The sequence below is a fragment of the Clarias gariepinus genome, chromosome 5 (genome assembly GCF_024256425.1).
Source record: "Clarias gariepinus isolate MV-2021 ecotype Netherlands chromosome 5, CGAR_prim_01v2, whole genome shotgun sequence".
Classification (NCBI taxonomy): domain Eukaryota; kingdom Metazoa; phylum Chordata; class Actinopteri; order Siluriformes; family Clariidae; genus Clarias; species Clarias gariepinus.
Window position 1 is genome coordinate 34708373 of NC_071104.1, and position 67972 is coordinate 34776344.

At 38.7% G+C, this 67972-nt stretch overlaps 1 protein-coding gene across 1 annotated transcript; it reads left to right on the top strand.

The window, feature by feature from the left end:
- The first annotated feature begins 5233 nt into the window (after window positions 1-5233).
- On the top strand, window positions 5234-60669 carry sestd1 (SEC14 and spectrin domains 1). The gene is made up of 19 exons (XM_053497300.1): window positions 5234-5351; window positions 8459-8521; window positions 9571-9656; window positions 12850-12958; window positions 16347-16437; window positions 20900-21013; window positions 29502-29615; window positions 30300-30394; window positions 32576-32631; window positions 33517-33755; window positions 41757-41879; window positions 50019-50213; window positions 52555-52669; window positions 52865-53024; window positions 54789-54870; window positions 55503-55625; window positions 56343-56534; window positions 59305-59423; window positions 59513-60669. The coding sequence occupies exons 3-19, from the start codon at window positions 9602-9604 to the stop codon at window positions 59670-59672; spliced, it is 2142 nt and encodes a 713-aa protein (XP_053353275.1). The 5' UTR covers window positions 5234-5351; window positions 8459-8521; window positions 9571-9601; the 3' UTR covers window positions 59673-60669.
- The last annotated feature ends 7303 nt before the right edge of the window (window positions 60670-67972 follow it).

A 67972-nucleotide genomic window follows, 5' to 3' on the forward strand; every position in this document is an offset into this window, starting at 1 on the left:
GGTGGTCACGACATCGAACACACCCCGACCCCCGTGAACCAGAACATTCTCCCTGCGCAGTCTTCCGAAGCCCCCGTCGGTAATCGGCCGTCCGAGCCGGCGTGCAGCCGAGTCACTGCGGCACCTAAACCATCGCCGGTGGTCGTTTCGCCTGTGCCACAGATGGACTGCGATCAGCTAATGGGCGAGCAGGAGAGGGACCCGGCGCTGCAGCGGGTATTAGGTTGGGTTAACGCGGGCCAGAGACCGGATTATGCCGCCATTGCTCACCTGGGACCAGAAGAAAAAGCTCTCCACTCGCAGTTTCACCGACTAGCGTTGCGGGGGGGTTTACTCTACCGCCAGTGGGAACGGCCGTGTGGCGCTGGCGAATCTTTTCAGCTGCTGGTGCCGCGGAATTTGCGGGCATGTGTGCTGGGGATGGTTCATGGGCACGCAGGTTCGGGACACTTTGGGGTAACTAAGACACTGCGGCGGTTGCGTGCTCGGTTCTACTGGCCGGGTTGTCATACTGATAGCGAACTTTTTGTTCACAGATGCGATGTCTGCACGGCAAAGAAGGGCCCTACCCAGCGCTCACGAGCACCCTTGCAAGACTTTCGGGTGGGGGCGCCCATGGAACGTATGGGCGTGGACATTCTGGGGCCGTTTCCCATCTCTGATCGCGGGAATCGTTATGTGCTGGTGGCCATGGATTATTTCACGAAGTGGCCGGAGGCGTTCGCTGTTCCAGATCAGAGCGCTTCCACCACGGCTCGAGTGCTGGTGGATGAGGTGTTCAGCCGATTCGGCGCCCCGGAGCAGTTGCACAGCGATCAGGGGCGTAACTTCGAGGCGGAGGTGTTTGCGGCGGTGTGCGAGCGCCTCGGAGTGAAAAAGACCCGCACCACGCCCCTGCATCCACAAAGTGACGGCCTCGTGGAACGGTTCAACCGAACACTCACCACCCAACTCGCCGTGCTTACCAGCGACCGGCAAAAAGATTGGGACGAGCATTTGCCTCTCGTGCTTTGGGCGTATCGTACAGCGGTGCAGGAGTCCTCGCAACTGACGCCAGCTGCGTTGATGTTCGGTCGCGAGTTGCGCACGCCTGTGGATCTAGTGTTCGGGTCCCCTCCACAAGTGGATTTACCCACGAAACCAGGTGTGGAGTATTTTTGTTCATTAAAAGACAAACTGTTCCGTGTCCACGAATTGGCGCGTAGACACTTGGCGGACGCCGGGGTTAAGCAGCGCCGTGTGTACGATACGCACAGCCGGGGGCGAGACTTTGCTGCTGGGGAGCAAGTTTGGGTGTATTCCCCCGGAAGGAAAAGGGGGCTCTCACCTAAGCTTATGTCGCACTGGGTGGGCCCCTGCACGGTCGTCGCACAGCTCTCTGACGTGGTCTACCGGGTGCGGTTGGCGGGGCGGTCGCGACTGGTCGTGCTCCACCGGGATCGTCTGGCTCCTTATCAGCCCCACGCCAGGGCATCGTCGGATGCTGTGGAGGCCAGTCCGCCTCAGGAGGAGGGCGACGACGGGCCCCCTTCCTCCGCAACCAGACTCCGGCGTTCCCAACGCCGGCGCCGACCACCGTCACGTCTGTTGGACTGAGTGCGCCATGGTGACCGGGGACGGTCACAGCTCGGGTGGGGGCAGTGTGATGGGGGCGGGGTTTCGCTTGGGAACCATCATGCTTTGCGGGAGGGGCTGTTATGTGTTCACCCTGTTGGGAGAAGGTATTTGGTTTAGTGGCTTCAGCCAGGATATGTGTGATGTGTGTGTGTTGTTATGCTGCTGGTTCACCTGTGTGAGTTCAATAAAATACTCCCAGCCATTTGCATTGGGCAGCAATTGAATTAACTCGTCTCTCCACCATCCTTTCGGGCGTAAAAACGCTACAATACCATTCCACCTTTAAACTTTGATATTTTCATTTTGTGACATCGAATCGTGTGCCTGGTGTGTCATGTAGTAAGATGCTTTTATTTCTAATGACATGATAAGTTTTCAGGTTAAATACTTATATTATCTGAGTTGAATAATCCATTAACTCAATGATCCATTAATTTAAATGGCTATTATTTTATTATAGTATTGGCTCTTATCTGAAACAGGAGTTAAGGGGTCAGCAGGAGTACAAGATGTCTAATTTAAATTAAGAGTATTTTATTATTATTCGTTGTATTTGTACAAATAGAGAAGAAAAGAAAAACCTCTGTGAAACCTTTTCCTTCTCATAGGATAAGTGCAAACCAGAAACATGTGATAGATTTAAATAAGAGATCGTGTACGCATAATTGACTAAAGAGGTCATTTTTTTTCCAGGTAGGAAATATTTTGGAGGCTCAGTGTTAAATCGACAGACGGTGGCACATAGCCACATGGATTTGGACTGGGAAGAGTAAAAAGATCTGCAATAGGACTTAAACTGTCTCAGCATCTGTGTATCTCTTAACTGAAGACCCAACATAGTAACCAGAGTGCGGCACAGCGGCTTAGTGGTTAGCACCTTCGCCTCGCGGCCCGGGTTCCATTCCCATGGAGTCTGCATATCCTTCCCCTGCTAGGTGGGTTTCCTCCAGGTACCCTGGTTTCCTCCTACAGATCAACATCTATAAGGAATGTGTCCAGCACCTTGTTGAATCCATGCCATGAAGAGTCAAGGCAGTTCACAAGGCAAAATAAGGTCTAACACTTACACTAGCAAGGTGTACCTAATGAAGTGTTTCTTTTTGGTGTATTGCTCCATAGTTTAAAGGCTGGATGACCCATCACGAGTTTTGGTAAGACTTTAGTTGTTGATCTCTTGCTACTTACCTATTAGATAGTTAGTTAACAGATGGATGGAGAATGCTGTGTTGATCCAGCTATAAACACTGGCTATTTTGCCACATTTTCTTTTCTCCCTCTTTCTCTTGATGTTTTTTTTTTCTCTTGAAGAAAAAAATACATCTTGTCATGTGACTGAGAAACCACAAAGTGGTCATAAAAATGTTCCATGTCTGAAAATTTGCACTGAAACTGTTAACGCCTTCCATAACTGCTGAGAGCAAACAGTTTAGCAATTTATGTGTAGCGTCCACTAAACATGAATTCACCTTTCAGCCAGTTGGCCGAGTGACCTCACATAATTGTTTCAATAAGTGTTTTCATTGACTGATAAAAATTGCCTACCAAAGGCAGAAGGAAAAGCTGTGGTACTGTACACATTGAGATGTTTGAAATGATTTGCTATAATTTAAAATGACTTTTAATTGTACAGTATTATTTATGTATTTTATGATTGGAAATCTGACATCATTAAAAATGTTTGTATAATCTTCAGCAAAAGTCGAAAATGCCAAACATGCCATAAAACAATATGCAAAACAATGCAGTTTATATTTATTTGCCCCCTAAGAGAGCCAAAGTACAATTCTGTGCAAAAGTCTCTAGATGCCCTCATTTCTTCATGTTAAATTAAAGAAATGGAAACAAATTATTTCCTGTCACAGGCTGTAAAGTGCCGGAAGATACCATTTTAAAATTGTTTGTTTATGTAAAAAGCCTCAGCAGCGACCTCATTTCCCCTTTCGTCTGTATTCACTCAGCATTCAGCATCACCAGTATACTAATCACCAGCCTGATCATCTGTCATCATCTGCATCTGTTTCTCACTGGTTCATGCCTTAGGTTAGATGTTTTTAATGCTTAAATAATTCATAGGTCACCTTGTGGCTTAACAAACACAAAACGTTCCACAGAAACGACTCAGGTACAGGGACTGGACAGAAAATGAGAGGTGAAAAGTCCTTTAGGAAGCCTAAAGAAAGCCTGGTTCTTTAAAAGCAAAATATGAAGGAATGAGGTGTTGCTCAAGTCTGTAAAAAAAACACAGGACTGTATCAAAAATCTGATTATGAAGTGAAGGCTTTGTTTTTAAATGATTTAATGATCTTATTCTCGACTCTCATGTTTTCACTGGCATTTGGATTCATTCTTGAATAGGCCTTAAACCCCTTAACTTGGGCTTAGTACACATGTATAAAATATATATTTTTAATGGAGTGTTTCTCGGATAATAATAATAATAAATAAATAAATAAATAAATAAATAAATAAATAAATCCCTATCCCTACAAAACACATTGTCAAGAGCATGCCAAGCCAAGAGGTGGCGATAAAACTCAAACTATAAAGCCACATTGGCCAATTAGACGCTTAAAAAAGTTAATTTGTATGTCAAACTCTGACATCAAACAAAGCACATAGTGGTGTACACTCTTAAATGACAAAAACTTTGCTTTCACTGTCGACATGTCCACACTGAAAAATGGGGGGCTTCTGTCTATGTGACATTCGGCACACTGGGCGGTGGACACACCCCACCCTTGAGATAAATGGTAGTTACTTACGGGAATGGGTAGCCAGCTTGATGTCCAATTGTAAAACACATGGGTAAAGGACCTTGCTCAAGAGTCCAACAGAGGCAGCCCAGCAACTGGAGGGCTTAAACTGGTGACCTCTTGGTCAGCAGTTCAACACCTTAACCACAGTGCCATCCGTGTCCCCCTGGAACACTGGAAAATGAGTTTCTGAATATCATGTGGACTAAACATTGATCTCAACTAGTTCTGGGCTTGGACATAACAACGGCGGTCTTGAACGGCGGTCAGTTTTTACCTCCGAAACGTATAGAGTGAGTCCATGAACATAGAAATTTGTCTTGCAGGAAGACCTGCTGTCAGAGCTGCTGTATAGAAAAAGAAATCAACACCTTTGGACCAACTGCTATTGAGTCCCAGAGGGCAGGATAACACAATACCAGGATAGCTGATGTCATGGGTGTTGGTGGGTGACTCGCTTGCTGAAGGTGTAAAGCTAGAAATAGTCTAGAGTATTGATTAGACACAGTTGTCACTCAAGTTAGATACCCACCATGTTTGTAGACAACAGACCCATTGCAGATTTGTTTCCTTGTTCCAGTTCCAGTTCTTACCAAAGTTGTTCAATGGGGTTAAGGTCAGACTGTGTGTATGACCCTTAAATTCTTTTAATCCTCTGAGTTTGTTTTTTTTTATATATAGCATTGTGACCCTATACACAATATTGATAGTTTTTATTGTATAAGAATGTATTATATATAAACTCGTCAGATTTATTATATTTAAAGTGTCCATGCACAGGGTTTGGCTACATCTTGGCTCCGCCCATCGTTTTTACCAAATTCTATTGGTTGGCGTGTTTATGGGCCTGGCTTTGGTGGATACGACCCGCCCCTTTTCCACAAAACACAGTGGCTAAGGTATTTAGCAGCTCTATGGTCGTTTTATAATAAACAGCTCCTGGGTGTATATAATATATCAGCGCCTGAAGCCGGAGAAAAGGTAAAGTGTGACTGAGAGATTCGTTTTACACGTGAATTTGCTTGTTATTACGAGCGGAGCGTTATAATGCGTGGCTTTTTTTGTGAGCTAAAGGAGGATGAGCCATTAGTACTGGTGTCATTTAACCTTATTGGTTGCTAAGCTAACACAGCTAAGGGCTGTTTCGCTGAGGGTAACGGATGTTAATTAAAAACACTGCATGCTAACAAATGTAGCATTGGTCTGAGAAAAATCCTGTTGTATCCAACTATACACACGCGCACACTTACGCGCGCACACAGGCGCGAGCAGAGCGGGGGGAGAAATCACAGTTACAATGAAAACGATGCCGTTTCAGGGTTAACATTATACAGATATTTTAAACGGTTAAGTCGCGTGCACACATTTCAAACAGTTTAGCGGTTATTCCAACCGTAGTTCCTAATCTGAACTGTGATAATAGAAGTGGATATGGGGAAGGTACCCGGATGTAGCCGTGGCGTACTTGTTTAATCGCGAGTGCGTAAGAGTCGATGAGGCCGGGGTAGCGCTTTAGAACGCGGCCGCATACTAGTGTACTAAACAGTGTGTGAGAATAGTACGCATCCTGATTCATGCACTTTGAGTGAGGGAACGGGATTTTGTGTATGCTGTGACTGATAGATCCCAAGTAGATGGTTTGATTGTTTATAGTAAGTTCAGTGAAGTTTCTAAAAACAACTTATTAATAATGAGTTTGTATTTTGCTGCTGATATTTGGACTTTTTTGGGGCCAAAAATGTCCCAAAACTAGAAGAGCCAAAAATGTCTGTGTAGTTTTCTTAGAAGTGTTATTTTTAGAATGTTCTTTTTTGAGTTATTGAATATTACTAATATGTGCAATTTTTCAGTTTGTCTATGAACTCAGGCATGTATAAAGAATGGCATGTAATTGTCAATAAAAGCTTTTGACACTTATGAACTACTTATTAATTATGCTTGGGTATACCAGAGTAACATCTGGCAAAACAATGTAAAAGCATTAATGCAGCAGACTAAAAATCAATATTTGTGTCATTCTCGAAACCTTTGCCTACGGTTCTGTTTGTGTGCTTGTGTTTTTGTAGGCATAGGAAATCGCGTTAATCTTGGTGCTTAATTATGGTCAACCATCACACAAGATATTTTGCTTATATTTTTCCAGAATGCGTAATTTTAATGGATAAATGTTTAAGCAATGGTTACAATGTTTATTCGGTCAAAATTCTTTGCATATCATACATGCCAAATCCACCCAAAATAATTTGTAAAAGTGAAAAAAAGTTTATTTATTTATTTATTTTTAAATATATTTTTCATGCACATTTCTGAAAGGATTGCTCGGAGACCAGGCCTCATTATATTACTTGAGGAAGAAAAATGGCTGAGGTAAACCATATCATATTCTACAAAGAGGAGATGTAAAGTGGCACCAAACCCTACATTTAACACATGAGAGCCAGTCACTAGGTGGCCATCATGTGATTTTTACTCGCTTTACATAAGTTTGCATAAATTCGTCTTTGCCCATAATTCCGGGTTTGTCCAACGGCTCAACTCCACAAGGACACAATGTTACTTTTATCTGTGTCTATATCTTATTAATTTTGAGCTGTGAATCAAGTTTAGACCGTAAATTCAATTTCTGGCTGTTGCGATATTCAGTGAAACTTGTGGTGTTAATTGTTTAGATGTCATGTCTCGCGCAAGGAGATCGTCTGTTCCACTCCAGTCCAGTAGGTGGTGATAATCCACTGGTGTTGTGATATTTTCATCAACAAAAAATGTATTAGTATAATAGTTACACATTAACATGTACTACTGATCCATTATTTAAAAATAAATAAATAAAACCCTTACAACAAAGTAGACTGCATCTTGGGAGCTTTGTAAAACTTCTTAAACACAAAGCTCATCGCTACGAGATAAAAAGTCTACAGACGGTGCTAAATACATGGTTAGAACAGCTCTTACCCCGTGGGTTTCCATTGATTATCAGCTGCTATCCGTCTTTGACAACAACAAGGCACTCACACTTAAAGAAGAGTCCAAACCAAACTTCTCTATTTAAGTCTTACTTGGTCTAAAGTAACTCATGTAGCTAGCTAATCCACTTAATTTCAAACAAATTTAATAACATTGTAAAGAACGAGCCTCATAGTGTTTGTGTGCAGTTTTTAGTTGCTATGTAGAACGTGGAAACATAGACTCGTATATGTGGCTCCATAGATCCCCTGATCACCTGATTAATTATATTGATGAGTACCAATAAAGTTATTGATTCAGTTATTGAACTGGGAAATCTAGTGTAATGAAGTCCATATCTAAACCAACACATTGGCCTATTTCAGATATGATGCTCATTTTAGGATGCAGGATGACTCTTGAGTATGTTTCCAATGCTGAGCAGGTATAATTTTGGTAGTGAATCTCCATTCAATTACATTGATGTGTGAGTGTAGTATAGATCAGCAGTTCAAACAGTACAAGCTCAGCAATCCCCCCCCCCCCCCCCTCTATCAAGATTTTTTTTTTCTTGTTCGTTTATTCAGCATTGACACTGAGGCAACTCCCAGTAACACAATTGTACCACAGTCATGAGAAGAAAAAAAGTTTTCTGCTCAGCCGCGATGCTGTGGAGTTTCCTTTTCCATCAGTTCTGTTTATAATGGCTGGTTAACATGCTGTTTAACCAGCTTTCCGTCCTTTACCAACGGATTGCACAAGACGAGTTGCAAGACATCGGCATAGTTTTTTTTGTATCCTGGCTCTGTTCTATAAAATAATGACGTTTAATGATCTGGCGGTTTACAGTGCACCCACTTCTACATACATTTATTATACCTCTATTAACAGAAGTGTTTCAGCAGAATGTATTTTAAAGGGTGTAGGCTAATAATGAAAATGCATTTCTGGCACTTTATCAGATACTTAAGGAACTGTTCACACTCAGCAGTTTAAAACTTAGTTTGTGACTAGGGAAAGAGAACAAAGTGGGAGCAAAGCTTGTTCCTCTCCATGGTTGTCTGTGGTGTTATCCTTCTAAAGTCCAAGATGTCCCAGGTTTGTTATTCTGACATGCATTCTGCTTTCCTGTGTGCCCCTGACAGGACATGGGTAACAGAGATAACGCATGAGAGAATGATCCAGACTGTTCCAGGGCACTCTTTCAGGTGAGACACAGCACACAGAAAGGTGGATGATGGAAGATGTTAAACTGATAAACTGATATTGATCGATTTATATAGAGAGATGTAGCCAGTTTCGGACATGACACCTTTCAGATGTGCAAGCACACAATTTCATCCCATGACTTTACAGAATGAAAAGCGCTTTGCTTGCACAGCTGAAGAAGGACTTTTATCCAAGAAAAACAAATGTTTGTCCTTAAACTTGGCACCACAATGCAGTTTTTATTCCCTCTGCTGTCAGGGCAAATGGGTTTATTTCTTTCTAATAGTGCTAGGTGAGCTGGACCCTATATTTATGTCATCATTGTAATTTCCTCTTATTATTTAAAAAAATATCTAAAATAATCTACTCTGCCTTCAAATATAACGATTTAGTTAAAATCAAGTTCTCCTCGGTCTCAGTGTTTTAGTATTTTACAGCCTTGTTGGTGTTGGAATCTGTTGTTCAGAGTTGCAGAGTGTAGAAGCGTCTTTACGATGATTTAATCAAAGGAACCCAATCTAATTTTCCGACCCATTCATTATTTTATCGAGTTGAGTCCGCTGGTATATGGTACACATTTCCACTAAAGGATATTATTTGGCACCATGAAACATAAGCAATGCTGTTACTATTGGCGTTCCAGGTCGATCCTGAGGGTTAGAGCTGTGTGAGATTTTTTTTTTTTCTTTAATTTTGTTATTTTCTTCTTCTTTTCTTTTTTTTTCTCTTGACTAATACAATGAATGCAGCTCTGAACAACGTGCAACATGTCCAAAGCTGTTTCTTGTCTTCTCTTTTCTTTTTTAATGGAGAGAAATATGAGAAACAAGGCGTAGCCAGCATGGCGATGACAAAACAATAATGCAGGTTTATTTACACTGTTACTTCAAGGCGATCAGAAATGAAGTACAAATCCAAGGCTTTGGCATGTCTTATTTTTAAGTTAATTTAATTAGACAAATTATGTTTAAACTTCTGAACATAAATGTGAAGATTTTCTGACCTCTCTCTCTCTTTTTTTTTTATTATTATTATTTTTTTTATACAGCTGTCTAATTTGAGGGGCGAATCACTAAAGCATGGAGGCTTCCACCATTTTGCCTGTACTGAAGAAGAAATTGGCGTTTTTGTCAGGTACCAAATGAAGCAGTCATACTATCTAATGTCATGCACTTTAGTTTTGTTGCATATTATCTGTCAAAGATGATTTTTCAAGAATAATAATAGTAATAAAATGCTGAATGGCCAAAAAAGTTTTAGAAAAAAACAACTAAGGCGATTTGAAATATCTGGAACTGGGTTACGAACCTTTTAGGAAAATTTTCAAAGCCTGAAAGGATAGTGTTGGACTGACAACTTTGTGGAAGAAATCAACGGGAAAACCCAGAGCTATGTTTAATAGTGAAAGTAAGAGCATTTCCACACACACAGTGTGATGAGAACTCGCATGATTGGGACTAAACAGTTGTGTGTTCATAAGAAAACCATGTGTTCGTGAAACTAATCAGAAAAAAAGGCTTCAGTTTGCTAGGGAGCATAAAGATGGATGATAGGAGCTTTAGAATAAGAAGGGAAGCACATGAAGTGATGCACACATCATACATAGTGGCCACTGTACAAGCCTCTGGAGGCAGTGTTATGATCTGGGTTTGCTTCAGTTACTCACTTCTAGGCTGTTATGTAGCAATAAAATGAAGTCATCTGATTGCTGATTTCTCTACAGGCATCTATTAGCAAGGTTTTTTAACAGGATGGATCTCAACCATGCAGTCATACACAGGACCACACGGGACTAGAGTCACTAGAACTCAGCCAGGTGATGTTGCTATCGCCTGGATCAGTTGTCACACTGGGGTTGTGGTAAATCGTAATAGGTCCTTGTGGATCTGACCAGAGCATTAGATGACAAAGGAATCAAGAGACTCTCAGACAGAATTCAACAGGAGAGGATAGTTTTTATTTTGTGCGCATTATCAGCCTGGGCAGTGTAATCCAAACATAAGTTACAAAACAACCATTTTATACTGAGACGTCAACACACAAACCCAAGACAAAGAAGGAGGAACTATAGAATAAAATCACAATCAAGCTTATAAACGTTATATGAGAGTAATTAAACAAAGGCAACTTACAAATATCACACTGAGACCGTTTAAACATTTAATGATCATGTCAAACCCATGTTAAATATTACAGGAAATAAATCTCTCATTTCCACTCTCATGTTTCTCGTTCCTCAATTCACTCGAAGGAAAGGGATTACTGTGTCATGGTCACTTTATCCAATTCACATCATCTCCCTTATCATGGCTGAATAGTTCAATCTTATAGTCATAGTACTGGAATGTTTAGTTAGAAGAGCAGTATCTTCTCTTGTTGATGATTAACAGTTTTAAACTCTGCTGTTAGAAGAAAATTTAACTAGAACTGCATTCATAAGGTTAATATTGTCTGTAAATTATTTATTATTATAATTTTTTTTTGTCCGTGAACCATGGTTTCATCCTTGCTTTGCTGTTTTCCCCCCTTATCTGAAAATCTGATTTTTTCCACCCATCTTTTCTCTCCCACAGTGCCATCTGGAAACAACTTTTGTCTCATCTTGTTTAGGAGTCTATCGCAGTATAAGCTGATTGATTACGGGCTGCTATAATGTGAAGGACAGTTCAAACCACTAATGACAGGCACTCGTGGGTTTTAACGTGTAATTTCTAGGATCAAGTGGTGTTGAAATATGAAACACACTTTCTTGTAGTTAATAAAAGAGAGACAGTTTATGCAGCGGTCTCCTTGTTTCAGTTCCAGTGAAGCTCTGAGGTCAGTGTGCGGGGAAGGGGAAAAATACAATTTTGTGGTGAAAATTCATTTTTGAATACACAGTTTGAGCAGTTAGTGTTCAAGGGCACATTATTTAATCTAACATCTGACATTGTCTCTGTGTGTGTTGTGTGCAAGAAATTTAAACATTAAGGCGACATGCTGCTTTTGGAAAATATTCACCATGAAGTAGCATTACTATTTTCTCCCTAAAATTTTGTGTATGATAACTTTCAGCCCAGCGTGTTTTATCTGCTCACCACACAGCCATTTACCAACAAAAATACATTTTATTCATTTATAGTTGCTTTTGGTGTTGTGTTACATCAGTGAACCAAGTTAGATGTTATAAACAGTTGTTCCCTCACCAGCATCTCCTTTTTTCCCCCTTTTTCTTTTAAGTTAGGAAGACCAAAAAAATGCAGCTTGCCATGTCACTTTTCTGTGATATAAAAAGACAGTTCTATAGGTTTGACAATGAGGACTCTTTCCATAAATAATGAATTAAATAAAATGAAATAAGCTCTGCTATACCAATATTTTGAAAATTTTTTCTTTTGTTCCTTTTTTTTTTTTTTTATTGCGCTATTAGTCATAGATTATGTGGACTGTGTATCATACAAGTCTTTGTAGCGCCTTAGTATAGTATAAACTTTGTCTGGACTGGTTAGAAAATTAGAAAGCAAATCTGCACCTTCAGTCCAACCAAAATTAGGCAACGCTGTGTTAAAGTAATTATTTCGTTTGGTCAAGTGTGATTGACGTTGTAAAATGTTTGTACAGTACGTCCCCAACTTGCGAACATTCGAGTTATGAATTTTTACAGATATGAAACGGACCACAGTTCTACGAATATTTGTAGATGCGAACAAATCATGGAAGTAGCTCACGTGTCTTATACAAAAAATAGACACAGCAGTGCACCAGATACCAATATTTACAATTATATACATTATTTTCAGTGTGTAAGTGAATGTAAGTCTGGTGTATATAGTATGTATGTTTGTGCGTGTGGGGGTGCTGGAAAAATGAGTCTGCCTCACCGTAATCATTTAATCAGTCCAGGAGCATGATGAGAGAAAATGTCTGTCCTGTAAAGCTGCCCTGATGGTCAATAATTCTAATTTAGGAAAATCCTCAACGAGAGTTCATAGTCCCATACAATGAAAAACAGCTCTAAGACAAAATGGCGTCCGAGATTCCCCTTCACGATTTAAAGGTGCAGAGACGACACTGTTACATTTGACGTGTGAGATTCATTTCCTTAGACGCAGTTACAGTTTTTGGCCTCATGCTTTCAGTGTGGGGAGAGGGAACAGCAACGTGGATTGGTTTGCTTTATCTTGTATATTTAAGTCAAAGACATAGAAGACTCACTGTTGGATTTTAGAACTAATCCTACTTATGAACATACTTTCAGAAGGGAACTCGTTCATAAGTTGGGGACTGCCTTATACTGCTGACCTCCTGTTCCTAATTTGGTCATCATTCTATCTTTCTTACTCTTCAGGAGGTAAAGATCGGCGCAGTGGCCTGATCCTAACCATCCCGCTATGCACGGAGCAGACAAGCATGGAGGAGCTCAGCTCCACACTGGACTACCTGCTCGGCATCCCCAGGTCAGCAAACTCCCACCTCTTTTCCACAGCATCATAAGTACCTGCTGATCTGTTGAATATTTAAGTAGTTTTTTTGTTTTTTGTTGTCCACGTTTTGTTGTGTATTAGCACTAAAAGACAGAGTGATGTTAGCTAAATTAACATGGTCCCTTTGGCATCATGAACATGGCATAAATACATTTCCTTTACTTTATTAGTAGTTGGCAGTAGTGTGCTTCTTGTTCCTATTATTATTATTATTATTATTATTATTACTGTTGCTTCATTGTTTGTAGCAGCAGCAGCAGCAGCTGCTGCTTTATTCCCTATTGGGATTCGTATCATCAGTCATCCTTTATTGCTTCAATATTAAACATTTTCGGTATTGATTTTTTTTAAGACCCTCTGAGCATTGCGTTCGCTCTGTGCTTCTAAAAGGTTTTTGATGCATTGCTCTCCTCTCTTCCGATCTCGCCAGTTGTTTTGTAATGCGTTTGCCAGGGGAAGATGGATCCCCTCTTAACCTGCTTCACCCTGGCAGCGACACCATGTAGCAAAATGGCTAAAGTGTTTCTGGTTTGCAGCATGCGGAGGTGCAGAACCTGTTTCATATTAGTACATCTGTAGCTTATACAGACAGGAGCACTCTCTCAGATTGACACACCACTAAGAGGTTCATGAAGAAATCATCTTACTGTGATTTACACAAACAAATGGTTCAGTGCTCGCATCTGATTGGTCTAGAGGTTTGAGCAGGAAGTTACTCATTGCTTGAATGGTGTATTACATTAGATCTTTTTATAAGCAAAACATCATTTATTCATTCTATACTGATTATTGTTCAGAGTCACAGGAAGCCTGGACACAACCTGGACACTTCTAACACTCACACACTACAGGAAATTTAGGAACACCAATTAGCCTAATCTGTATGTCTTTGGATTGTGGGAGGAAACCAGAGTACCAGGAGGAAACCCACTAAGCACGGGGAGAACATGCAAACTCCATACACACACACGCAGACCCTGAGGTGGAAATCAAACCCTCGACCTTGGAGGTGTGAGGCCACAGTGCTAACCACTAATCCACTGTGCAGCCTATAAACAAAACAAAACACTTTCAGATGTGTGTGCTTAAAGGGAATAAGTAACTCTGTGTGTCATACGCTAGTTTCGAATTGCAGTGTTTTTTGGCCTGTTGCTCTTTAGGTATTTCTTCCTTAAGTTAAGTGAGGCATGAAACTCGTGTGCATGCTGTTATAGAAAAATAATCAACATCTTGCCAGTGTAAGTCACCTTCAGGCAATGTGAGGTTGCCCCTCCCCCAACGTGTATTAGGTTATTTTACTATACATATGTTCATAAGTGTTTTGTTCCTCTTATACCACATCAGCGTGCAAAACGATACTTGTAGCATAACAAAGGTTATATGTATGGAGTGTCCACTACCTGCTCCCGCTGTTACTATAGAAACCTACAGTGATGTGAAGTGATAAAACCACCGGATTTATTTCCAGAGTCTATTATATATGAGCACGCAGGAAGGACTTTGGGCCTCAGCAGCTTTACCGTATTAAAATTCATGTAATTACTTCTGCTCTCCATCTTGATAATTTTTTTCCCCTAAATTTGACTCTCTTGTGTCTGCCATTAATTATTAAAAGTGTCGCATGTTCCCGTGTTGCCACACGCGCTTCTCTTAGATTGCTCTACACCGATATTGTATAAGCGATTTAATGAGCCTGGCGTCTGATCACAGACCCTTCAGACCGATCCAGAGTGCCATTTAAATGCCAGCCGAGCCGTGCTGCAGTCCGACACGCCCCTTCATTTCAGAGCTGGCCTGTATTCTTGGAATATTTGAGTCGGTGCTAAAATATCACCTTACTTGGCAAACGGACGAGTGTGGATTTTTCAGTGCATGTAGGACAGAAACATGGCGTGAAAGGTTAGGGCTTGTTCTCATTCTCTGGTAAATGCACATCATTGTGTTGCTGAGTAGAAATGTTAGGGCCTGCCTCTCTCTCTGTTCATTCATTTTCTCTTCGGTTAGTTGTTTAATAATATCAACCTTTAAATCAGTGCTTCTGTCTCTTTAGTTATCTCTGTTCAAATTTCTATTCCATTATGACAAAATCCCCCAAAATTTTCTTTACGGCATCTTGTATAATTTAGAGTCCACATTTATAGGTTAGTTTGGGAACGGGAGGCTGGTTTGTGTTCATGCACCTTTCAGATTGTGACTTAATTGCACAATGGTTGGCTCTAGATTTATCAATTAGCTTTTTTTTTTTTTTTTTTTTTTTTCTCATCATGGTACTGACACTTGAGTAAAAAAATGCTTCTTTAATGCATTGCATGTCATCTTTGAGTGGAAAAAAACTTTAAAACATATATATATTCCTTATACACCAAAGGTAAAAATCCAGCACTCCAGCATTTCCCTAAAAGTCTGGTTTTATAGACCAATAAAGCACAAGTCAAAGCGAACCCAAGGCCGCTCTCTTTTAAAAAGGGGAAAAAAAACGATCAGATTTCGGGACCACACCCGAAATGCAGAAAAACGGCATTCACACTTCAGCTCAAATGACATGAGTTTGGCTGACAGCAACTCCGTGTTGGCAAACCTTTACATCCTGATACTTCATTGATTGGCCGTTTTTATCAAATTTTTTTATTTGTTGTTTCATCTTATTAATACCTTTTTATACAGTAAGTCCCCAACTTGAGAACATCCAAGTTATGAATTTTCACAGATACGAACTTGCCGCGGTTCTACGAATGCTCGTAGATACGGACAAATTGCGGAAGTAGCTCACGTGTATTAGTGTACCAATATTTACAATTTATATAAAATATTTTCAGTATGTATGTGAACGTATAAAACATCATATTGTAAGTTTAGGGGTGCGGGCGGAATAAGTCGGCCTCGTCAGTTTCAATAAATCAGTCTAGAAGCACGATGATAAAAAGTGGCTGTCCTTTAAACCTGTCTTGATGGTGAATAATCCTAATTTCCAAAATCATCACAGTCTACAAAACAGCTCTGAGACAAAATGGTATCTGTTGAAGCGCCATGCAGCTTACAGATTTTTGGCCACATGTTGGCAGTGTGGGGAATAGGGGACATGTGCACCGCCTAGATTTAGCCAAGTGGATTGATTGGTATGCTTTACATTGTTTAATTATGTCAAGATTCTGTGTCGCACATAAGAACAAATCCGACTTATAAACATGCTCCTGGGAATGGAACACATTTGTCAGGGACTTACTGTACATCTTTCTCTTGACCTTAGTCCCGCTATCAAACTCTCTTTTTAATTATGCAGCCATGTCTCATTTTCTCTTTCTTTCTCTATCCATTTTTATTTAAGTCTCTCTAAATTTGTCAGTTTTGTGTGTTTTTACAGTGAGAAGTGTAAAGCACGTGGTTTCACAGTCATCGTGGATGGCCGGAGATCTCAGTGGAATGTAGTGAAGACGGTCGTTTTGATGCTCCAGGTAGGAAGAGTTGTCTGTCTGTGTGTGTGTGTCTGTGTGTGTCTGTGTGTGTCTGTGTGTGTCTGTGTGTGTCTGTGTGTGTCTGTGTGTGTCTGTGTGTGCTTACACTTCCACTTGAATGTTAGAGGAAGTTGGTTTCCGACATCATCAGCTATAGTTTGTGTAGGAAGAAGCCCGTTGTGTTGTAGACTAAATTGTTTCCCGTGTGTGTGTTAATGCTTCCTTTACTTCACTCCTCTAAATAATGAGCTTTCAGTGCAGAAAAGGACAGAGTCTAGTTGTTCTGTAAAGCCAGAACGTTTCTACACCAGCTACAGGTTAAGAAGAAGCACAGATTTAAACCGGTTCAGGGATTATTTGTAACACAAACTACATTTGCTCCCTCTGCCTGTTTTTTTATTTATTTTTTATTTTTTAGATTCTGTGACCTACAACCGTAGAGATGTATTTTAATAAAACCCTGTGTGATCTGACCTACTTCACGCCATGACTCTTTATGAGAATATATTGCTCAGAAGTTTTCTCTGTGAGAAGCTAAAGCCAATATGCACCTTTTATTAACATGTGGTGTATGTGGGTGGAGACTCGATATGGATTGATTGACTCTTGCCTTACGCTTTACTGTGTTTTATCATGAAGTGAACACCTTGATCCCACATGAAATGCACAGAAATCTTGGAGGAAGAACACGGGCAGCTCTGAGCAGTTTTTATTTTCGGTATTTATAGACTGTACTTGCTTTTACGTTTAGAACATAAATGATGCCAAGCCAAGTTTTAGTAAGTCTTTGGTTCATTTTATTAGTATTATTATTTTTTTCTTTTTTTCTTTCTGTTTCATGTACGAAACAGGATACTAACAGCTTAATTATCGAGGCAGATAAGTGATGGCACCCTATAAACGGTGGAGAAGTTAACGTTTGTCTGGGAATGAGCTCCATGACTGGAAGATTTTTGCACAATGCATTTCCTGATTAATTTTAATAAATTCTGTGGCTCCCATTGCACAGTTGTGTAGTATTTATTAGAGAGCTAACATTAGCAGTTTAGAGTAAGGATTAAAAAATATTTTTAAAAATCTTAAACTTTTATTAAAGTCTGTTTTCTCTCCTTGATTTTCTAGGGTAGTTAATACTTTGAGTTTATGTTAAGGGTCTTAAGTTTTAATCACGATGTCAGATTTACAAAGAAACTGAGCTGTCAGTAACTGTTTAAACTGACTAAACATTAAATCATAAAAAGATTACAGTTTAAAAAAAAAAAAAAAAAAAAACAGACGCCGAGGGGGTATTTTGGCTCTAATGTGCCTCCTTAAAATCACCACCAGAAAAGCCATTGTGCTCCCTGAGAACAAAAACTGCAGACCATCGAAACAGCAGCAGTATGTGGCAATCACTACATAGTAGGTTTTGCATAGTCCTTTTTCACACATTTATTCAGTGATAAGCTTATGCTAGTAGCAGTGTGTACTCTCGTTATTTACACATTTTTATTTTAAATGTATTTAAACACTCTCTACTGAAAGTGCCTGTTAACGAAAGGTTTAAATGCACTATATAATTATAAACTGAAAAAAGTTCAGAGCATGATTAGGGAGAAAAACATTTTGCGGGGAAAAGGGAAGGATTGGGCCTCATCCCATAGAGACGCGTTACACTTCTCCTATTTTCTGTTGCAGCAGGCAGAGCTCGTAGCCTTTGACCTTAATTTTTTAGAAACACTTGATTCTATTCAGCAATGGCAGATTTCTCCCTTATTTCCACATGCAGCACTGAATAGCAGTGTCGAAGAGCATTTCTGCCCAAAATTGGTCATCTCTTTCGTGCCTGAGGGGAACTGACTGAAAAACAGACTTCTCCGCGTCTGCTTCTCATTTGGTGTCACAGTTCACTTCCATGTTTTTATCTCGAGAGGAAAAAATGGCAAACATTTTCAGCTGATATACAGCACAGCTCAATAGATTACACAATTGTAGATTGTAGATTCATTACATGTCACGTCAGATATTCTAAGCCTTTTTTGTTGGGTTTAAATTTTGACGATTAGTGCTCACAGGTCACAAATAAAAAGGAAAATCCAATATCTCAAAATATTTAAATATTTCACTTCAAGTTTGAGTAAATTACTATAAATGCTGTTTAGCTTAGTACATTTAACCACAATCATGGGGAAGACGTCTGACTTGATGGTTGTCCAGAAAAATAGCAACACCATCCACATGAAGGTTAAGACAGAGATCATCAACTAAAGGGCAGACTGTTCAGAGTGCTGTATCGAAGCATATTTATGGAATGTTGACTGGAAAGCAGAAGTGTGGAAGAAAGAGGTGGGCAAGCAACAAAGATAAATGCAGACTTAAGAAGATTGTCAATTAAAGCTTATTGAAGAACTTGGGTGAGTTTCACAAGGAGTGGAGTGATGCTGGAGTCGAAAATCAAGAGCCACCACACGCAGATGTCTTCAGGAAAGTGGTTACAGCTGTTGCATTCCGAGTATCAAGCCACTTCTGAACCAGAGACAACGTCAGAAGCATCTTACCTGGGCTAAGGTGGGGGGATAAAACCTGGACTATTGATTAGTAATTCAACATCCTCTTTTACAGATGTCATTTTTTCATTTCGTTGGGAAATCAATGTCCCAGAGTACTTATCTCCTGTCCATAGTGACAAAACTACCATTAACTGGTTTGCTGACTGAAATTACTGTGCTTGATTCGTCAGCCAATTAGCCTGATCTGAACCCGATAGAGAATCCGTGGGCTCTACTAAAGAGGAAGATGCTATCAAGCAACCTGGTCTTCAGTAACGCCTCAGCAGTGCCACAAGCTAATTGCCTTCATGCTATGCAGCATTGAAGTACTGTAGTAATTTATGCTGAACAGGGAAGGGGTAGCTCAGTGGTTAAGGTGTTGCTATACTGAAACATTCCAGGTTTAAACCCCACTACAAAGCTGCCACTTTTTGGGCCCATGAGCGAAGGCCCTCAACTGCCCATGTGTGTAATGATATAAAAATGTAATTTGCCCTGCAAAAGGCCATCTGGCAAATGGCATAACTGTAAATGAACAAGTCATGACCAGTGTTGGGTGTAACGGGTTACAAAGTACTTGGATACTTTTTTGATGTAACATGTAATCTAACGCGTTCGGTCCGCCATTTAAGTTCTCATTGATTTAGTTACTTTTTCAGAAATGTAATCCGTTATTCAGACAATTTATGTAATCCGTGAGCCAGACAGCAGTCATTCCCAATCCGTTTGTGTGTGTCAAAGTCGTCCCACAAGCCCCGCCCCCCTCTGTTATTCCTGCTGTTATACCCCTATCTCACCTGTGCGGTTTGACTATGAGAGGACCGACGTGCGGAAAGATGGAAACCTGATTACGTCGCCAAAACCCGCAGTGAATCATGATCAGCTGTACTTATGGCAAGCGCCATGTGAATTAGGAATGTATCCTTAAATTGTTTTTTAGTTAAATCTTAAAACGCAAAAATTCTGTAGTGTCTGTAACCATGTCAGATTCATGTTCCAATATTTTAAGATTTAGCATTTTAGGATAAAATACTTTTTCAGGTTTTTGTCTATTTATGTGAAATCCAAATCGGCCAAGTTTCATCTGAATGACAATTAGGATTAAAAGATTTGAATTCAAAAAGTACACCACATATAAAAGGGGCATTGTATTTAACCAATGTGTCTTTTTATCTGATAGGAATATAAATGTATGTGCATATTTACAAAAAACAGAGCAAGTATTATGTAAAATGGTGTTATAATTCCTATAAAAATTCACTTTTTTGTCTAGGTGAGACTTTTTAGCACAAAGTGCATAAATTAACCAACTTTTCAAACTAAAATATGTTTTTGATCTCATTGAAAATGAGATACTGGGTCATTCATTTTCATGAGCTGTAAAACAAAAAAGGCTTGAAATATGACTTTACATTTGAAATTCGAAATGAGTTTCACTTTTTAAATTACATTATTTTTTTTGGTGGGGCGGGTTCTAAAATCTTACTGAGATGGGTTTTGTTTTATATGGAAATGATGATGAACTTCTAGAAAAGGATCTCGGGGACAGATCGACTTGCAATATTTTATAGTTTTATCAACCCCATCCGCGTACAAAGGGCTGATCGATAAGCTGATGAGCCAGGGCGTTCATGGTTTATAGAGGTGCCGATATTTATGCTTTCCTCCAGCCATTTGCACTTTCAGACAAAGGAGTTTTCAGACCAGACGTGTATACATTTGGCTGTTAAGAAAGACAGTTTAATGATCAGACATAAAATAATTCCCTCTCCTGTCCATACAAGAGAGTTAAACCAGGTGAAGCCTAACTCGCGCTTCCTCCAAGACAGCAGCCACAGCCGGTCACACTGACGCTCCATCACAACTCACCATAACACACACTAACACACACAAAAGTGATTATCTTTTACATTGCTCTGTGTGTGTGTGTTTAGAATGTGATCCCAGCTGAGGTGTCTTTAGTGTGTGTGGTGAAGCCTGATGAATTCTGGGACAAGAAGGTGACCCATTTTTGCTTCTGGAAGGAGAAGGACAGGCTCGGCTTTGAGGTGAGTGCCGCTCTCTCTCTCTCTCTCTCTCTCTCTCTCTGTCTCTACTTTTAGCTCCCTGTCTCCCTTGCCATATATTTTTTTCCACTCTCCCAGTCCTTCCTTTGCTCTTTGCATTTTTATTCTCTCTATCCTTTCTGTTTTTCCTCCTTTCCTTTCTGTCCCACTTCCTCAGGCCTTTCTTTTTTTTCCCCATTCTCTCTGTCACACCTTTGCTCTTGCTTACTTGTTCTTTCCACCCTTTTTTTCCTATGCTCCGTCTTTTCTCCTTTGACATTCTGTCCCTCTCCTTCTTTTATTCTTAAGCTCTCCTTTTGATCCTCCCCCCTCTCTCTCTCTTTATCAGTCCTTTGTTTTGTTCTTCCTCTCTCTACATAGACAAAAAAAAGAATAGAGTATAGAATGAGTAATAAATAAATGTATATAAAATAAGAGTATAAACATTTGGTTAATGATGACTCATGTAAACATTTAAAAATAATAATAAAATAAAAAACACACATTCATTCTTTCTTGATTCTCTTTTCTTCTGTATGTTTTTTTTTTTTTTTGTTCTGTTCATTGTATGATTAGCAGTCCCGTTTTGCTGCTGTACAGAGACGGCTTGTCCTCTGTGCATTTCTAGGGATTTTTCAGCCTAAGGAAGATTTTAAAATCCTACTTCAAAATCCACTATGCCCCCCCCCCCCACCCCCCCAAAAAAAGAAAAAGTTGGATTTCTTTTTAGTTAATCTGATACCGACCAGGAACGGGTGTCTGTTTCCACATAAGAACAATTTCGAGCGTGTGTGTTCTTGGAAAATGTCAGATGGCGCCGCAGGTAGTCAGAGGCACCATTTTCTACACCGACTGAGTGTAATGGACCGTAATGACGAAATGAAATCAGGCAAGAAGCAATTATTTCCCACTGCTGTACACAAACAAGTTGTATAATTTCCTCCAGTCTAATAGCTGCTTTTAAAGGATTTCTTCACACCATCTAGATTGATGTCCATGTATGGGGCCTTGTATTGCAGTGATCTGTGTACCTGAGTCAAGCTCAAGACTCATTATGAGATGCGATTGCGGTTAAGACGCAGGTTGTTATGCAGGAGGTTATTAACTTTTTTTTTTTTCTCCTCCTTGACCATGTCATTCATGAATAACCTGCTTTAATGCTAGACTCTCTTTAAAGTTGTTTAACTTGTTAAACAGATAGGCATCAGTGTTTATAGTTACAACCACAGACCCTAATGCGTCTATATGCAAATCAGCTAGTGCTGTAGAGGCTTATTTAGTGTAGGCTTGAATATCAGTTATCTAATATTTCAAATATGTTATTATATATTATAAGGTATGTTTTTATTCTACACCACCATGTGCAGTAAAAGACCCTCCTGTGAATTGCTCGTTATCCATACTGAAAAGTTTGCGATTGTAATCAGGGCCACGCTAAATAGAAAAATTATCTAATATGGAACTAGGTTGAAATTTTTAAAGGTGAAAAAAAACGTCCTTATTAAACTGTCAATTCTAAGACTTAAAAAAATGCTTTGAACTTTTCGAAAAACTTTTTTTTTGTATTAAAACGTCAAATATCATTCTGACTATTGCGCTATAATAGCTTTGGTATAGCAAAAAAATAAAAATCCTATATAAATAAAAGCTGTCACCTTAAAATTTTAATTGGTTATCTGTTTAAATAGGAAATCTCTGCTTTTTTCTGTCTCGTTCTGCTGAATAAGTGAACAGAATTTTTAAAAGGCTGCTAAAAATCTTGATCTATTCGACACACTCTCGAGCGCATGCGCACACACACACACACACACAAACGCACAAAACTATGTTCCCAGGAGGCACAGATAAACTGCAGCTGATGAGTAGAAACACTGGTTATACGATATCACAAATGTAGTTTATTTAGTAAAAGAAATTTTTTTTTTCCCACCCAGGCCTTTTTTTTTTTTTTACAGCTTGGGTATTTTCATTGAATTATTTATATATATATAAATATGAGGGCTAAATAAATCTGCTTTAAAATACCCTTCATTTTTCCCCTTTTTTTGTGATGGTTCATTGAGCCAGAAAAAAAAGAGAAAACTTTTTATACTCAAATTAGCCTGGGTTTCAGGCAGAAAATTCAAACAGTCCTCAACAAAAGTCCAAGAGGTTGAGCTGGACCTGACCTGACCTGACCTTCTCCTACTATAGACTCATCCAAACCTAATTTTCAGGACACCGTACCACATAAAAACACACTTATCCATCCTGAAACACTGAGTTGTCACCACCTCCTGCACTTCAGTTTAAACTCTGCCCAGATAGGCAGAGCTGGGTCGGGTCTGACTCCGCCCTATAGATGTTTGATTGTACTATAAAGAAGTGACAAGTTGAGTCTCACCGAATGGCTTTTGGAATATTGATGGTAAAACTGATGGCTGCATATTAAGTAAGGGCTTGGTTGAATTTTTTTGGTCCCTCTTAACAATCACTTTTGCCTCTTAGGCAATTGGGAAAAACTTTTTCTCGCTTTAGGTATTAAACCTGAGCTGTTTAGGAGTTTTAAATCACTGTGCAGAGAACAGAGCAAAAACCCAACATGTACATTTTAATGAATCCACCAATGCTGACCTACTGAGCAAGGTAATGTGTGTATAAAAGTGATGGACTGCAGAGCGAGCTTTCTTGTCAATCATGCACCATGAGGAAAGACTGTCAGCCCTGCATTCTGTCTCAACATGAACAAATAATGTCTCTGTGTCCTTCCAGAAGAGTCACGTTTTTATATCTGCTTAGAAATGTGTGTGTGTGTGTTGGAGGTGCCATTTAATTTGCACACCACCTGTTTCAGGATCGTAATGTAGGCCAGCGCTCCCCCCGGGCCGTTTTTTTTTTTTTTTTTTTTTTTCCTTCCGGCCGTTCTGCTATAGCAGATGGTGCCGTCTGGACTAGAACTTAGGTCGCCGTACTGATTGCAGGCAGAGAGGTGACCTCAATGGGGACAGTCAAGGGAAGACCTAACGCCGTTCTCACGAGTGACCTACACGTTGAAGAGGGAGAGGTTTACCGCAGCCGGTACCAGTCATACAGCACAAGCAGCTTCCACTACTCAACTGTTTCCTTAAAAACCTGACACATCCTCCTTTTGGCGTCCATGTTGAAACATACGGCGAATGAGAGGCACTCCCTCTGTCCCTCCTTCACTCTTCTCTCTGCCACTTCATTCCCAGAAGACTGGTTATTCTATCACATTTCTCTGCTAATTGCATGTTCTTTTCTACCCCACCAGTTTAAGAAGTGACTTCTACAGCAGCTGGCTCTTACCCAGAACCCCGTGCTGCTGCGCAGTGTAGTTTTATGGCAGGAGGTGGAGTGCTTTAAGTAGCTTGTTTTACTGCCAAAAGTTAAGAGCCTATGATTTCCTCAGCTTTCAGGGAGATTAACTTTTCTGTCATGTAAATATAGATATTCGGATTTTTCCAGTTGTAAGTAAAGCGTTGCTTTTTTTTTTTTTTTTTTTTTGCTTTTAAAGGATGTACATTTTGCAAAAATCACCCTACACATGTTTTTTCTGAAATCAACCAACCTTATCAATTGTTTATGAACACCTGATCATCACAGACATGAGCTTGTTGAACATCCTGGTCCTGATTTAGTTCTTTTTTGCTGTTATGATAAGATCTACTCTTCTGGGATTCCGTTGTCAAGTAGAATTTTATAAACTTTTTCCCCCATATGTACCAGTCCAGTACAACGTTTACACGAAATGAAACGGCGTCCCTCCTGGACCAAGGCGCTACAGAACTCACTAGCTAATTATGATACCTAACTAGCTGATTATCTACGACAATCCAAACAGACAAGAAATACTGTACAAAAACACAACGAAGTGTATGTGCAAGCAAGAGCAACTTGGGATAAATTCAGCTATTAGGGGAATTAGTGGAACTGATGTGTTGTGAGGAGGATCCAGTTCAGGATCATCCCACGGGTGTTCAGTATAGGGATGAAACGATTCCTTGAGTAACTCGAGTAATTTGATTACAAAAAAATGAACGAGGAAATCTTCTGCCTCAAAGCTTCTTTTAATAAATTTTAAAAGCTTGCGTAATTTTAAAAGCTTGCGTAATTATATTTGTTTGCCGTGACACTGCACGCTTCTGGGTGCAAGCGGCCAGTAAACACAGACAAAGAAGAAGCGCTTACGTCACCCACAAAGCCGAAGGAGACGCAAACAGTTGTGTATTGATTTGAGGGAGCGTTCTGTTGCGGGCTACAAAATGGAAAGGAGCGATAAAATTTTCTGCGAGCCAAATAAGAGAACTTTTTCTTTAGAAAGTTAAGTTGCACAATTTGGTGTTTTTGTATAATTATTTATTTTAATGTTTGCTTTAGTTTTTTTGATACTTAGTCATTTGAAATACCTTTTTTTAGTTTTGCACCTAAGAAAAGGCTTTAAAATAAAAATGTATGGCACTGTAATGCACTTAATTCATCTCAGTCAACTTTAAGATATTCCTTCTATTGTGAATAATGACTGTTTATTTTTGATAAAATGCTGTATGCATTTAAAAAATAAAAGTTGATTTTTATTAAAAGAAAACCAATTAACCTTTGTTTCTCATATATTTTACAGTGCTGTTTAATTAAGCAAAAGTACATTTTATCCGATTAATAGATTACATTTTTTAATTACTCGATTTTAGAGAATACTCGATTACTAAAATGTTGTAGCTGCAACCTTAGTTTAGTTATCCGTCATCACCCAGGTTCCCTTTTGAGTCCGGTTCTTCTTAAGGTTTCTTTCTATTGCCATCGGTTTTTATCAAGGGCGATCTGATTATTTATAATGTATACATACAGTGCCTTGGAAAAAATATTCATATTTCTCAAACTTTCCCACATTTTCATGTTACAACCACAAACGTAAGTGTTTTATTTATTGGAATTTTATGTAATTGACCAACACAAAGTGACACAATTGTAAAGTGGAAGGAAATTGACTGATAAATAATTAGCAAATTGTGTTTTGCCTATAAAAATCTGTAAAGTGGAGTAACTTGACTCAAAACGCAGGCAAAATACCACAGTTTATCCTTATGGTTGTAATATCCTTATATCCATATCTACTGGACATCCAGAGGCACAATATATACTAAGCAAATGTGTCATGGTACATAAAGTATGGACAAAAGTTTGTGGATTCCTGAGCATAGCAGCCATTTGTGGTTGAGGTTGTAACACAGTGCGCAAAGACATTCTGTACAATTGTTTCCCTCCATTGGAACTAAGATCATCCCAAACATCTTTAAGATAAACTGGAGCACCGATTACAAAGAAAATGTCCTCACTAATGCTCATGAAGCTGAATGATCAGTAATCCCCAGCTGTCCTCAGAAAATCTTTGCAATCCCTTGGCCATATAGTGTGTATGTATGTGTGTGTGTGTGTGTAGTAAAATGATACATCATGTAAATGACGTGTGTTATGATTTCTATTTCACAGTGTCCTTTATAGCACAGAGTATACCGATGATTTTCATTTCCTTTATGAAACTAGGATCTTTAGTGTCTAATTCGGCCTGGTGTTGTCAGACCAACTTTCACAGCTACATTTATCTCTACATCCTCACCAAAATACCAAAAGGGTTATGTTCCTGGTTAGCGGTGTGTATGGAGAAGCTGTTTACATCAAGAACTCTGAACTCAAAATCTGTTGTTTGCTGATCGCTCCAAACCGAAGGGAACTCCCTGGTATTATTGAGATGCCAAACTAAATTGCCAAGTGTTTTTTCTTTTCTTTTTTTTTTTTTTAAACCACACTAATGACTAGCATATGTGCAAAGTTGAAAGCTTAATTGGTAGAGGATTGAAGAAATATGTCTCATGGTAAATCGTCAAGGTCGTTTCAAAAACTGGCCGAAAATGAAATGTCACAACTCAGCAATAACTTGATTTAAAGGGATTTTTCAGTGGAACTGAGAGCAATATGTTTGCATTTAATTTTTCTCTTCTCACTCCCTCATTTTATTTATTTATTTATTTTCCCCAGAGCCAAACCACATACAGTCAAAACTAATTTTCCACTAAAGCAAAATGACTGCTTTCCAGTTAGTGGACTCCTCCGGTTTCTGGGTATTAAAAAAAAAAAAACACTTTGGAGCATTCGCTCGCACAATTTAATGAGTTGATGATTTGTCTGCCTCTTCTGTGTCAATGTGGAATTTTGAATCACAGTGAGCTGTGGCAGCTCTTATAAATAAATGGTGCTAATAACACATTGAAGACACGCCGCATCACAGAGCAGTCGTTTCACTAAAAGGGCATCGTGTCTTTCTTAAATGTCGGATCGATTATGTAAAATACGATCGATGGTAAATTCAGATTATCCCAGTCCCTTTTTTTTAGTAGGCGGGGGGGGGGGGGGGGTATCCAAAAAATTACCCTGACTTTTGCATTTATTCCCAAGCCTTATTTATATTCTTGATCAGAGTCCGTGCTTCTAGCCCTGATCAGGGTCAGAGTATTTATGTTGGTGCAGATTATTAGAATAGAGATCAATAACTTGAACAAGCAGGACATAACAAGACCATCCTATTTATGTTACACACACCGGGGTATCAGAGTTGAGGGGGCTGAATACAAATGCACACTTTAGACAGTTGATGACCGTTTTGAAAACCATTGATTTTTCCTTTCCACTTCTGTGCCAATTATGGTCGATCATTAAAGATCTCAACAAAATCCATTTACGTTTGTGGTTGTAACGCGACAAAATGTGGAAAGAAATTTGAAGGGGTATGAATACTTTTGCAAGGCACTGTATATGTAATTTAATTCCCAATAAAAGCTCTCATATATTTTAGATTATTACATGTAATGTGAAATATTTCAAGCCTTTTTGGATAAATTTTTTCGAGTATGACTTATAGATCCTCAAAATAAAAAGAAATCAATATGTCTTAACATTTAAATGTTCGCTAAAGCCGATCAAAAATGTATCGGTACAGAAATTCTGAATAATTATGATAATTTATTCACTCAGTATTTTTAAAAGCTACTTTTAGCGCAAATTACTTAAACAATGCGGTATGACATGAAGCCAGTCAGACAGTAAAACCCAACAATACAGACGAGCTGAAGGCTGCTATCAAAGCAGCCTGGTCTTCAATAACTCCTCAGCAGTGTCACAGTTTGATCGCCTCCACTTGTTCTCCATTTACACACATTTTCCTACCTTTCTATGTGGAGGGCACTAGTGTAGGTCGTTACATAAACAATACCGGGTTTGAATTTGCGCCATAGCTTCTTTAATCTATAAAGCTGCTTTTTTTGTTAAAAGTGCTACACATATTAAATTGAATTAATGTTTTTTAAAGCTGTATTATACAGTGGAGCTAACGTTAGTGTTGTTGAGGATAATGTAGAAACGATCAGAATCAAGATTCAACAGCGCTGTGGTATAACAATAAAAATAATATTGGATGTATGTAGATAACATTTATAAATAGAGATCTGTTTTTGGTCAGAGGTGTTGACTTAGCTGAGCGTAACTAAACATTTTTCACTCGGGCCCAGGCAGCTGCACAAGTATTTAATTTATTTTTAAGCCATGTCATTGTTTACAACTTTAACAGTTCACTGTTTAGATCGGATCACTTGTAAGCATGTTCTAAATGAATAAACATGCAACAGGCCCATTTGCTCTTCTGGGTCAAAGCAGACACGATTGTTCTGTTTTTTTCCATCAGGGCCTGTCATATGCGGGTAATAAGCGTCGGTGATATTTACCGCAGTCATCTGATTCCAACCCGGCGGACGCCTGTCTCACCTGCCATCTCTGCCTCCTCTGCCTTTAAATACCAGATCAATTATTCACGCGCGATTAACCTCGGCTGACATTTCCGTCGAAGCTGTTATTATATTTCTCTTTTACTTGTGTCTAATCACGACATCGCTCACCCACGGCAACCAGGATTCTATTCCTGGCATTTAATGATTACAAGTGTTAATAACCGTTAATGACTTTCCAGATGATTTACAGCTGAATTTTATTTATTTATTTATTATTTATTTAAATGCAAAAACAAGGAGTTAGAGTACTCAGTTTGCTCGTACATCAGATAGAGGTGCAATCAGTAATCGAAGTTGCCAACTAAAATCAAATCGTGCTTGATTTTCGCACAAATTGTGAATGCTTTAAAACATAGGTGTTACTGTTTTTTTTTCCCTTTGTTTTTTTGTTCACACTAATTAGTCATATTGTTCTTAGACGTGTCCTTTTCCTCACTCTCCGTCTCCTTCAGACTCAATCTTCTTAAAATAACATCCAATGTTGCCACCTGCTATCTTTAAGCTTTAGTTAGTAGTTAGATTTTATTGTAGCTGTTTTTACTTTTCCGATATAATTGATAGATTACTCGATTACCAAGATGGTCAAGACCTCCATGATGGTCAGGAAGATATTTAATGGCAGTTTCTCTGAAATCCTTTTTGTGTGTGTGTTGTAGGTGATCCTGGTGTCCGCTAACAAGCTCACACGCTACATCGAGCCTTGCCAGCTGACAGATGAGTTTGGAGGGAGTTTGCAGTACGACCACATGGACTGGCTCAACAAGAGGCTGGTCAGTAATAATTTTTATTTTTATTTTTTTTTTTTTAAATCCAGCGTGTTAGTGTAAATTCTTTATCAACTTGTGTTTGCTAAACCGTGTTGAGGTTCATAGCACTACGAACAACAGTTCTGACTTACTTAATTCAGTTTATTACCAAGCAAAAAAAAACCACACTCATGAGTTACAAAGTTTGGTTTAGGTCAAAGCTTAAACCCTACGATGGCTTGCATAATTACCCTCCTTGAGCATTTGTACGTCCTGTAGTGTTACAACATGTTCCACTTTTGGCCGTAATTACAGCCGCAGCTCTTCTGGGATATGACTCTGTCAGCTTTGCACATCTGTTTGAGGATGGAGCAAACATGCACAGAAGTGGTATCCTTATTTCAACCAGAGAGAAACGTTCAGATCAAGTGTTTACGTGGCTAATGTTTACATGATACAGAACAGATTATCAAAGGTTTACACCACTTTGAAAAAAATAAAAATATATATATACATTAACTGTATAAGAATCATGTTCATGTTTATGGATTATTTACTATTTCTTTTGTGGATTCATGACACAAGATCTCAATTAATTATTATTTTTTATTTCCAAGTACTACAAAATGTAATGGATTTTTTTTCTTTCCTCTGATGCCTAATTTTGCACTGTGCTTTTTTAAATTTTTTCCCCTACGTTTTATCCAGGTGTTTGAAAAATTCACCAAGGAGTCCACGTCTCTGCTGGACGAGCTCGCCACCATAAATGAAAACGAAAAGACCAGTCAGCCGGATAAGTCCAGGTAATCACTGTCACTGGGTTCAGATTGATATGCTCCCGTTTCATTTTTAGTGCTTTCTTTCTTTCTCTCGCTTTTTTTTTCTCTCTCTCTCTCTCTCTCTCTCTCTCTCTCTCTCTCTCTCTCTCTCTCTCTCTCTTTTATTAAACCATATAAAGTATTCATGAAGTCCTGTACTCTCAGATTACACGAGTGAATCGCTGCTCTCGGCTGGCCTCTAAGCAGAAGCTAGTGAACACCCACCGATAATAAGAACAAGGGAAAAGGAGCACTTGAGGTTGTGTTCCGTAGAGTTCATAAAAGACTCGGAGATATGGAACTATGCCCCCTCATAACGGAGTCGTAAAAGCTCAAATAACTCCTAACCCAAGTCAGTATGTAAAAGCAGTGCTGTTCAAATACAGACCTGCGGGCCCGGTGTCCAGCACGGTTTGGGAATTCTTCTGCTTAAACCCTGCTGTTTCAGCTAATTTGTTAAGTATGAGGGGTTAAATGTTGGTGAAATACAAACTGGACACAGGTCTTCTAGGACTGGATCTAAACAACTGCTCATACAATGTAGTATACGATATAGCATTATACAACATTTAATTGGATGAGAGCCATTTCACGTATGGTGGTGATAGACGGTAACATCCCTGGGGCTCTATACTGTTCGCAGTGCTGAGGAGAGAGCAGCTGTCTGCCAAATCCGACATTTAGACCCACACACGGAAGCACTTTGGAAACAGATTTGATGTTATTTCACCTTAAAAAATAAACACTTCAATAATTCCTTCTAAGTCATTTCTCGAATTGCCTCAGTGATGTTTTATTTCTGCCTAAGCTGAGCTATGAAGCTAACTAGCTTCTAACACAAGGCTGAATACCAAATCAATCTGTAACCCCTAATCAAGGGTACTACTTGATAGGTGGGACAAGTGATTATGCAGCCTAGCGCACTAGCTCTTCAATTTATACAGTTACGGATTAATTATACTAACTTTCACTCTTCGTCTCCGTCAAAAAATAACTGGTTAAATAAAGAAGCGAATCATGTTTGTGGAACTTTTATATAACAGCGCGCCTACCGCTGTACTGATATGCAGCACAACGGCACAACCTCGGGTGTGATGTTGCTCAATTATAATGTAGCACTATGATGTTGTATAATCTAGCTGCTCCAAAGTATAATGTATAATGCTGGTGCTTTAGCTAATCTCCTTGTAGCGTGTTTAATACCAGGGACAATGGGTAAATAGTCTGCTATTTATACTACGACGCAGTTTAGATGTTTTGTGGAGTAACATGAGATAGATAAGTGGTATCCGTCCCTTCCCCATGCAGGAACTTGGTAGTTCCACTGTGATTGACAGGGAAGAGAGAATATGCCCCGCCCACCCAGAGAGCCCACCCATCTTTGTCTAAGTTACAGTTTTATGGTTTCAGTTTTTCTATTCTTTTCTTTTTTTAAATTCTTGCGTCTGAACAGCAGTAAAAGTTGACCGAATTAGTCAATAAACAGATTGCATAGTCTGTAATTGCTTTTTCGAACCATGTGGTCATATGATCATCCTCTGTTCACAACATGGTGTCTTAAGCAGTCAAAAAGGCACTGGTGTAGGGACTTTAATGACACTGAAGTTTCAACAACTATCTAAAGAAAGCAGCAAGTAACAGCACTCAAACCCTTTTTTTCCATCAAAGATGTCTTTTTGCATACAAGACCAGATGCCTGTATCCTAACTAAAAATTTCAAAGGGAGATGCAGAAGAACAGAAATCTTGCCAATGTGAACAGGGAGAAAGTAACAGAGAAGCTCTTGTAAAGTAGCAAATGACCCCATGTAAATTTAATCCAGTCTAAATAGGACTTAAGAAAAAGCTAAGTTTAGGTAATGCGTCTTTCTGCGGAGTCTTACTGTGTGCTGTCCTCTGGGGAAAAATTACTTCATTTTGTTCCAAAAAAACCTACATAAGTAGTAAATCGTCCTTGTGGTTAGGTGCATCAGGGTAAAATTATTGCCCCAGAAACTGGAGTCTCCATTATGTGTTTATTTTAAGCATGTGAAATGGTCATTATGTAAGTGTTGTTTATCTCCTGGTTTTAGACCACAACATGGGATGTCAGGGTTCTAAAGACATTCTGATGATGTGAAAAATAATTAAATTTTTTCTCTCTCTCTCTCTTTCTCTCTCTCAACAGACCTTCGGAGTGTAATGTCCTGCCATCTTTCGATCCAGAAACTGTCCTGCAAACTGGTACGCCTTACTCTCTGTTCACAAATGCACCAGGATGATTATAAAGAAACAAAGTGGGGAAAAAGTCATCTAGATAAGCCATATGATTTGTATAATTTGAGGAAATATTAAATTTATAACCTTCGTCCTGGATAGTTTGACTCTTTTCTTTTTTTTCCCATGCATTTGGCACTCGTTCAAGTCACAGTCCTGTCAGAGTCTGAGTAATAGTTTATAATAACATTTCTGGTAAGCTTTACCACGTCAGGATGTGATAAAAGCAGACTTTTTTCGGGGTGGAATTTAAACCAGTATGTGGTTTCCAGAGCTGCAGCACACACCGGAGGCTGTTTCCCCCTGTAAGTGCAGTGTAGAGTGCAGCTGTCCTGTGGCTGAAAGACACACTGTCTTCTCGCCATTACAGTGCAACACACACACACACACGCACTCAGCTGAACAATGCCATTGTGATCTCAGATGACTCACAGTGAGTGTGCAAAGCCTGAGTACAGAATTCAGATCCTTCATTAGCTTTGTTTAGATTCTGTCAGCACAAGTGGATTCGTTATGCTTCTAGTCTGAGTGGCGTTTAAGCATTTTTTCCTTATGAAAGTTGCTGTGAAGGAAATGCTGATAGATTGTGATGTTTTCAGTGCGAATAATCAAAAGCTAGTCTTACTCATTCGGCTGAAGCGCTCCTTTTCAGTCCACTTGCCAGTTTACTCACCCATGACCTTGTCTCTTTCTCCTTTTTCTTCCTAGACAGCTTCAAATTCCACCTGTTTTATATGTTGCTTTCTCTGTAAATTCCCTGTTTCTTTTTTTAATTTCCATTTATTTAATATCCTAATTTGTTGCTGCCTCACATCTTTTATTCATTAATCTTTTCTGCTCTTCCTCTCTCAGGTCATGAGTTGCTGTCAGAGCTGCAGCAGAGGAGGTTTAATGGCTCAGAGGGCGGCGGCGGAGGCGGCGGCGGTGGAGGAACAACAGCCTGGTCTCCTATGGACGATGAGCTCCTGGCTCAGCCGCAAGTCATGAAGCTGCTCGACTCTCTGCGCGAGCAGTACACAAAGTACCAGGAAGTGTGTCGCCAACGCAGCCGCCGCTCACAGCTCGACCAGATCCACACCAAGGTCATGCAGGTAACGTTCGCTTTTCCTCATTTTTGGCCATAAAGTCTGTAACTTATCTTTAATCCTCTACCTGCATAAATAGATAAGTCATACAGTTTCAGCTTTTTTGCCAATATTGCAGTCCTTCGGTAACATCACCGTTCCCTGGCCTTTATCGGATGCTGTGTTGGGTTACTACATATTAATGTTGATCATTACTTCTTTAAAATAAAAATAAATAGTAGATTGTGTGTTTCTGCAACGAGAATTGTTTAACACCGATTTCTTTCTGGCACGATGATAAATCATCGTCCTACAGACGATCAGTTTACTTAAGAGAGAACTGCTGGTGGCTGCTTGAGGAAATAGCTGTATTAATCACTTAGGATTATCATTTCATCCAAGAGCCAACAAGTTTAATGGAGCGTAGACCGCAAGCGCTCCAGCCCCGAGTCAAGCTCGGTCCAAGTATAGCTCTGTTTTTATCGGCCGGTTTGTGTTCAGGGGAATAATACATCTTTGTGATATTAGAAAAGGGAATTGAGCTGCAGCTCTGCAAATATTAACATGTCACCATTGGCTTTTTTTATAGCTGCTGTTTGGAGTCACAGCTTGCAGTCAGCAAATCATTCAAGTGTAACAATAGGCATGTGTTAAATCTTATTACGTTTCTATATCGCATTAAATCAGTCGTCCAAGGGATATTCTATGGAGAAATGAAGTGAGATCATGGACACTAATGTGAGTCTGAATTGAACAGCTCTAACGGAAAATAAATGTTCTCATAGAGTAACGTGTTCCACTCTGAGCAGCCATTTCTGCATCGGTCAAGTATGACAAGATTCTTTCATTTATTATTCATTTAATTTGTAAACATGTACAGGCAAACTGGCCAGAACCTCCTGAACAATATACACCGTGTGCACAATTAGTAGGCAAGTGAGTATTTTGACCAAATCATCATTTTTATTCATATTTTCCAACTTCAAGCTGTATAAATCTAAATACTTATTGGATTTAAGCATATCAGGTATGTGTATTTGTGTAATGAGAGAGGGTGTGGCCTAAGGTGATTAACACCCCTATATCAAGCTTTGTGTAATTATTAGTGCTGTAGCTATCGAATTCTCCTAATTGAGTATTTTACCAAAAATGTAAACGAGTAATCGAGTAATCGGATAAAATGTACTTTTGCTTAAATAAACGGCAATGTAAAATATAGAAGAGAAGCAACGATTAATTGGTTTTTGTTTTTAGAAAAATCTACTTTTATTTTTTAAATGCATACAGCAATTTTTTTTAATAACCATTGTCATTCATATTATAAGGGATAGCTTGTATACCTGAGATAAATTAAGTGCATTACAGTGTCATACATTTATATTTTAAGAATTTTGGGTCTTTTCTCAGATAAAAAAAGGATTTCAAATGACTTTACGTATCAAAAAAAAAATAAGGCACACATTAAAATAAATAATTATACAAAAACACTAAGTTGTGCAGCTTAACTTTCAGAACTAAAAGTTTCTAAATTTACATCTCGGGCATAACACAAGCCTTTACTGACAATTTCTGTCGTTTTTCTCTGTGGCAGTTTTTTTTCTTCTCTTGGCTCGCTGATAATTTTATAGCTCCTTTCCATTTTGTAGCCCACAACAGAACGCTCCCTCGAATCAATACACAGCTAACTGTTTGCGTATCCTTCCGCTTTGTGGGTGACGTAAGCATTTCTTCTTCGTCTGTATTTAGTGGCGGCTTGCAACAGGAAGCGTGCTGTCACGCCAAACTGATAATTGCGCAAAAAACATAACGCAAGCTTAAAAATTAATTAAAAGAAGCTTCGAGGCTAAAGATTTTGCCTCGATCATTTTTTGTGATCGAATTACTCTAAGAATCGTTTCAGCCCTAGTAATTATTAGACAGTTTCTTTTTTTGCAGCACTCTTAAAATTGTTAAGATGTTGGTTCGTGATCACAGAACCATTAAACGTTTTGTTGCTAATAGTCAACAGTGTTACAAGAATCGTGTTTAGAAAAAAAAAACACATGAATTAATTGCCAAAGATTTGAGAAGAATCAAACGTGAAGCCACCAGCAAGGTGGAGAAGTGGTACTGCAATGGGCTGGTACTATTACAGATAAGGTATTTAGACCATTTCGGGGTAAAGATGGACTCAAAATCAACTCCCAAACCTACTGTTAGTTTTTAGAAGACTCTTACTTCAAGCAGAGGTACAGAATAAGGCCTGCATCATTCAAGAAGACCATGATGTTTATGCAGGATAATGCCCCACAGTATGGCTAGCCATTAAAGGCCTTAAAGAAGAAAGAATAATGACATGACCCCCTTCCTCACCTGACCTAAACCCATTACGAACTTGTGGGCCCTTTTTAAATGGGTGATTTACAGTGAAAGAAAACAATACACCTCTCTAAACAGTGTCTAGAAGGCTGTGGTTGCTGCTGCACAGAAAGTTGATGGTCTGCAGATTAGCACTTGTAGCACTGAAGTTGTTCAGAAATGCAACTTTTCCAATAATTTTTGGACACAGTGTGAGGGATGCACCAAGACTGTGGACTGTGTGAAAAGAACTAGACAAACCCTCAGTGATGTCACCAGTAGGTCTGAAGAGCAGTTTTGAAGCTCAAATGTTGGGAGCTCTGGTCATTACCATCTTAGCAGCAGCTACCTCTACCTAAATCCCACTTAATGGTTGGGATGAACAAATGGATATGGATGCCTGTGTATGTATGTAGGTACAGTTAAACCTTGGATTGCAAGCATAATTGGTTCCGGAAATATGCTTGTAATCCAAAGCACTTGTATATTAAATTAACCTGCACTTTACCATTGAAAAGAATCGTGGCTAGTGTGAGGGATATGAGAGGAAGAAGGACCACTGTCTGTAATTCTTATTGGAAACTTTTTCTTTTTGTGTGTTTGTGTGTTTAAAATTATATATATTTTTTATATATATACATATATTTTTCTTATATTTCTTATATTGTATTGTATATTATATTGTGTGTGTGTGTGTATGTGTGTATATGTGTATGTATGTATATATATATATATATATTTATATTATATTATATTATATTATATTATATTATATACTCAGTTGAAAGTCAGAGGACGTTCCTTTTTTTTTTTTTTTTTGCTGTTTTTACTCTTAGTAAACTTAATGTGTAAATATTTGTATGAACACTAAAAGAGTCAACACCATAAGACATAAACTAAAAATGTTTTACAATGTGTCCCTGAATGAAGGGAGGCTCAAAATCAAAAGTACCAGTCAGTATCTGGTGTGGCCACCAGCTGCTTGAAGTACTGCAGTGCATCTCCTCCTCATGGACTGCCTATTGTGGACAGTCTGAGCACTGATGGAGGGATTGTGTGCTCCTGGTGTGACTCGGCCAGTTGTTGTGGCCATCCTGTACCTGTCACGCAGATGTGATATTCAGATGTACCGATCCTGTACAGGTGTTGTTACACGTGGTCTTCCACTGCGAGGATAATCAGCTGTCCTTCTTGTCTCCCTGTAGCCGTCTTAGGCGTCTCACAGTGCGGACATGGCGATTTATCGCCCTAGCCACATCAGCAGTCCTCATGCCTCCCTGCAGCATGCCTAATGCATGTTCACGCAGATGAGCAGGGACCCTGGGCATCTTTCTTTGGGTGTTTTTCACAGTCGGTAGACAAGTCTCTTTAGTGTCCTGCGTTTTTAGAACTGTGACCTTAAATGCCTTCTTTCTGTAAGCTGTTAAGGTCTTAACGACCATTCCACAGGTGCATGTTAATTAATTGATTATGGTTAATTAAACATGCATAGAAAACATTGTTTAAACCCTTTACAATGAAGATCTGTAGAGTTATTTTGATTTTGACAACATTATTGTTGAAATACACAGTCCTGAAAAAGGGACGTATTTTTTTTTGCTGAGTATATATTTTTCTTATCATAGTCTTTTATTTTAAGGCAGGCAGTTGTCTAAACGTTTCGCTGCATATCGTAGTGTATGTGACAAATAAAATTTGAATTTTGAAGTTAGAATTTATTCACACATTTTTGCTCGTCTTGCAAAACACTCGCAGACCAAAATATTCGTGACTCAAGGTTCCACTTTATATGGATGGATAGATAGATGGAGAGGATGGGCGAAATTTTCCTTTAAGAGATCTTTCAAAGCATTTATGTTCTAATTATAAGGACCATCTGCTGCTATGCTGATCAATGTATATATGTGTTTCTGGCTAGCTTCAGGAAATTAATTCTCTCTTTATACCGCGTGAAGAACTGCCGCTCAGGCAGAACAGCGTCGCGTCTGAACCACTTGCTTACAGATCTATTAGCGTCTCCTCACTCAGCAGATTCGCCACAGCAGTCTGGTTACTCTCTATGCTCTAATTCATTTAACAGCAGGAGCGGATTAAATTTGTCTTCTTGACTCTAATTCTCTCATGAAATCACAAATGTGAGTTAGCGTACATAGCGGAGGATCTCTTGAGAAACGGCTTTTAATTAACTCTCTCGCGTCAGCACCGGGAAAAATACTGTTTATTTAAAGTTGATCCTGTTTTCGTTCTCAGGCTCCGCCGCTACGTATTACATACGGTTTCCTCTGAGACTAGAGGCGTGTTCAGAGCGGGTTTAAAGTGGCAGTTGTGTAACTAATTTATATCCCAAATAACGTCAATCAGAGCCACCAGCGTATCCCTTCACTTCTTCTTGATCGAATTGCTCCGTGGTGGAGGTCTGTGCGGCAAGCGAGCGCTGGAGTGACACTTCAGCAGCTTATTACTTATTCACGGTTGATCTGCTTTTCGTTCTGAGAGGACTTTGATGGCTGTAATTATCCGCCCTCGTGAGGAGCGTACTCGCTTAGTTGTGACTTTAACGTTTAATTTTAGTAGCAGACGGATATCCATATTAATTCCCCGATCATGTCAATCAGAGTCAGTCTAATATGATCAGGTCATGTTGGGATTTCCGCAGTAACTGAAGGGGATTAGGGTGGAACTGGCTCATTTACTTGTGCGCAAATTATTTCTGTTGTCTGAATCCAGTAATTTTCATGCGTTTAGTGTTGTTTTCAGTTATTTGTATATCAAAGCCTCATGAGCGAAAACTTAAAAAACTTTTATTATAAGAATTTATTGACATTAGCGGTGTAAAAGCAGTTCGGCAGTTGATACATTGAAGTAAAAAATAAAATTATATATATATATAATATATATATATACACAGAAATACATGAAAATATAAACTTGTACAGACCTGTAATCAGTGGAACTCAACGTACACAAGGGAAATCAGCCAAGGATGGGGAGAACGTGCACACAGACCCGAGCGGGAATCAAACCAGAATCCCGGGGACGCAAGGCGACAGTGCTAAGCATTGTGCTGTCCAAGGTCAAACACCTTTTCTTATAAATAAAAAAAATAAACACAAACCAGGCTGACATCTGGCCATCTAGATGCACTAAGTTGCTTAAGAACAGCACCAGTACCAGTAACAGTACCAGTCTATCAAATGGTGCAAACAATGGTTGTTTAAATAAGTGATAATTAGAAGTTGTTTGAATCTTATTTGCACAGTTTGATGGCCCGGTTATTATTTTTATGCAAATCATTGAACCCTACTTCTTTCTCCCCAGAGTAAACGGGGAGTGTCAAAAATACAACCGGAGCAAAAGTCACCTTGAGATTTTATTCACAAAACTGCAATGTACAAAGTAATGTCCATTAACATTCCAGGTCTCAGCATCAGAAACAAAGTAAAACTTCTTATCTTTTTATACGAGTTATTCTCCGTTACATGTATCTCCGCTACATGGTTTAGCTTTAGATTTAACAAACAACCTGTGGTGGGCAAAGTACGCAAATTCTGAACTGGGTAAAAGTCGGGCTACCCTAGATCAAATATTACTCCAGTAAAAGTAGAAGTCCTTCATTTACTTTTCTACTTGAGAAAAAGTACAAACAAAGTCAGCATTAATTTTAATTAGTATCATCAGTACTAATTAAATCAGGGTTTGTAATAGTTCATTGTAGCTTTTAAGTCACGGTAAGATATATTTAAATATTTTGCAGCAAGTCCTCAGCGATGTGTTTTTCATTTATTTGAATTAACTGGCTTAAAGGCGAAAATCCCCAGCTCTAGTTAAAGTTGGATTTTGTTCATGCCGATCACAACATGCGCCGATCCATAAGATATGAACGCCTGTACTATAAGCTCCCCAGTTTTAGATTTACTTTTAAGCACAAGTTGTCATTAAATTAAATACAAAGACAGTTTGTCCCTCTCTGCTAGATTTAGCTTTACTCTTTGTAAGTGTTGTTTGTTTGCGTATGACACGGGATGTTTACTTAAAGCTACTAACGTTAGTTGTTAAGCACCCCCTGAAAAATCTGAAGTTGTCCGTTAAAAAGAGAAAGTGGTTTGACATTAATCCAGCTGTGGGCTCCCAGGGGAAGCCAGAGCACGCAGAGGCTCTTTAAAGTAGACGAGCATATTGGTGCCATAATTGGCGAAACCTCAATCAGAGGAAACACCAGATGTTATCAGGGATAGTGACATGCCCCAGGAGGCACAAAAAAAGATTGTCACACTCCATATGTGTGAAGCAGAAGGTAAGGCTTTAAACCTCGTCCATTTGTACCTTTTTTTTTTTTTATGTTTGCATCTCTACAGTGCTATCTATAATATACAGAAATAGTCATAGTCAAATGAGATCGTCACACTGGAAACACTTAATTATTTTCATTAAACTTCCGTGGTGAATAAGCTACTGTATGTACAATATAAACAGTATATAAAAAAAAATTCTAGTATTTTTATGATTTAAAGCTGATTAATTGAGGATTGTGTCTCCTTTTGGAAATGTGTATGTTTGTATATAAACTCTGTAGAGCTGTGCTATTATGCTAATTAGTCTTATTGATCTTTTGTTTGTCGATTTGATTTATAGAAATAATGGGTCAGGTTTCGATTTACACCCAAATTTGTTTAGGTAAACTTACAAACATAACATTTTGGTACTTTAATTCTTTAAAACCTGTCAGAAGTTTATCTGCTTGAGACAAATAAAATATTTTATTTAAAGAAAGTTTGTGTTTGATAATTGTGTTTAAGAATTCACTACACAAATTAGTTTCCAGTACCAGGAAACTTATTCAAAGGTGACACGTTCTCAACTTCAAAATGATTTAGTGTCGCGCTAAACGTTAGAAAGCATGTTCAGGATTTAGACCCAGAGAGATGTCAGTGACATTTAGCAAAGACGTCATGCTGACAGGAACACCAAAACTAATTAACTCTAGCTCTTGTGTAGCTCTGGGTCATTCAAACCTGCTTAAAAATTTGTGAGAGCTTTGATTTCATATGTAGCTGTATACATTTTCTCCCTTTCTCAAAACTGTTACTTGACTGCTTGACGATACCTTGCCTCTTTCTCATGTAGTAAAGTAAAGCTAAAGTAAAGGTAGCTGTTTATTATTAATATAATCTGGTCTTCTTGGTTAGGATATAATTCAAGGTGCTTCTAAGCTGCTTTGAGACAATGACCATTGTTAAAAGCGCTATATAAATAAAATTGGATTGAATTCATCCTGTTCATGATGACGAGTTAAGGAAAAAATAATACTGAGAGAGACTTTTTGTCCAATAGCTCATTCATCGATTATGCTGTTGTGCAAAAGTATTTTGAACAGTCAGTTTTAAGAATGAAACCATGTCGTGATTCATTCTTTTATGCACAGTAAAATCTAATAATAGAGTTGAGAGAACAAGGCATGTGGGTCATCTTTAACACCTTCACAGCATTTCTCTGACAGTCCTGGCATTTAAACTCCTTTCTCCTGTCACTAGTCCCTAAGCGCACACACACACACACCGAGACGTCACTGCTCCTGTGATTGTTAGACAGTTAGTGGGTTATTGTTTTGGGACATTACATTAGTCTCTGTGAGGTCCTCAGTGGTATTATGACACTGAGCTTTTTTTGTCATCATTGTGTGCGTGTGTGTAGGTGGTGAACTGGCTGGAGGGTCCTGGCACGGAGCAGCTCCGCACTCAGTGGGGGATTGGGGACTCGATCCGGGCGTCACAGGCCCTACAGCTGAAACACGAGGAGATCGAGAGCCAGCACAGTGTAAGAACGCAGTCATTTTACCCACATTTTATCTCCTAAACAGCTCTCTGACTGATCTTACACACACACACACACACACACACACACACACACACACACACACAGCCTGGGGTATCTGCTCGCACATGAGAAGCCCAAAAGTCTGAATATAAAATGGATTCACTTTTAAAAACCCGACGGGCCGAATCACATTTAGCGGATTATATTGCACACACACAGGTGATCTCATCACAGTTTAATTAGAACTGTATTAATGCCCCAGGTTTTAAACTAATAGAAACATTACACTTGAGCCTAATCGAATACCTTAATCTTTGTCTCTTGTGTTGCTTAGCAACTAAAGTTGACGCTAGCAGACTTCATTGCATAGTGGATAAATTGTTTACTGTGAATTTTATTAATATTGAATTAAAGAGCACTGGGGTTTATTTTATTTTTTAGTCTGTATTAACAGCACAGCTGTATTCACATTACACTTAACTGTGATAGTCACTGTAATCCACATTCAGGGTTGTAGCTAGCGAATATTTTGGTAATCGAGTATTTTACCAAAAATGTAATAGATTAATTGTATAAAATGTTCTTTTGCTTAATTAAACAGCACTGTAAATATATATAAGAGAAACAAAAATTAATTGGTTTTCTTTTTAGAAAAATCAACTTTTTATTTTTTAATGCATACAGCATTTTATCAAAAGTAAACACTGTCATTATTTACAATACAAGGAATAGCTTAAAGTTGACTGAGATGAATTAAGTGCATTACTGTGTCATGCATTCTTATTTTAAAGCCTTTTCTCAGATGCAAAAACTAAAAAAAAAAAGGTATTTTAAATGACTAAGTATCAAAAAAACTAGGGCAAACATTAAAATAAATAATTATACAAAAACATTAAGTTGTGCAGCTTAACTTTTAGGACTAAAAGTTTAAAAATGTACGGCTCAGCATAACTAAGGCCTTTACTGGCAAATTTTGTCGTTTTCTCTTGCTGGTTTCTTCTCTTTTTTGGCTCGCTGATATTTTTATTGCTCCTTTCCATTTTGCAGCCCGCAACAGAACGCTCCCTTAAATTAAGACACAGCTAACTGTTTGTCTCCTTCCGCTTTGTGGGTGACGTAAGCGCTTCTTCTTCGCCCGTGTTTACTGGCGGTTTAAGGCAGAAGATTTTTCGAAACCGAAGATTTTTCGATTATTTTTCGTAATCAAATTACTCGAGGAATCGTTTTAGCCCTAATCCACACCCTCTAATAACTTTTTGCTGTAAGCATACCACTATATAAGATAAATATTAAATACTAGATAGATAGGTAGATGGGTAGATTGATAGAGGACTTTATTAATCCCTAAAGGAAACCGTCTAACAATAATTTTACGTTGTGATATTTACACCTATGATTGATTGTTTGCTAGTAAAAAAAAATTCAAGCAGATTTTTTAAGCACATTTAAAGCATCACAAAATATATAATTTTTTTTATGTTATAACAAACATATAGGGGTAAATCTGAAATAGAAAATGATCTAACACAATAAAACAGGATAAAAGCTAATTAACACAATGAAAATATTCTAAAAAGAAAACAAATTTAAAGCAATAAAACAGAACTATAAAGTTTGTTATAGACTAAAAATGAGAGCTATAATGTACACTTGCCAGAATGAAAAATGTTTTCAAGTTGGATTTAAAAATCTGCATAAAAATGGAGGTTTTAATTTAAAAAGGAAAAAAACAAAAAGAAGAAAAATAAAGTATTGGCAGTCCCATAGCTTAGGAGCAGAAAAAGCCAGTTGGATGGAGAAACAGGTAAAAATTGATGAACAGAGAACCTTTAGAGTTTTGGAGGGGGGTTGAGGACAAACATTGTCTGCAATGTAGCTCAAGGCCAGCACGTGTAGGGCTTTAAAATAAATTCTGAACTGGGTAGTAAATCTGATGGGTAGCCTTTGGAGGGAAGCTGCGATCGAGGAAATGTTGTCCTTTTTTTCCTGTTTAGTCAGAAGCCTGGCAGCAGAAATCTAAACCAGTTGCAAAGGAGCAACATTGGACTGAGTAACTGTTATACAAGGGGAGTTATAATGGTCCAGGCAAAAGTGTGTAGAAGTGCCTTTAGATTTTTCAGCCATCACTCTGAGCTGGATGGGCGAGTTTTTTTTTCGAGAATTTGTTTTTCAAAAATTTGGGATGAATATGAACATGACTAAGTATTGGCTAAATCCTAGACAGAAGGGTGGAATGGGAATGGCCAGGCTGGTTCAGTGACTCACACAACTACTTGTTACAACTGTGATGAGCTGAAAAGCAAATCTGAATGCAGGTAATATCAAACCTTGAAATGTTTGGGGCTACAGCAGAAGCAGGTCTCACACAGACTACACTTCTGTCAGCCACGAACAGTAATGTGCGTTTCTTTTTTTTAATTTTTTTTTGGTAAACCTGCACCTGTTATTTTCTGGTGGTGACACGTTCACTTCTAACACATCGTCTAACACATCGTCTGTAACCGCCTGGTATCGATGTGAGCTCTGTTTCATCGTCTCTGCTGGCTTCAGTCAATACCAGCCCATTGTTTAGACTACATTTTTATAACTAATCAATTGTTTCTTGCTTGCACACTGGGATATTAAACTAGAGTGCATAAAAATCCATACTTGGAATTTCCTACAGGAATAAATAGGTTTGATTTACAGAGTTGTTGCGTCCTGCAGAGTACCGACTCTAAACTCTCAACACCCCACGAATAAATCGACTCTGAGGATTTGTTTTGTTTCATCAAATAACGATGACAAAAGGTGCTAGGTCTGTCTATTAACACCTCTTATGAGGAAGTGACATGCAGATTAATTTTCACCTCATCTAATTCATCACGAGATACTTGCTGTGACTGCGACATGTGAACAGTGCTGAAAGACGAGCAGAAATAATGACTGACAGATGAATAATGGATTACATTTCTGAGAAAGCGTCATCACAGTCTTGCAGGCTTTTGTTGGTCATTACTTTGAGTGTGTTTAGAAATCCCTCATTAGCATGAGGGCCTTTTGTAGTGGTTTAATTATCTTTATTTCCATGGACACTCGAACAATGAAAAGAAAGATGTGCGATATTATGGGATGGTTATTTGAACAAGAGATTTTTGTCGTTTTTTTTTTTTAACCTGGCTGTTTAAAAAGTGGTTTTATACATAATGTAAGATTGTAGAGCAAGCAATTAGCTACATGCATTAATACATGGGCTAAGATTGAAAGACGAGCCAGTTCAGTTTGTCTGTCTTCTATTTTAATTTATCATCACATCATTTGGGAGACGCCCTTTTACCGAGCTCCAGGCATGATTGATTTGTGCCGCACCCAGGAATGATTGTTGTATCTTTCATATCCCTGATTCTATCCATGCTCAAGTACGCTCCACCATGCTCGAAATCACCCTTTAAAGCAGACTTGGGCACAGTTCTCCTGCCCAGTAGGCTTGTGTCCTTAATGTGAAACGCTTTATCTAGAAGCTACTTCTGTCCTTAAAATTTGAAATGGAGCACATTTTATTTGTACCCTTGACAAAAAGCCGGCTTGGATAACAAGAAATGTTAGACAGTATTGTTAGCCTTTGCTAGGGTCTTCACACACGTGCTTTGCCCCATCAATGCATGCTAATTACCCTAATTAGTAGTGATTGGGGCAAAATTGATTCAGTTACTTATCCCGATTTTTTTTGTGTGGCAATTCATGGATCTCCATATCTTTATAGATTTGCATTTGAAGTGGTACAATGTTGCCGTTCCTCTAAAATCCCACATACGGTGCAACTCTAAATTGTTTGCACAGCAACCTGTGTGGTAGGAGGAAATTACTTGACAAGTTTTAGAATTGTAAAAATTAATGACCGTAAAATCGTACTTTAATTAATATTTACAATACTAAACAAACTTGTCAAGATCAGTCGGTCCATTGTGGCGACCCCTCGACTCACAATTACAATAGGACCTTGGTCTGTGAGCGTTAAAAAAATTTTTTTTTTTAACTTGATAAACGAGCTAGATCTTGCACTACAAGTGGCACGTATACACTTTGTCTGCCGAGCATCACGTGATCACAACTGAGCCAATGGTTCTTTCTCTCGCACTGTGGGATTGGTGGTAATCGTCGTCCATGCTCAGCCTCAGTAAGTCACGTGTGTCACTCGTATACTCAACATGTGTGCGCGCGTGTACTGTTTGCTATAACATTGTGACCGCATTTTTTTTTTTATTTTGTGTCCAAATGTAGAGACTGTTCTTTCGTAATAGTACTGCAACAGCGGCCTCCGTAAAGAAAAAGGTTAACTACGGGAGATTAACCTGTTTAACAACAACTCATCGTCACAGAGGCAAAAAAAGGAGGCAAAAGCAAGTGTCTCTGGAGAGGTTCCTTGTTGAAGTGATACAAAGGGAGTTGTGTATTGCCGTCTTAGAGGGTTGTTCACTTCGACCGTCACCCTCGACTCACTCAACAAGGAAACCCATCTTCATCTCGGAGATATCGGCTAGCAGGGATTGTTCAGCAGTCATACTGTTAGTTTAAGTTAGTTTGGAGTCCACTGTTGTTTTTGGAGGCTCAGATACAAAACTGTGTGTGGGATTTTCAGTCCTGAATTATCGCAAGTCATCAGAGAGAACAGCTGTCCGCATCAGCCCAGGAACATCTTCATGGTTAAGTGGAACTGTCCCCAGCTGTCCATCTACTAAGCGAATGCAGCCCAGGACTGTGAACTGTCCATCCCTGGATTAAAGAAGAAACTGTGATCTCTGTGCAGGACAGATAGACAGATGTTTTGGGACACTGCCATGTAACCAGTCAGGATAAAGACGGTAGACATTGTCTGGGAAAACAAAGCAGCTTCACAGAAATCTGGAACTTGTCCTCATCTATACAATGTCTGAGAATTTGAAATACCTGTACAGTAAATGTTGCAGAGCTGTGCACAGTGTTTTGAAAGGATCATAAGTTTGAGCCTTAGAGTTATTTCTGATTTAACTGTTTTTATCTTAAAAGTCTTTAGTATCAAAGTGAAGAAGCCAATGAAGAGCATCTACACCCGCTTTCTACAAATGTCCATGTAGTTATCATCCTCACAAATCCCATGGTGCTCTTTAGTCTGTCCATAACAAGCCATTCTTAAAAATATTTTAGACTTGTCTAGTGTTGAAACAGAATGCACAACAGTTTATATTCTGTGGCTTTAAAAGAAACATTGGGTTTATTTATTTTGTTTGTGTTTTGAGTTTAAGGACAACTCTCTATTCCATTTAAGGAAAGCATATTAAGAATATGTCCTATTAAGGCCCTGAACTCACTCTCTCTATTTCTCTCTCTTTCTCTATTTCTCTCTCTCTCTCTCTCTTTTGGTGAATTGTTTCTGAAACTTCATTTTCTTAGTGACTTACTTCCTCTGATTTATTTACTCACGAATGTCAGAAAACAGAAAGTGAGAAAATCATGGTTTGTCAGGCTCGTTGTTCAGTGTGTTTTTTAAAGGATAGGACGTGAGTAAGACTTTCCGGATCATTTTTACAGCTGCTGGGTGTCACCGCTTTCACAAGCAGTAAAAAAAAACCTCTGAAAATGAGATCAGCCATGAAGAGAAAAAGATAAAGTCACTTAGACATTATGCAAAAAAAAAAGTAATTTTCTGATTTTCTTCCTCTCAAGGTAATGAAAGCCGTTTATTAGAGTATGGCTTGTGGTCACACACGACTTCACTGCTTCCAGCACTTCTCCTTCTGTGGTCCAAGCAAGGTTGTTTACATCTCACTGTAAGTGTGGTTTGTGGATCGGAGAAAGTCTCATGGTTGATTCATGGGGCTTTGCATCTCCGATTGTTTGTCTGTGGTTAACCAAAAGGTATTATAGGAATCGTTTGGTCTGTAGTGCTCGAGTAGCGGTTACAGTGCCGGTAATGTTTCACTGAGTCTTGTGGTTTATGACTCGGGGTTCTTACAGTGTAATAACTCTTTGTCTGAGGGAGCTGTTAGGCTGTGTATTGTGTGTCAGTGCTGCTTGTGGCCAGGATGTGTGTGTTTTTAAGGTTTTGTGATAAATTATACAGGAGTAGCGATAAATCCTTATGTCAATCTAAATAGGATACAAAGTGCCTCTGATGGAGAAACAACACTGTTGGATAAAGTGGACACGCACTGTAAATATATAAACTTGATGAATAAATCAGGGACCACTTTTATAGCCAAGGTTTTTTAGTATAACAATTGCAGATCCAGATTTTTTCAGTGTCTGAAAACTTTTATGTTGCATTTATAGCCAGAAAAACAAAACCACAACTGTAACCTGTAGGGTTTAAGGTTTCAGCCAGTGGTCTGTAAAAAAAAATAATTACAGCACATTTATAATACAGCTGAAATAATCTATCTGTGAGGTGTATCCTAGGAGTTTTTAAGTTTTAAATGTATTATTTTTTTCTGTTGCAATTTATGTTTTGACACACTGACTTCAAAATTAACTTCTATTTATTCATGTGAAATATAGTTATTTCTATGATGTTAATGTGTGTGGTCTCATAGATAAACAAATGCATGTATTGAATATAATGCTTTATAGCGTATGATAATTTCTGGAGGAAAAAAAAACAGGAATTTGGAGGCCATATCGACAACCTTGACCTCTTTGTGTTAAACCCTGTACACGGCAGGCCATGATGCACTAAGTGTTCTGATACCTTTCTTTTATGGCCAGTATTAACATTTATTTACTTTCAGCTTTTCTTTGGGTTTGAGCTGGACTTTAGACCATGCAGGCAACGAAATTTTTTTTTTAAATCTTTTTTGTCCATGATTCTGTCTCCAGTTTACTGGTATATAATTGATCATGAATTCACCTGGTGTAGGTATTAGTGTTGTGGTTGAACCATGGAAGTAAAACCACAGAAAAGTATTGATTCAGCTTATACTTTATAACACCAGAGTACATGCTTACAGCTAAAACAAATTTTAGTGTCATTCGCATAACAGCTTGACTATTATCAGATTAAATGTAGAATATTTTTTAAGCTTAATTATAATCTTTATCTTAAGCTTTATCAGTTAGGTGAGTTTTAGAAGGATCAGAATCATTTTTTGTCTTAGCTGAAAGCTTTAGGCCAAAGAAAGCATTTTTCTTCAGTGTTTTTATGATTATGAAAGTGTGCTACTTTGTAAAAACTATTGAAATGTATCTTATGAAATGAAATAACATGTTAAGTATTATTTCATACACCATAATTCTTTAAGTTTTTCCTTTAATAAATAATGCCATAATTATCACCCTTAAAAAAGTAATTCCTAACAATTAGCAAAACGTTTAAAAATATGATTAGACTCATTTATGTTCACATCACAAGGCATCTCTTCATGACTTAAAATTTGTCTGTGCACTACCTTATTTGTATTTGTACTATATATATATATATATATATATATATATATATATATATATACAGGTAGAAAAAGAAATTCTTTCTTTTGAAGATTTAGTGCCCGCTTTACCTGAGTGTTAGTGACTCCTTCTATACTTGTGAATAAAGGACTCCATGCTAACAAGTACAAATACTTGAGCAAATTAATGTAGAACTGATAAACGTACTGGAGCCAAGTGTATTTATATAATCCTGTGATTTATATATACTTTTTCCTAAATAAATAATCAAGGTAAAGATAGAATTTGCAGTAAAATATTATTTAAATTGAAAGTGAAAAATAAAGTTGAATTAAGAGAAATTAAAGATTATTCTGTAATATTGATACAAATTAATTTGCTTAATTAAATTTAACATTACAATTTTGTCGCATGCACACTATGATGTAAAGTGAAATGCTTGTACCACCACCCATGACTTAAAAAAAGAAAGGGAAAAAGAAAGTATTCAAATAATGAATATGATAATAATGAATATAATTTTAAAAATTGTACAAATATGGGCAAGGAAGCTTTTCAACTTTTACAATTTTGCTACAAAACAGCATTCCAGAGAAAATACTATGGTGAAGTAATGGAGTGGCTTTTTAATAACAGTAATATTAGTTATTTATTTAATATATGCAATTTAGCTAAAAAAAGGCCCTAATATTCACTCCGGGTTAGTAAAAGCAGCGATTCTGTGTGTCTGTGCGCTCGCAGGAGTGGTTTGCTGTGTATGTGGAGCTGAATCAACAGATGGCGGCGCTGTTGAGCGCAGGAGACGAGGAGGACCTGCTGGAGCTAAAGAATCTGCAGCAGCAGCTGAGTGACGTGTGCTACAGACAGGCCAGCCAGCTGGAGTTCAGACAGAACGTCCTGCACTCAGCCCATGAGTTCCACAGCACGGCACAGGATGTATGTGTTTCTCATAACTCTACCGAGCACTGATGCCTTCTGCCCAGTTTAGAAACCTCATTGCTTACTTCTGCCAGCTGAGTCCAAAGCAGTTTTTTTTTTTTTCTCCCTTTGCTTTTAGATAAAACCTTTACGGCGCCAAGAAAAGATCTTTGGTTTATGTAATGTACTCCAAAGCAGCATTACAGAGAAATTACTGTGGAGAAGTAGTGGTGTGTAGGCTTTTAATAACAATAATAGTAATATTTTAGCAGGACTTTCGTGATTCTTTTCAGGATTTGTTGCTCCAAAGCTAGTGTAGATTAATAAAGAAATATAGAAAAACAGTTACCAGTCGGTAAGGAAGATACTGTTGCATGCTATCTCTGAGACATCTAAAGCGATCAGTGCTGCAATAATGTGTTCTTATGTTCTGCTAAAATTCATTACAATGTTGTCCTCTTCTTTCTAAGCAACAGATCACGTGCATCACAGATATTTGGACACGGTGACATTTAGACCTTTTAAACAGAGCTTAGATATACTGCACTACTTGCAAATGAACAAAGACACAGCCAGCAAGTTACAAATTAAAGTATTCGATAATTTATAGGTGAACTTGTTGGCTAAACAGTGTTTTGGCATTGTTTTTAGTGTTTCATCTTACAAACGTTTTAAAATTTAAATCTTCAGTAATTATAATGTGTATGTGCTAACCCAGTTGTTGATGGTTGCCATGCTAACCAATTTTTATGCTAATGCATTATAGCTTCGGTATTCCGGTTAGTTGCTGAAGTCTTGCTAGGTGACTTTTATTACAGGTGGTTGTCTGAGTGTTGCTATGCATCTTTTATTCCAGGCAGTTGCTAAGATGTTACTAGTAACTTTTTGTTCCATGCGGTTTCCTTAGGTGCTGCTAGGTGACTTTTATTCCAGATGGTTGCTAAGGTGTTGCTAAATTACTTTAATCTAAGTAGTTTGCTAAGGTGTTGCTTGGTGACCTTTATTACAGGTGGTTGCTAAAGTGTTGCTAGGTGACTCTTATTCCAGGTGGTTACTAAGGTGATGCTAGGTGACTTTAATCCAAGTCGTTTGCTAAGGTGTTGCTAGGCGACATTTATTTCAGGTGGTTGCTAAGGTGATGCTAGGTGACTCTTATTCCAGGTGGTTGCTAAGGTGATGCTAGGTGACTTTAATCCAAGTAGTTTTCTAAGGTGTTGCTTTGTGACCTTTATTCCAGGTGGTTGCTAAAGTGTTGCTAAGCGACATTTATTCCAGGTGGTTACTAAGGTGTTGCTAGGCGACATTTATTCCAGGTCAATGCTAAGGTGATTCTAAGTGACTTTAATCCAAGTCGTTTGCTAAGGTGTTGGTAGGTAACAAATATTCCAAATGGTTGCTAAGATGTTGCTAGGCGACATTTATTCCAGGTTGTTGCTTAATTGATTCTGGGTGACTCTTATTCCAGGTGGTTGCTAAGGTGATGCTAGGTGACTTTAATCCAAGTCGTTTGCTAAGGTATTGCTTGGTGACTTTTATTCCAGGTAGTTGCTAAGGTGTTGCTAGGTGACTTTAATGCAAGTTGTTTGCTAAGGTGTTGCTAGTTAACAAATATTCCAGGTGGTTGCTAAGGTGATGCTAGGTGACTTTAATCCAAGTCGTTTGCTAAGGTATTGCTAGGTGACATTTATTCCAGGTAGTTGCTAAGGTGTTGCTAGGTGGTTGATATGGGGTCCCAGGTAATGTCATAGGTTGTGTAAATATAAAGTTGCTAATCAAAATTAACTGTTAATAAGGATTTCAAATTTTCAATTAATAAAATTTTTAATTTTTAAGTTTCATCAAAACAGTAATGAAACTCAAACGGAATAAAAAAAAAAGTGTGAAAAACAATAAGACTATTGTAAACACTGTACAATTAATCAGTAACCCATGAGAGGGAGTGCTGTTTTGAAGGGGTTTTGGCGAGCTGCTCTCCACTCTTCACCAGTACTGCGAATGACTGTGTAATTAACAGTTATTAGGACACCTGTGGTGTGAAGTGATTACATATAGTTAAATGTCCCAGTGCTGTTATCATCTATTATTACCACTCAAAACATTGTGTTAATCTTTACTGGCTCATTAACATCCTTAATAATAAAAGGCAGCAGCAAAAGATAGTTAAAATGTATATTGTCTTTGTCAAGCAATATTATTGTTTACATTCATTTCCCTGTTGGCTCCAGGGTACAAAACTAAAGAAATCAGCTCTCCTCATTTTCCTTTAGCACTCGTCTTGTTCTGAGAGTCTCCGTTTTGGTGTAATGAAATAGACGAGATGATTAATACAGGCTCTGTCTCATCATCTTCATCGTTACAGCTCTCTCAGCAGCTGGACGGTCTGCTGGGGATGCTCTGTGCAGACGTCGCCCCTGCCGATGGAGCTGCCATTCAGCAAACGCTCAAACATCTGGAGGAGAAACTGAAAAGTGTTGGTGAGAGCTTCGACATTGTCCTCCTCCTTCTCCTATAGTGATAAGAACTTTCATTTGCAAATAGAGATAAATATTACTTTGGTTATATTGAATATCTCTGTTATACTGCCTTGTCCTCATTCCTGTGTGTGTGTGTGTGTGTGTGTGTGTGTGTGTGTGTGTGTGTGTGTGTGTGTGTGTGTGTGTGTGTGTTAGAGGGAGCTCTGCAGGGCCTGCGGGAGAAGGGTCAGGTGCTGCTGGACCAGATTTCTAACCAGACATCCTGGTTCTATGGGAAAGACATGCAGATTGAGAACAAGGAGAACGTTGACCACATCCACAGTGTCATGGAGGACATGCAGCTGCGCAAGCAGAGGTTCAGCTCTCTCTTCTCTTCTTCTAGTTTCACCCGTGTTAATGCTACAGTCTGCATCAATGATGTTGGAGGTTACGCATTTAAATTTCTTGCTAGAGCTCTCTCTATTAAAGGACCCCTTTTTTCCCTTCTCCTTTTTCTATTCTAGCCAGGTTGTTGTTTGAAAGTAATACATTTGCCATGTAAGTTGCCTTATAAGGTGATGGAGCGGAGCTGAGCAGCTCTGTTCTGGCTGGAGGTAGAGCATATTTCTGGGTTTGAAAAATGTTAACAGGAACCTGAAATAAAGAAGCCGACCATTTTAAGAAGATAAGCATATGTGGACCATCTGCCATACAAGTCCCGTTGTGTATTAGCTGTTACTATGGAAACAGCAGCATATTATAACATAAGCATTAATGTTAACCATTCATTCATATCCCAGCCAGATGTACAGTGCAAACCTTGCTGTTATAGGAAAATAATCCGACCAGTCAGATTCAAGCATATTCAACCGCTATCTGGTGTAAATCCAGCTTTGTGTCTCACACACATACAGTCTCCGCCCCCCATATATATTGGATGGAGCAGCTTGTTTGTCCAGCACATCCCACAGATGCTCAACAGGATTGAGATTTTGGGAATATAAAGGCTGAACTCTGTCATATTCATCAAACCATTCCTAAACACTTTTTGCAGTGTGGCAGGGCTGATTGTCCTACTGAAAAAAATGCTTTTGCCATAAGGAAATACACTTTCCAGGAAGGGGGTGTTCTTGGTCAGCAACAAGGTTATGGTGGTAGTAGAGACGTTCCATTCATCTAGGAGTGACGGGTGGACAGTGACACGCGTCACTGTCAAATCCTCATGTCCAGTCTGCATCGTCATTTTATTTTCATTGAACTTTTAAGGCCACTTTTGTTATACAGAGCATGCTTAAAGCATGTGAATCACATGTTGCAATTTGCACACGGAAGCAAATTGGAGACGATCCGATAATTTTTCAAAATAAAACGCACTGCAAACTCTGATCAGGCCACTTTTTTCCTTTGCCTCGTGGTCTAGTTCTGATACCTTTCTTTCAAAGCCAGCATCAACTTCTTCATCTTATCAGTATGTCATACAGCAGAGCTCTTCTGTCGAATCGAACCAGATGTTTCTGCTTTCACTCCCGGTGCCTAATTAGGGCCCAGTGACCCTTGGCGGTTCACTGGTTGTCCGTCTTGGGCTGCTTTTGGTTGAACACCCTTTCAAACCTGCTGTTTTGGTCTTGCTCTGACCCAGACGTCAAGGCTTCAGAACTTGGCCCGTGTAAGAGCCACTCGGATCCTTACACTCGCTCATTCTCCCAGTCAAATCAGAGAACCACTTCCTCGCTTGCTGTCCAATAGTGTATATCCCACCTCTGGTTCAGGTACGACTGTAGCCAGAAAATCTATGTTATTCACTTTACTCGTCAATGGTTTTAATGTTAAGGGTAATCAGTATAGTGGGTTTAAACATGGGGTTTCATGTGCAGAGACACTTTTGGAAAAAATAGCACATTGCACCTTTAATCCCTCCCACTTTCTTCTGTTTCAGCAACTCCAGTGTTTAAGATTTAATTACTTCTTTAAATATTAATCAAGCATCTAATTGCCCCATTAATGTGTCTTGTAGCCATCATTCTCCTGTTTAGGACGGTGAAGGATTTAAGGTACCCAGTATTACCTGAGCTTAAGAGAGAAAAAAAAAGGTTTTAAATCAACTTTGACAGCTACTTATGTGCTGAACTGTGTGTTAAAGGTGCGAGGACATGGTGGACGTGAGGCGGCTGAAGATGCTGCAGATGGTCCAGCTTTTCAAATGTGAAGAGGATGCTTCACAAGTGAGTGAGCCTCAATGTCTTTTGGAGTTTGAGCCCATACAGCCTTAAACTTATTTAAAATAGAACTCCACATTTATTATTATTATTAACTTGTATGTTTTTTTTTTCTTTTCTTTTTTAATTTTAAACACCTGTGGGCTAGGCATGTGCCAGTTAGTGTACTGCAATATCGAATGCACATAGTATTGTCACTGGCACATATTTATGAGGTTCATATATTTGGTTTTGGAAGAAGGTCGGTAGGTAAAGGCGTATTTAAGCAGCATGCAGGTTTTAGTTCTGGTGATGAGGAGTTTGCTTTTGCTCTAGCAGAAAACGAAGCTAATTTGAGCTGCTTGTGTAACTTGACTGTCACGAGTAACATCACCCAAAAATGGTGTTTTTCTCTCATGTCTCCCCTGGCAAAGTGGAGTTTCCAAAGTACAAAAAAAGAACTTATTAAAAAGTATTAATATTAGCACGCTTATTACAGTCTAACAGATTTTCTTAATCAGCCTGATGAGTGTTTCGTGATCCATTCACGTCAGCAGATGATCTTTGATCACTTCGTTCCTTTTCAAAGAATTATTGATTTGTTAGAGTGTTATGACTGCAGTGTTATGGAAGTAATATCATGTTTCTGGCTCTGTCAGGCTGTAGAGTGGCTCACTGAACTGCTGGACGCCCTGCTGAAGACCCACATCAGGCTGGGAGACGACGCACAGGAAACCAAAGTCCTTCTGGAAAAACACAGGAAGTTTGTGGATGTTGCACAGGTAACCAACAAAATAAATGATAAAAAAGAAGGATCTATTTAAATTGTGTTAATCATTTAAAATGTTTTTTTTTCTGGTTACAAGGATTTTGTTTATTTTAGAAAATAATTTGCTTATGTTTTAATTTAAATAAGTATTAAGTCGCACTGTAAGAGGAATAATCCATTACATTTAGCCTTTTAGCAGACACCCTTATCCAGAGCGACTTACATTTCTACCTCATTATATATCTGGGTTAAGGGCCTTGCTCAAGGGCCCAACAGTGGCAACTTGGTGGTCGTGGGGTTTGAACCTGGGTTTGAAAACCTCCCGAATTGTAGTCCAACGTCTTAACCACTGAGCTAGAAAAAATTTATTCCTTCAGTAAAAAACTTGGTTCATAATTAAATTAACTAACATTGGAAGTGTCTAAGTTTTTCTTTGTTGCATTTGGAATATGTCTGTTCAGAACGCCTAATATGTCTAAAATATACTTAATCAAGTACAAGTGATGATTGCCAAGATACGTTCCAGAATCTGCACTTAAGATAAATGAATTCTGACTGAATAAAGTCTTTGCATGAAGTCCTGCCAGCGTTGCTAGTTAGAAAGTCAATATTTTGGTTTAAGAGTCGGCCCGATTGGAGGTTTTATCAATTTATTATTCTAAGCTGAAGTAAATAAATGCTGTTTTTATTTATCGCTCATGTTTAACTTTTGTTGTTCCTCTGTTTGCAGAGTACGTACGATTACGGCAGACAGCTGCTGCAGGCCACCGTGGTGCTGTGCCAGTCTCTGCGCTGTGCCACACGCTCCTCAGGCGACACACTACCCCGACTGAACCGCGTCTGGAAGCAGTTCACCATCACCGCAGACGAGCGCCAGCACCGCCTGGAGACAGCCAGAGACTTTCATTCCGCTGCTGAGAGGGTGAGTTAATTCCTCCTACATGTGGAGTGAACTGTGTCTCACACACAGATACAGTCCGGATGGAAAGTTTTCCCACCCTGTCAGGTTCTCTACATTTTGACTTGTTTCATATCTTAAAATTGAGTTAATCGTTCTACACTCACTACTCCACAATGATCGAAGGGAAAAAATAGCTGTTTTGCATGATTTGTTAATTTATTTAAGACAAATATCATATTTACATTTACATTTGGGCATTTGGCAGACGCTCTTATCCAGAGTGACTTACATTTTTATCTCATTACACATCTGAGCAGTTGAGGGTTAAGGGCCTTGCTCAAGGGCAACTTTGTGGTTGTGGGGTTTGAACCTGGGATCTTCCGAACCGTAGTCCAATGCCTTAACCACTGAGCTAACCCTGGCCCTATACCTATTTACATAAGTATACAGAATTCCACCTCTTATCAGTACACACTGTAAGTAGTGTATGTCACAATCACAACCAAGCCATGAGGTTGAGAGAATTATCCATACACTGGCAAGACAGAATTGTCTCAGGACACAGATTTGGGGAAGGACATGAACATTTCTGCAGGACTTAAAAGTGCTCAAGACCATGATAGACTCAAGCGGAAGAGATTTGAAATAACCAACGCTTTTCCTAGATCTGCTCGTTAAGTCAAACTAAGGAAATCAGGCAGTGCGCATCACCTTATTTAACCCCATCCCTACAATCAAACGTGGTAGCAGCATCTTGCTTTAGGGATTTATTTTTTTCTGGGACTGGGGCAGAAAGTTTAGTAAGTATGGAAAGAAAATGGATGCAGAAAAAAAGAAAAAACTTTCTCCAGAGAGTCACTCTGTGACTAGACAATGCCCTGAAGCAAGAAAACACAGCAGTGGCTTCAGAACAACTCATCAGAGCACCTCTGAAGAGACCCAAAAATTTACTGTGCCCATCCAACCTGGTGGCACTTAAATGATTCTGCCTGGAATAACGAAAGAAACAAAAAATGTGCAAAGCTTGTAGCGTCATTCACAAGAAGACTGCTTTAAAGGTGCTTTAACCAAGTACTAAGTAATGGGTCTGAATACTTAGGATTTTTGTCTTTTTTATTAAATAAATTAACAAATTAAAATAAACATTTTAATAATTTTTAAAGTGTGTGAAACAAAATCTATTCATTTTCCTGTGATGTCTGTCGTTTTTGTCCTCCCATTGAGTCACTTGAAAAGACTTATTGGAAGACTTGTAACTCTGTAGTACTAACTAGATTTCTAATATTTATATTGAATAAATAATTTTTTAACAGAATTTAGATGAAAGAAACGACTGAAAAGCCTCCATTTTATTTCTGAATATTTGGGATCTGACAGACATTTTTTATCATCGTGCTGATTGAATGACCCTGGTGAGACCGACTCATTTCTTCCATATATACACATGTACACACACGTACAATATACCACACTTTTTATACATTCACTTGTATGCTGAAAATATTGCATATAATTGTGCAGTGTCTATTTTTTGTTCAATACACATCAGCTACTTCTGTGATTTGTTAACATCTACGAATGTTCGTAGATATGCAGTTCGTTCATATCTCAGGAAATCCGTAACTCGAATGTCTGTAATACCCCTATCTCGGTAAGCGGTTTGACTCACAGTGAGATGCGGAGTTAGGCACCATGAGTCGCCGCGATTGCCCGCCGACATTCCGCGAAGTTCTGTAAGGACCGCAAGCTTCCACGAGGTCCGGCAAAAAAATTTCGTGGGTGTAGGGGACATGATGTGACTGGTGTGTGTGCTCTGTTTATTAACTTTGTGGGTGGTGCAGATTGGGTTAAAATGGTGCAATTGCACTAACTGCATAATTAACAAAATGCTTATTTACACGATGCGGCTCGCACGTCTTTAGATTATGACTGAATCATTCTCGTCACTTATTCTCCAGAATTAAACTAATTAAAGTTCAGTCCTGCAGTCCTTGCTCTCCCCACTGTGTTGTTGGTTTGTTGTTGGACATTACCAATTCTGTGACCTTTTGTGGAATTGTAGTGTAGTTTGTGTAAAAACAGAAAAAATATATTTTATGATCGTGCAATAACAAATGATTAGTATTTTCATCAGCGACATATGTAAAAGTTTCCGACTACATTTTCCACACTCGTTTTCTCGTATGGAAAGCTGCCTAGTGCAGTCTGGCAAGGAAATCCTTAAAATGTCCCAACAGCTATTAAAAAAAAAAAAAAAAAAAACAGGCCTAGTTTTGGGGTTATTGCAGAATATTGGGTGTGTTCTGGGTTTCAGTATGAAGCATGTTGGTGCTTTTATGTTTTGTAAGGATTTGAAGTGGTGTTGTGCTTTCATTCCGTGTACAGTACCTGCTGCATGACATTCTGTGCATGAAAACAGAAAGAACTGACCTCGTCAAAGCAGGATTTCTGATCTTTTTGTCCATAGTTTCTTGGAAACCGAACACCTTTACATGCACTTCACTTTCTAAATGCCAGTCGTTGACATTTTGAAGGATGTGTTATTCAGTGTGATGGAGGAAGATGCCTGTGTTTTGGTGATCTCACCCTTTGTGTGTGTGCATGTGTGTGTGAATAATTGATGCTGCTCTCAGGGATCTGAGCACTCTCTGGCTTCAGAGGTGAAGCTGAAAGTCCCTGGCACGGCTGTCTGGAGCTCTGTAATGTTTCACACAATAACCGTTCTGTCTCGTTTTTTTTTTCCTCCCTCTCTCTCTCCCTCCCTCATTCTTCCTTCCCCCTCTCCGAACAGGTTCTGAGGGACGGCCCGGACCAGGCCGAGTTATTGGACGTGGAGGCATTCGAAGAGGTCGATGCGCTGGGGAAGGCTCTGCTGGACCGTCTGACTGTGCCCGTTATCTTTCCTGATGGGTAGGAGATCAGAACTCACACACAGCTGCGAAAAGTCTACAGTATATTGAATTTTTCTGTACGAAAGGAAACGTTATTTCATTTTACAGGAGCGAGCAGTTTTTCGGCAGTCCCAGCGACATGGCCTCCTCAGCCGAGGTCATTCGCGACAAGATGAAGTTCGCGGAGGACAAAAGGCTGCTGCAAGAAGAATCAGCAAGAGACCTCGAGGAGGAAACTGCTCCAGAGGAAGAGCCTGAGGAGAGTTAATGTGTTATCTATCCACCTCGAAAAGCCACTACGTTCTAATATGCCTTTCCAAGCCATGTTACTCTCCCAGGATCAGTTAAATGTAGTATACATGTAGACTCACATGTCACATTGCTTACATCTATATATGGCAAAAAAAAAAAAAAACAAAGCTTTAATGACCCGCCTTCTCCGGAGAGGCGACCCGAGCTTGTATTGGTGCTACTAAAGTCTATAGAATGTACAGAAATTACCATCCCTCTGCTCCGTGCATCTACACTGTGCCGTAGATGTTTAAGAAGCAAGCAATGTATGTATTTTTAATTCTTAGCTGCTTTCAGTATCCAAAATATCAATGGTTTTATGTTACCCTTCGAGGCCAACATGATAAAGGTGTTTGATTTAGGCATATCCTGCCTAAGGTACAGTTTCTTAATCGGATAGCTGGAGGGAGTAAGAAGCTGGGTGTGTGTTTTTGTAAGATGTACAGTTATGTGAGGAGGAAAAAAAAACATGCCTTTAATCACAAACTTTGCGGACATTGTACAGCATTTTGCTTTCTTCATTAAAAAGAACAAAAAAAGACAGGGCTTTCTCAAGATACATAAAAATAAATAAATAAATAAATAAATAAAATACGGCAGGTTGGAAAAAAACTATTCCATGAATAAAATGTGAAACCAAAATAATGTTTCATCTCATACTTGTCTAATGTGCTGCTTGCGTATTGAGGCTTATCATAAAGTCCATATTTATTGTTTTTTTTAAACTTCCCATTTAAAACTGTATAATGCTTTTGGCTTTTTTTTTTTTAAGTTTTGTTTTTTAATTACGACTAGGAATTTTATGAAAATCTGGGTCATATGAAAATAAAAGGCAGAAAAATATTTTGGGATTTGGGAGTGTCTTGTAAGGCGTCTTTTTCACATCTCAATTTTTTCCCCCTGCATTTTGCCATCATGCTCTCTTTCGGTGGCTGTACAGAAAGTTTTTAAGCACCTCAAAATAAACGTCTTATTCAAACAATTACTTTTTTATTGTGGTAAATATTTGCTTTTTCTTAATTTGCATTATGTTAACTCTAGTGTGTTTTAATCTTATATCTGATCATACATTTTTATACATTTACATTTAGGCATTTGGCAGACGCTCTTATCCAGAGCGACTTACAAAAAGTGCATTAGTTTATAGTGATGGTTTCTAAACTAAAACCTCTCAATTGAAGAATTGGATGTTTTAAGTTACTAGTACTTTAAACATAAACTTTAGCATTTTAAATTGCCTTGATAATTGCTTTATAGTTTAATCAGTATTGTGCAGAATGATGTAATGTTATTGAACCATTTTAGTAGGATTTTTTCAGATAAAGATGCCCTTTATTTATGAGGAACATGACGCATCTCTTCATTGGTAAGTGCTTCTTGAGATATATTGCTCATTTCAGTATAAAGCATCTAGTTTTATCTCTTACCCTATTTCTTTCATTAGACAGGGACACGTCATGGTGGAATAGGTTTTACAATTTTTTTTTTGTAGGAATATTAAGGCACTGTTGCTTTGACCGCCCTTGGTGGTACTGCAGATCAATCTAGGAAGATGTATTTGAAGCATATTTGGAGACTTATTTAACATTTGGAATTGTATACTTGTATACATTACAACAAACACATTCTGACACACCGATTAGAAGCTATATTGTGTATTTGTTTTGTTTCTGTGATAATATAAACAATCAAATTATCAACCTTACAAATACCAAGCTGAAAATCTAAAAGTCAAACATCTGAAAAGTCTTCCTGTATGCCTCTGAAACCTGGAAGACCAGCAAGAAGGTTAAGAGAATGTTTTTGAGGGACATTGTCATCATTAGATCCTCAGGATTCACTGAGAACAATGACACACCGGTATAAACCATATTGTGGATAAAGTGAAGCAATGATGGCTGGGCCATGTCCTGCAGGTGAACAAGTCCATGGCACCCACACGCTGCCCTTAGATTGGAGCCACAAGAGAAGAGGAAGAGTGGCAGTCCACTGTGCGCATAGAGCGCACAGAGAAAGAGATAAAGGCACCAGAATCAAATGGCTGGCTCAGGACTGTGACGGCTCTAGGAGATTCATCCCTAGTTGGAGGAAAAGCTCCAACTGGAAAAAAGAGGATTAAATAAGTAAGTAATAAGTGCACATGGAAGCATAATGGTGTAGCAGCAAAGTAGTAATACTTTGCAAAGCAATATTTATTCATTAAAATATTATGTGTATGATGGGATGTTTTTTGTAAGTTTCAAGTTATTTGCAGGCAGTTTTTTTTTTTTTTTTTTTTTTTTTTTTAAAGAATTTTTCTGAAATTTGGAAATCCTGCCCACATGCTCCAAAAAAAACCCTTTTGCAGTGTTCATCTAACCAAGAAACAAACTATAATTTAATAAAAATAAAACTATGCTCCACCTATTGTTTATATTTGTATAACTATTAATTTAGAGTCAAGTATATTAACTTCTGACGTGTGTGTATACAGTATATTCGGTGGAGTGTATTCATATTTGGATGCAGCTCTAAGACAGAGTCAGTGCCTCACAGCATCACAAAAAAATAAGACCGAGTCAGTGCCTCAGAGCATCACAGGTTTGGAATTTGGTCCTGAGCCCTGGTTAATGTCTGTGTGTAGACGTTTTTCATGTCCTCCTTTTTTTTCCTTCTAAAAGGACACTCAGTAGATCAAGTAGAATTTGTGCTGCCATTTGATGGATTAAATTAAGTAAAAAGAAAATGCACATTACTATAAAACAATGAACATGGTACAATAATGTCTATAAGGCTTGTAAAATATATGGTTTGTTTCTATAAGGCTTATTTTTTTCGACAAATTAGCTTCACATCCCTAGCAAAACGTTATTTTTCATTATATATAATTTACATTGTAATTTATATTGTATTGCACATGCATAGTAACAATGATTGTACATTTAAAGCTATACTAAATCTGTATATTAATAAATCCAAACACAATACTGTTAAAACTAATCTAAATGTATGGAAGGGAAATTTAATAACACCATGTGATCAGCCATATTGATTTGGGCTTGCTCTGCAACTGAGTACAAATCCGGTAGTTGAGAAGTTTCCTCAAAACTGATGAGCTAAAATTGCAAGTTTGTCCAAATGGCACTAGACAGGGTTAATAAACTTTTTTTTTTTTTTCACCAAATTTCCCCAAGCAGGCATTATTTATTTTCTGCATCCCCAAATTTTCACTATCCTTCATTATCAACCCAGGCTTCAGACTCCCCAGATCTAATCTGATCAAGCTTGGCATATGCCGGACAAACAAATATCCCAACCCACAAAGCCCAAATGATCTGCTGCTAAAAAACCTGGTGCCAGACACCACAGTACACACTTGGAGGCCCTGGAGAGCCCCAAGGGGCCAGAACAGCCCTATTTACCACAATGGAAACCCAACACCCAGGTGATTTTATTGTTATGGCTGAGTGGTATACATTACTTAAGGGCACAAACCGCTGACCTGCCTATTAGTAACTTAGAACCTAAAAACACTGAGACAACACAGACCTTACTAACACTTATTTTACTGTGAAGGGAAGGCCCTTAACCCCATCTACCCCTGGGTGCCGTATAATGGCTGCTAACAAAGATGGGATTTGTAAAGAATAAAGAATTTCACTGTGCAGTAATGTATATGTGATAAAGGCTGAAGGATTTAATGGTCAGATTCTAATATTTCGAAAATGTACAGGTTTATTATTACACCCTGAACATTAATCATAAAAAAACTCTAATTACACAATCAGTCAAACGTTTCTTTCCTGTTTTTCCATTTCTTTTTACATTGTAAAAATGCTAACGGTATTCTAAATATGAAATACTCTTTTTTTAAACAGTAGATGTTGTGATGTGTCTGCTAGTTATGCTCTCCAGTATTGTTCAAAAATGCAGAAAAATAAATCACCAAACATTGAATTAGAAGGTGGGCACAAACTTTAACCAAAAGTATTGTGTACGCCATGACTTGGGTTTGAGCATGGAAAAAAGCCCCATTTCTGAAGTTTAGTGTTTAGTTTTTTCCTGCTCTAAGAGATTATCAATAGTTTAGGTGTGCGAGATTAGGAACCTCGCCAAACAGCGCTATTCTTAACTCCACTAAATCCCACAGATGGTCAAAGTTGATCTAGATGAATCCTTTGTTTGTCTCAGTGAACAGAGTTGTTGAATAAGACACACTTCTCTGACATCTACTGGCTTCTCGCTCGATGACCGAATGAAAACTGTTTACTTTGATTGTTGGTGTGAACACCTTCACTGACAAGCTGATGTCACACTCCCGAAAAGAAATGAAATTTAAACCAAACATCTTCACTTGGATTTGCTAGAAAAGTTTCAGTAAGTCACATCATGTACACTAGGTCCAACATTAAGGCTCCAAGAAATGTGATGATGGGTGATGAATTACGCAGTATTTTTACCACTTGCATTTTGGGGAAAGCTTCGTCATGATGAGTGGCACACAAGTGATGGATGTATTGGTGCCTGGAACTTGTGTGTGAGACTATTAATACCCTTCTGTGATTTTAGTTTGGGACCCTTAAAAAAAATTATCAGGAAGCTCTGACAGATGGCCAGGCTATCTGGGGCAGTTGTTCTGACGTCCTCAAGGTCTGACACTGTCTCAGCTGTCTCCTGAAGCCCTCAGCTGCTGTCGCTGTTGGTCTTTACGAACAAGTCACTGGTTCTCTGCTGGCTTTAACGCTGTCTGTTATATCGACACATATTTCACATACCTATATACTGCATGCAAAATCTCAGCTCATTAGTGGCCGTTTTGTTTGTAATTCTTAATGTCAGTTGTCAGGTTTTCCTCCTGATTTAAGCAGCAGACCAAAGTGTTGCTTTCTTCTCACTTCAAAAACTCAACAGTTTTATTAAGTAATGTTACTACTCGGTTCACTCAAAATATCTATTAAGGACTTTATAAAAATCAACATTTTAAATGTGGTCAAATCTGTCCAATGGCTCCTTCCAACTTTCATTTGTTCTTTTAATTAGTAAATTTTTCCAATTTTGCATTATTTAATACATACTGTTTCTTGTTTATTTGCCTGTATAAAGCTGCAAATATGGAATATCCTTTTTTTTGGCTGTGTAATGAGAACTGGATTATCCCTAGTGAGCCTTCTTTCAGTACACACTTGCTTTCTTATTTGTTTTTAGGTGTTCTTTCTGAACAGCATTTAGTTCAGTCATGTAAAATCCAGCTCAAATCCTATTTTTTGGCATATCCAGACTGGAATCAGACTCTAATTCGGATTGTTTTTATGTAGTCTGAACAGTATAAAAACATATTAGGTGAGATTTTTAAAATCCAGTTTAAACCACATGCAGAGGTGGTTTGAAATCATATTTAAATTAGATTGCTAAAGATTTCCCAGATAGCAGAAGACTCCAATCTGTGGCAAATTTGGATCTGCTGGAGACACAGTGGATCTGCTCTCCGGTGTGTCCCAGTCTGGATGCTTTACCCACTCAAATGGGATTTCAAACTGTCCATTATGTCACTAGCAATGTGACATGATATGAACATAGATTCATGGTTTGAAAAATGAGTGGGAACTCTAGTATAGTTTGGTGTGACGGCGTGGTCTACACCACGACTAGACCATAATATGACCTGGAGGGTAAGATGTAATTCTTAACCCTCTGTTATCCGTTTGTTGTCATAAGTCGGCAGAATTTGACGACATAGAAAAATTGCTACGATGTACCCACGCCTCCAGCGTCATTACCACGGCAACCAATGCAGTTAGGTTGACAATGTGTCAGATTCGGGCTGCCAGTCGGAGCAAAACCCGATCTCAGTGTGGACACCAAGTCATGAGGATAATGTTTGTGAAAAATTGGATTTGCCTCAAGTTTGAGCAAGACATAAGTAATAATGCACCAAAGAATAAAACACTTGGTGACATCAGAGATGGCGTGGTGATACAGCCTGACTTTTTCAATAACAGCACACCCCACAATGGTGTTTTTAGCATTTGAAACACTTCCATTTGTTCATTAAACTGCACATTTACTTTGTATGGATTTATGGTTAGAATGAATGTTTTACAATGTATGCCAAATATTCGTTTCTTTATTCTCATGCTTTTTCCTTTGTGTTAGTTCATCCACCTACTGTAGGAACCTCTGTAGTCCACCTAGGGACTGTGGAGGCCAATGGGTGACCCTTGTATTTATTCTCATTTTCACAATCATGGTAGGACCTCCGGTCAACATAGGACTTTAACACAAGAGACTCTTTCTGTAAATGTTCCATAAATGTGTTTCAGAAGATTTAACATGCTCATTAATCCAGTTGTATGGAGTCACTGATGTTGAGCGATACTGAGCACAGCCTGGTATGGTTAGTTCTTTCTAGCTGAATAAACCCGTTTATTTAAAAGCAGTTACTGCTGTTCACTATTTACTAGTTACAGTGAAACCGTAACAGGCTGTTTAACAGACTAAAAAGTGTACTCTATTGTCTAATCTTGTAGATCAGAACATCTGAACATCCTAGCGTCATACCACGAGATTTGAGACACGGCTCAGATCATTCATACCGGACTCGTACATCTTCACTTTCACCCTGTGTTGAACAGATAAGCCTGTATTTCTGTTTTTGTTCTCACTTTTTATTTTCCTATCGGCTCATCACATCATTTCCTCCACTGGGCGCTGGCGATAAAAATCCCCAGAGAATCGCAGCCTCCTGAAATAGAGCCCAAAACAAGAACTCAGTTTATGGAGGTTTTGATCCTCTAAGCGAGACCAAACATTTAACCTGCACTTTATTTTACTCTGATTCATCTGTTGCTGTAGCAAGTGGAAAAAAAAAAAAAAAAAAAATACACAAGCTTTATTTCTGGTCTAATCAGCGCATCAGGGAGCTCGTGATGGGTCTGTGTTAATGAGTCAGAGGAAGCTGGAGGTTCAGCTGTGCTTCCTAGATCTGCTCGGTATCAGCAGTTCTCACTGGGCTTATTTTACTCCTATTGTGCTGTGGTTAGGGAATTTGTGTGGTTTGTCAGACCCAAGGGTCTCAAGAGGCGTTTATAAACTAAAGAGATATTTTTATTGGATATTTATTTTGCAATGATAGAATAACAAGTAGAATAAAGAAGGAAAATCACATTATCTGTAGTTGACTAGAGCAAACCATTTATGGGAGGAAAATAGGCACATTTTTGTTGCATCAGTATCATTATAAGTTTTTATTGCTGTCCTTTATGGAACATGATTTTCTCATGAAATGCATATTGTAGCCTTTGATACAAATCTTAAAATAATCTCAGTTTTGTTGAGGGTGAAGTGGCTGGTTGCCTTACTTCCCTGGGATATCTCATCTCTGTGTTTCCTTTTAGTCTCTTTCTGTCCCTTTCTTTTTGTTAAACTGCCATGGTTGGTCCGGAATCCCTTCTTCCACTCTACACAAAATATACAGTGACCATATATACTACATGACCATGAGCATCCCCTAACTGTTCTCTCTTTCTCCATCTCTCTTTTTCTCTCAAGCTTCACACAACACTCCTGAGTTTCTAGTGATCTCAACCCCTTCCTGGCAGGTGTGATACTTCCTGATGTTCAACATCTGCAACACTTGACTGGCAATTTCACCATCATGTCTTATGACTGCAATCACTCGAATGGTTTGAGGAGTAAAATCGCAATGAGCAGTTTTGTACCCGGCGGCACGGTGGTGTAGTGCTCAGCACTGTGGTCTTGCACTTCCAGGGATTGAGCATTCAATTCCCATCTTGTGTCCGCGCATCAACCCACGTTTATTTTCATTATATTCAGATTTTTTATTCCTGTAAACCTGCTTTGCACTAGAAACCTTTTTAATTTTTATTTTTTAGAAGAGCTATACAAATAATAAAATTGAATTGAACTATTTAGCACGGTCACCTCACACCTTTAGGGTTCGTGTTTGATTTCCTCCTCAGGTCTTGCATGTTTTCTCCCACTTTTGAAAAAACATGCAGATTAGGCTGATTGGTGTTCCCAAATTGCCCGTAGTGTGTGAATGAGCATATGTTTGTGTATCCCACCTCATGCTCAAAGGCTCTTGAGATACTGTAGGCTCCAGGGCCCCCGCCACCCTGTATACAGGATAAAGCGGCATAGACGAGGAATGAGTGAGTGAATTGAATTAATCTAGTCGTGCAGGGCTGGCAAAGGAGCAGACTAATTATACTAATTTTTTTTTTAGAGAGAGAGAGAGAAAGGGGGAGCAGAAGCAATTCCATGTAAAATATTAATACT

Excerpts from the sequence above, each read along its gene's own strand:
- sestd1 (XM_053497300.1), top strand. The coding sequence starts at position 9,602 with ATGGAGGCTTCCACCATTTTGCCTGTACTGAAGAAGAAATTGGCGTTT. Across the intron at positions 16,438-20,899 it reads CGGTCGTTTTGATGCTCCAG|AATGTGATCCCAGCTGAGGT; the intron begins GTAGGAAGAGTT and ends GTGTGTGTTTAG. Across the intron at positions 29,616-30,299 it reads ACTGGCTCAACAAGAGGCTG|GTGTTTGAAAAATTCACCAA; the intron begins GTCAGTAATAAT and ends CGTTTTATCCAG.